This window comes from Hypanus sabinus, unplaced genomic scaffold (assembly GCF_030144855.1).
Source record: "Hypanus sabinus isolate sHypSab1 unplaced genomic scaffold, sHypSab1.hap1 scaffold_1523, whole genome shotgun sequence".
NCBI lineage: Eukaryota > Metazoa > Chordata > Chondrichthyes > Myliobatiformes > Dasyatidae > Hypanus > Hypanus sabinus.
The window spans coordinates 2,270-74,358 of NW_026779599.1; the positions used below are offsets into that span (position 1 = coordinate 2,270).

Sequence of the window (72,089 nt, forward strand, 5' to 3'; positions counted from 1 at the left end):
GAGCCAGGTACGTTACTCCCCATCCTCTACGAGCGAGGTACATTATTCCCCATCCTCTACGAGCCTGGTACGTTACTCCCCATCCTCTACGAGCCACGCACGTTACTCCCCATCCTCTACGAGCCACGTACGTTACTCCCCATCCGCTACAAGCCACGTACGTTACTCCCCATCCGCTACAAGCCACGTACGTTACTCCCCATCCTCGACAAGGCACGTACGTTACTCCCCATCCTCGACAAGGAACGTACGTTACTCCCCATCTGCTACAAGGCACGTACGTTACTCCCCATCCTCTACAAGGCACGTACGTTACTCCCCATCCTCTACGAGCCACGTACGTTACTCCCCATCCTCTACGAGCCACGTACGTTACTCCCCATCCTGTACGAGCCACGTACGTTACTCCCCATCCTGTACGAGCCACGTACGTTACTCCCCATCCTGTACGTGCCACGTACGTTACTCCCCATCCGCTACAAGCCACGTACGTTACTCCCCATCCTCGACAAGCCACGTACGTTACTCCCCATCCTCTACAAGCCATGTACGTTAATCCCCACCCTCGACAAGGCACGTACGTTACTCCCCATCCTCGACAAGCCACGTACGTTACTCCCCATCTGCTACAAGCCACGTAAGTTACTCCCCATCCTCTACGAGCCACGTACGTTACTCCCCATCCTCGACAAGCCATGTACGTTACTCCCCGTCTGCTACAAGCCATGTACGTTACTCCCAATCCTCGACAAGCCACGTACGTTACTCCCCATCCTCGACAAGCCACGTACGTTACTCCCCATCTGCTACAAGCCACGTACGTTACTCCCCATCCGCTACAAGCCACGTACGTTACTCCCCATCTGCTACAAGCCACGTACGTTACTCCCCATCTGCTACAAGCCACGTACGTTACTCCCCATCCTCTACAAGCCACGTACGTTACTCCCCATCCTCGACAAGGCACGAACGTTACTCCCGATCCACTACGACCCACGTACGTTACTCCCCATTCTCGACAAGCCACGTACGTTACTCCCCATCCTCGACAAGCCACGTACGTTACTACCCATCCTCGACAAGGCACGTACGTTACTCCCCATCTGCTACAAGCCACATACGTTACACCCCATCCTCGACAAGCCACGTACGTTACTACCCATCCTCGACAAGGCACGTACGTTACTCCCCATCTGCTACAAGCCACGTATGTTACTCCCCATCCTCTACGAGCCACGTACGTTACTCCCCATCCTCTACGAGCCACGTACGTTACTCCCCAACCTCTACAAGCCACGTACATTAATCCCCATCCTCGACAAGGCACGTACGTTACTCCCCATCCTCGACAAGGCACGTACGTTACTCCCCATCCACTACAAGCCACGTACGTTACTCCCCATCCTCTACAAGCCACGTACGTTACTCCCCATCTGCTACAAGCCACGTACGTTACTCCCCATCTGCTACAAGCCACGTACGTTACTCCCCATCCTCGACAAGCCACTTACGTTACTCCCTATCCTCGACAAGCCACGTACGTTACTCCCCATCCTCGACAAGCCACGTACGTTACTCCCCATCCTCGACAAGCCACGTACGTTACTCCCCATCCTCGACAAGCCACGTACGTTACTCCCCATCCTCTACAAGCCACGTACGTTACTCCCCATCTGCTACAAGCCACGTACGTTACTCCCCATCTGCTACAAGCCACGTACGTTACTCCCCATCCTCGACAAGCCACGTACGTTACTCCCCATCTGCTACAAGCCACGTACGTTACTCCCCATCCTCGACAAGCCACGTACGTTACTCCCCATCCTCGACAAGCCACGTACGTTACTCCCCATCCTCGACAAGCCACGTACGTTACTCCCTATCCTCGACAAGCCACGTACATTAATCCCCATCCTCGACAAGGCACGTACGTTACTCCCCATCCTCGACAAGGCACGTACGTTACTCCCCATCCACTACAAGCCACGTACGTTACTCCCCATCCTCGACAAGCCACGTACGTTACTCCCCATCTGCTACAAGCCACGTACGTTACTCCCCATCTGCTACAAGCCACGTACGTTACTCCCCATCCTCGACAAGCCACGTACGTTACTCCCCATCCTCGACAAGCCACGTACGTTACTCCCCATCCTCGACAAGCCACGTACGTTACACCCCATCCTCGACAAGCCACGTACGTTACTCCCCATCCTCGACAAGCCACGTACGTTACTCCCCATCCTCTACAAGCCACGTACGTTACTCCCCATCTGCTACAAGCCACGTACGTTACTCCCCATCTGCTACAAGCCACGTACGTTACTCCCCATCTGCTACAAGCCACGTACGTTACTCACCATCCTCTACAAGCCACGTACGTTACTCCCCATCTGCTACAAGCCACGTACGTTACTCCCCATCTGCTACAAACCACGTACGTTACTCCCCATCTGCTACAAGCCACGTACGTTACTCCCCATCCGCTACAAGCCACGTACGTTACTCCCTATCCTCGACAAGCCACGAACGTTACTCCCCATCCGCTACGAGCCACGTACGTTACTCCCCATCCGCTACGAGCCACGTACGTTACTCCCCATCCTCTACGAGCCACGTACGTTACTCCCCATCCTCTACAAGCCACGTACGTTACTCTCCACCTGCTACAAGCCACGTATGTTACTCCCCATCTGCTACAAGCCACGTACGTTACTCCCCATCCTCGACAAGCCACGTACGTTACTCCCCATCCTCGACAAGCCACGTACGTTACTCCCCATCCTCGACAAGCCACGAACGTTACTCCCCATCCACTACGAGCCACGTACGTTACTCCCCATCATCTACGAACCACGTACGTTACTCCCCATCCTCTACGAACCACGTACGTTACTCCCCATCCTCGACAAGCCACGTACATTACTCCCCATCCTTGACAAGCCACGTACGTTACTCCCCATCCGCTACAAGCCACGTACGTTTCTCCTCATCCTCTACGAGCCACGCACGTTACTCCCCATCCTCTACGAGCCACGGACGTTACTCCCCATCCGCTACAAGCCACGTACGTTACTCCCCATCCGCTACAAGCCACGTACGTTACTCCCCATCCGCTACAAGCCACGTACGTTACTCCGCATCCTCGACAAGGCACGTACGTTACTCCCCATCCTCGACAAGGCACGTACGTTACTCCCCATCTGCTACAAGGCACGTACGTTACTCCCCATCCTCTACAAGGCACGTACGTTACTCCCCATCCTCTACGAGCCACGTACGTTACTCCCCATCCTGTACGAGCCACGTACGTTACTCCCCATCCTGTACGAGCCACGTACGTTACTCCCCATCCTCTACAAGCCACGTACGTTACTCCCCATCCTCGACAAGCCACGTACGTTACTCCCCATCCTCGACAAGCCACGTACGTTACTCCCCATCCGCTACAAGCTACGTACGTTACTCCCCATCCGCTACAAGCCACGTACGTTACTCCCCATCCTCGACAAGCCATGTATGTTACTCCCCATCTGCTACAAGCCACGTACGTTACTCCCCATCTGCTGCAAGTTACGTACGTTACTCCCATCCTCGACAAGCCACGTACGTTACTCCACATCCTCGACAAGCCACGTACGTTACTCCCCATCTGCTACAAGCCACGTAAGTTACTCCGCATCCTCTACGAGCCACGTACGTTACTCCCCATCCTCGACGAGCCACGTACGTTACTCCCCGTCTGCTACATGCCATGTACGTTACTCCCAATTCTCGACAAGCCACGTACGTTACTCCCCATCCTCGACAAGCCACGTACGTTACTCCCCATCTGCTACAAGCCATGTACGTTACTCCCCATCCGCTACAAGCCATGTACGTTACTCCCCATCCTCTACAAGCCACGTACGTTACTCCCCATCCTCTACGAGCCACGTACGTTACTCCCCATCCTCTACGAGCCACGTACGGTACTCCCCATCCTCTACGAGCCACGTACGTTACTCCCCATCCTCTACGAGCCACGTACGTTACTCCCCATCCTCTACGAGCCACGTACGGTACTCCCCATCCACTACGAGCCACGTACGGTACTTCCCATCTGCTACAAGCCACGTACGTTACTCCCCATGCTCTACGAGCCACGTACGTTACTCCCCATCCTCTACGAGCCAGGTACGTTACTCCCCATCCTCTACGAGCCAGGTACATTATTCCCCATCCTCTACGAGCCTGGTACGTTACTCCCCATCCTCTACGAGCCACGCACGTTACTCCCCATCCTCTACGAGCCACGTACGTTACTCCCCATCCGCTACAAGCCACGTACGTTACTCCCCATCCGCTACAAGCCACGTACTTTACTCCCCATCCTCGACAAGGCACGTACGTTACTCCCCATCCTCGACAAGGAACGTACGTTACTCCCCATCTGCTACAAGCCACGTACGTTACTCCCCATCCTCGACAAGCCACGTACGTTACTCCCCATCCTCGACAAGCCACGTACGTTACTCCCCATCCTCGACAAGCCACGAACGTTACTCCCCATCCACTACGAGCCACGTACGTTACTCCCCATCATCTACGAACCACGTACGTTACTCCCCATCCTCTACGAACCACGTACGTTACTCCCCATCCTCGACAAGCCACGTACATTACTCCCCATCCTTGACAAGCCACGTACGTTACTCCCCATCCGCTACAAGCCACGTACGTTTCTCCTCATCCTCTACGAGCCACGCACGTTACTTCCCATCCTCTACGAGCCACGTACGTTACTCCCCATCCGCTACAAGCCACGTACGTTACTCCCCATCCGCTACAAGCCACGTACGTTACTCCCCATCCGCTACAAGCCACGTACGTTACTCCCCATCCTCGACAAGGCACGTACGTTACTCCCCATCCTCGACAAGGCACGTACGTTACTCCCCATCTGCTACAAGGCACGTACGTTACTCCCCATCCTCTACAAGGCACGTACGTTACTCCCCATCCTCTACGAGCCACGTACGTTACTCCCCATCCTGTACGAGCCACGTACGTTACTCCCCATCCTGTACGAGCCACGTACGTTACTCCCCATCCTCTACAAGCCACGTACGTTACTCCCCATCCTCGACAAGCCACGTACGTTACTCCCCATCCTCGACAAGCCACGTACGTTACTCCCCATCCGCTACAAGCTACGTACGTTACTCCCCATCCGCTACAAGCCACGTACGTTACTCCCCATCCTCGACAAGCCATGTATGTTACTCCCCATCTGCTACAAGCCACGTACGTTACTCCCCATCTGCTGCAAGTTACGTACGTTACTCCCATCCTCGACAAGCCACGTACGTTACTCCACATCCTCGACAAGCCACGTACGTTACTCCCCATCTGCTACAAGCCACGTAAGTTACTCCGCATCCTCTACGAGCCACGTACGTTACTCCCCATCCTCGACAAGCCACGTACGTTACTCCCCGTCTGCTACATGCCATGTACGTTACTCCCAATTCTCGACAAGCCACGTACGTTACTCCCCATCCTCGACAAGCCACGTACGTTACTCCCCATCTGCTACAAGCCATGTACGTTACTCCCCATCCGCTACAAGCCATGTACGTTACTCCCCATCCTCTACAAGCCACGTACGTTACTCCCCATCCTCTACGAGCCACGTACGTTACTCCCCATCCTCTACGAGCCACGTACGGTACTCCCCATCCTCTACGAGCCACGTACGTTACTCCCCATCCTCTACGAGCCACGTACGTTACTCCCCATCCTCTACGAGCCACGTACGGTACTCCCCATCCACTACGAGCCACGTACGGTACTTCCCATCTGCTACAAGCCACGTACGTTACTCCCCATGCTCTACGAGCCACGTACGTTACTCCCCATCCTCTACGAGCCAGGTACGTTACTCCCCATCCTCTACGAGCCAGGTACATTATTCCCCATCCTCTACGAGCCTGGTACGTTACTCCCCATCCTCTACGAGCCACGCACGTTACTCCCCATCCTCTACGAGCCACGTACGTTACTCCCCATCCGCTACAAGCCACGTACGTTACTCCCCATCCGCTACAAGCCACGTACGTTACTCCCCATCCTCGACAAGGCACGTACGTTACTCCCCATCCTCGACAAGGAACGTACGTTACTCCCCATCTGCTACAAGGCACGTACGTTACTCCCCATCCTCTACAAGGCACGTACGTTACTCCCCATCCTCTACGAGCCACGTACGTTACTCCCCATCCTCTACGAGCCACGTACGTTACTCCCCATCCTGTACGAGCCACGTACGTTACTCCCCATCCTGTACGAGCCACGTACGTTACTCCCCATCCTGTACGAGCCACGTACGTTACTCCCCATCCGCTACAAGCCACGTACGTTACTCCCCATCCTCGACAAGCCATGTACGTTACTCCCCATCTGCTACAAGCCACGTACGTTACTCCCCATCTGCTGCAAGTTACGTACGTTACTCCCATCCTCGACAAGCCACGTACGTTACTCCCCATCCTCGACAAGCCACGTACGTTACTCCCCATCTGCTACAAGCCACGTACGTTACTCCCCATCCTCGACAAGCCACGTACGTTACTCCCCATCCTCGACAAGCCACGTACGTTACTCCCCATCCTCTACAAGCCAGGTACGTTAATCCCCACCCTCGACAAGGCACGTACGTTACTCCCCATCCTCGACAAGCCACGTACGTTACTCCCCATCTGCTACAAGCCACGTAAGTTACTCCCCATCCTCTACGAGCCACGTACGTTACTCCCCATCCTCGACAAGCCACGTACGTTACTCCCCGTCTGCTACAAGCCATGTACGTTACTCCCAATCCTCGACAAGCCACGTACGTTACTCCCCATCCTCGACAAGCCACGTACGTTACTCCCCATCCTCTACGAGCCACGTACGGTACTCCGCATCCACTACGAGCCACGTACGTTACTTCCCATCTGCTACAAGCCACGTACGTTACTCCCCATGCTCTACGAGCTACGTACGTTACTCCCCATCCTCTACGAGCCACGTACGTTACTCCCCATCCTCTACGAGCCAGGTACGTTACTCCCCATCCTTTACGAGCCAGGTACATTTTTCCCCATCCTCTACGAGCCTGGTACGTTACTCCCCATCCTCTACGAGCCACGCACGTTACTCCCCATCCTCTACGAGCCACGTACGTTACTCCCCATCCGCTACAAGGCACGTACGTTACTCCCCATCCTCGACAAGGCACGTACGTTACTCCCCATCCTCGACAAAGCACGTACGTTACTCCCCATCTGCTACAAGGCACGTACGTTACTCCCCATCCTCTACAAGGCACGTACGTTACTCCCCATCCTCTACGAGCCACGTACGTTACTCCCCATCGTCTACGAGCCACGTACGTTACTCCCCATCCTGTACGAGCCACGTACGTTACTCCCCATCCTGTACGAGCCACGTACGTTACTCCCCATCCTCTACGAGCCACGTACGTTACTCCCCATCCTCAACAAGCCACGTACGTTACTCCCCATCCTCGACAAGCCACGTACGTTACTCCCCATCCGCTACAAGGCACGTACGTTACTCCCCATCCTCTACAAGGCACGTACGTTACTCCCCATCCTCGACAAGGCACGTACGTTACTCCCCATCCACTACAAGCCACGTACGTTACTCCCCATCCTCGACAATCCACGTACGTTACTCCCCATCCGCTACAAGCCACGTACGTTACTCCCCATCCGCTACAAGCCACGTACGGCACTCCCCATCCTCGATAAGCCACGTACGTTACTCCCCATCCTCGACAAGCCACGTACGTTACTCCCCATCCTCGACAAGCCACGTACGTTACTCCCCATCTGCTACAAGCCACTTAAGTTACTCCCCATCCTCTACGAGCCACGTACGTTACTCCCCATCCTCAACGAGCCACGTACGTTACTCCCCATCTGCTACAAGCCATGTACGTTACTCCCCATCTGCTACAAGCCACGTACGTTACTCCCCATCCTCGACAAGCCACGTACGTTACTCCCCATCTGCTGCAAGCCATGTACGTTACTCCCCATCCGCTACAAGCCACGTACGTTACTCCCCATCCTCGACAAGCCACGTACGTTACTCCCCATCCTCGACAAGCCACGTACGTTACTCCCCATCCTCGACAAGCCACGTACGTTACTCCCCATCCTCGACAAGCCACGTACGTTACTCCCCATCTGCTACAAGCCACTTAAGTTACTCCCCATCCTCTACGAGCCACGTACGTTACTCCCCATCCTCAACGAGCCACGTACGTTACTCCCCATCTGCTACAAGCCATGTACGTTACTCCCCATCTGCTACAAGCCACGTACGTTACTCCCCATCCTCGACAAGCCACGTACGTTACTCCCCATCTGCTACAAGCCATGTACGTTACTCCCCATCCGCTACAAGCCACGTACGTTACTCCCCATCCTCGACAAGCCACGTACGTTACTCCCCATCCTCTACGAGCCACGTACGGTACTCCCCATCCTCTACGAGCCACGTACGGTACTCCCCATCCTCTACGAGCCACTTACGTTACTCCCCATCCTCTACGAGCCACGTACGTTACTCCCCATCCTCTACGAGCCACGTACGTTACTCCCCATCCTCTACGAGCCACGTACGTTACTCCCCATCTGCTACAAGCCACGTACGTTACTCCCCATGCTCTACGAGCTACGTACGTTACTCCCCATCCTCTACGAGCCACGTACGTTACTCCCCATCCTCTACGAGCCAGGTACGTTACTCCCCATCCTTTACGAGCCAGGTACGTTATTCCCCATCCTCTACGAGCCTGGTACGTTACTCCCCATCCTCTACGAGCCACGTACGTTACTCCCCATCCTCTACAAGCCACGTACGGTACTCCCCATCCTCGACAAGCCACGTACGTTACTCCCCATCCGCTACAAGCCACGTACGTTACTCCCCATCCGCTACAAGCCACGTACGTTACTCCCCATCCTCGACAAGCCTCGTACGTTACTCCCCATCCTCTACAAGCCATGTACGTTAATCCCCACCCTCGACAAGGCACGTACGTTACTCCCCATCCTCGACAAGCCACGTACGTTACTCCCCATCTGCTACAAGCCACGTACGTTACTCCCCATCCGCTACAAGCCACGTACGTTACTCCCCATCCTCGACAAGCCACGTACGTTACTCCCCATCCTCTACGAGCCACGTACGGTACTCCCCATCCTCTACGAGCCACGTACGTTACTCCCCATCCTCTACGAGCCACGTACGTTACTCCCCATCCTCTACGAGCCACGTACGTTACTCCCCATCCTCTACGAGCCACGTACGGTACTCCCCATCCACTACGAGCCACGTACGTTACTTCCCATCTGCTACAAGCCACGTACGTTACTGCCCATGCTCTACGAGCTACGTACGTTACTCCCCATCCTCGACAAGCCATGTACGTTACTCCCCATCTGCTACAAGCCACGTACGTTACTCCCCATCTGCTGCAAGTTACGTACGTTACTCCCATCCTCGACAAGCCACGTACGTTACTCCCCATCCTCGACAAGCCACGTACGTTACTCCCCATCCTCTACGAGCCACGTACGTTACTCCCCATCCTCGACAAGCCATGTACGTTACTCCCCATCTGCTACAAGCCACGTACGTTACTCCCCATCTGCTGCAAGTTACGTACGTTACTCCCATCCTCGACAAGCCATGTACGTTACTCCCCATCCTCGACAAGCCACGTACGTTACTCCCCATCTGCTACAAGCCACGTACGTTACTCCCCATCCTCGACAAGCCACGTACGTTACTCCCCATCCTCGACAAGCCACGTACGTTACTCCCCATCCTCTACAAGCCACGTACGTTACTCCCCATCCGCTACAAGCTACGTACGTTACTCCCCATCCGCTACAAGCCACGTACGTTACTCCCCATCCTCGACAAGCCATGTATGTTACTCCCCATCTGCTACAAGCCACGTACGTTACTCCCCATCTGCTGCAAGTTACGTACGTTACTCCCATCCTCGACAAGCCACGTACGTTACTCCACATCCTCGACAAGCCACGTACGTTACTCCCCGTCTGCTACAAGCCATGTACGTTACTCCCAATCCTCGACAAGCCACGTACGTTACTCCCCATCCTCGACAAGCCACGTACGTTACTCCCCATCTGCTACAAGCCACGTACGTTACTCCCCATCCACTACAAGCCACGTACGTTACTCCCCATCCTCGACAAGCCACGTACGTTACTCCCCATCTGCTACAAGCCACGTAAGTTACTCCCCATCCTCTACGAGCCACGTACGTTACTCCCCATCCTCGACAAGCCACGTACGTTACTCCCCGTCTGCTACAAGCCATGTACGTTACTCCCAATCCTCGACAAGCCACGTACGTTACTCCCCATCCTCGACAAGCCACGTACGTTACTCCCCATCTGCTACAAGCCACGTACGTTACTCCCCATCCACTACAAGCCACGTACGTTACTCCCCATCCTCGACAAGCCACGTACGTTACTCCCCATCCTCTACGAGCCACGTACGGTACTCCCCATCCTCTACGAGCCACGTACGTTACTCCCCATCCTCTACGAGCCACGTACGTTACTCCCCATCCTCTACGAGCCACGTACGTTACTCCCCATCCTCTACGAGCCACGTACGGTACTCCCCATCCACTACGAGCCACGTACGTTACTTCCGATCTGCTACAAGCCACGTACGTTACTCCCCATGCTCTACGAGCTACGTACGTTACTCCCCATCCTCTACGAGCCACGTACGTTACTCCCCATCCTCTACGAGCCAGGTACGTTACTCCCCATCCTTTACGAGCCAGGTACATTTTTCCCCATCCTCTACGAGCCTGGTACGTTACTCCCCATCCTCTACGAGCCACGCACGTTACTCCCCATCCTCTACGAGCCACGTACGTTACTCCCCATCCGCTACAAGGCACGTACGTTACTCCCCATCCTCGACAAGGCACGTACGTTACTCCCCATCCTCGACAAGGCACGTACGTTACTCCCCATCTGCTACAAGGCACGTACGTTACTCCCCATCCTCTACAAGGCACGTACGTTACTCCCCATCCTCTACGAGCCACGTACGTTACTCCCCATCGTCTACGAGCCACGTACGTTACTCCCCATCCTGTACGAGCCACGTACGTTACTCCCCATCCTGTACGAGCCACGTACGTTACTCCCCATCCTCTACAAGCCACGTACGTTACTCCCCATCCTCAACAAGCCACGTACGTTACTCCCCATCCTCGACAAGCCACGTACGTTACTCCCCATCCGCTACAAGGCACGTACGTTACTCCCCATCCTCTACAAGGCACGTACGTTACTCCCCATCCTCGACAAGGCACGTACGTTACTCCCCATCCACTACAAGCCACGTACGTTACTCCCCATCCTCGACAATCCACGTACGTTACTCCCCATCCGCTACAAGCCACGTACGTTACTCCCCATCCGCTACAAGCCACGTACGGTACTCCCCATCCTCGATAAGCCACGTACGTTACTCCCCATCCTCGACAAGCCACGTACGTTACTCCCCATCCTCGACAAGCCACGTACGTTACTCCCCATCTGCTACAAGCCACTTAAGTTACTCCCCATCCTCTACGAGCCACGTACGTTACTCCCCATCCTCAACGAGCCACGTACGTTACTCCCCATCTGCTACAAGCCATGTACGTTACTCCCCATCTGCTACAAGCCACGTACGTTACTCCCCATCCTCGACAAGCCACGTACGTTACTCCCCATCTGCTACAAGCCATGTACGTTACTCCCCATCCGCTACAAGCCACGTACGTTACTCCCCATCCTCGACAAGCCACGTACGTTACTCCCCATCCTCGACAAGCCACGTACGTTACTCCCCATCCTCGACAAGCCACGTACGTTACTCCCCATCCTCGACAAGCCACGTACGTTACTCCCCATCTGCTACAAGCCACTTAAGTTACTCCCCATCCTCTACGAGCCACGTACGTTACTCCCCATCCTCAACGAGCCACGTACGTTACTCCCCATCTGCTACAAGCCATGTACGTTACTCCCCATCTGCTACAAGCCACGTACGTTACTCCCCATCCTCGACAAGCCACGTACGTTACTTCCCATCTGCTACAAGCCATGTACGTTACTCCCCATCCGCTACAAGCCACGTACGTTACTCCCCATCCTCGACAAGCCACGTACGTTACTCCCCATCCTCTACGAGCCACGTACGGTACTCCCCATCCTCTACGAGCCACGTACGGTACTCCCCATCCTCTACGAGCCACTTACGTTACTCCCCATCCTCTACGAGCCACGTACGTTACTCCCCATCCTCTACGAGCCACGTACGTTACTCCCCATCCTCTACGAGCCACGTACGTTACTCCCCATCTGCTACAAGCCACGTACGTTACTCCCCATGCACTACGAGCTACGTACGTTACTCCCCATCCTCTACGAGCCACGTACGTTACTCCCCATCCTCTACGAGCCAGGTACGTTACTCCCCATCCTTTACGAGCCAGGTACGTTATTCCCCATCCTCTACGAGCCTGGTACGTTACTCCCCATCCTCTACGAGCCACGTACGTTACTCCCCATCCTCTACAAGCCACGTACGGTACTCCCCATCCTCGACAAGCCACGTACGTTACTCCCCATCCGCTACAAGCCACGTACGTTACTCCCCATCCGCTACAAGCCACGTACGTTACTCCCCATCCTCGACAAGCCTCGTACGTTACTCCCCATCCTCTACAAGCCATGTACGTTAATCCCCACCCTCGACAAGGCACGTACGTTACTCCCCATCCTCGACAAGCCACGTACGTTACTCCCCATCTGCTACAAGCCACGTAAGTTACTCCCCATCCTCTACGAGCCACGTACGTTACTCCCCATCCTCGACAAGCCACGTACGTTACTCCCCATCTGCTACAAGCCACGTACGTTACTCCCCATCCGCTACAAGCCACGTACGTTACTCCCCATCCTCGACAAGCCACGTACGTTACTCCCCATCCTCTACGAGCCACGTACGGTACTCCCCATCCTCTACGAGCCACGTACGTTACTCCCCATCCTCTACGAGCCACGTACGTTACTCCCCATCCTCTACGAGCCACGTACGTTACTCCCCATCCTCTACGAGCCACGTACGTTACTCCCCATCCTCTACGAGCCACGTACGGTACTCCCCATCCACTACGAGCCACGTACGTTACTTCCCATCTGCTACAAGCCACGTACGTTACTCCCCATGCTCTACGAGCTACGTACGTTACTCCCCATCCTCGACAAGCCATGTACGTTACTCCCCATCTGCTACAAGCCACGTACGTTACTCCCCATCTGCTGCAAGTTACGTACGTTACTCCCATCCTCGACAAGCCACGTACGTTACTCCCCATCCTCGACAAGCCACGTACGTTACTCCCCATCCTCTACGAGCCACGTACGTTACTCCCCATCCTCGACAAGCCATGTACGTTACTCCCCATCTGCTACAAGCCACGTACGTTACTCCCCATCTGCTGCAAGTTACGTACGTTACTCCCATCCTCGACAAGCCACGTACGTTACTCCCCATCCTCGACAAGCCACGTACGTTACTCCCCATCTGCTACAAGCCACGTACGTTACTCCCCATCCTCGACAAGCCACGTACGTTACTCCCCATCCTCGACAAGCCACGTACGTTACTCCCCATCCTCTACAAGCCACGTACGTTACTCCCCATCTGCTACAAGCCACGTAAGTTACTCCCCATCCTCTACGAGCCACGTACGTTACTCCCCATCCTCGACAAGCCACGTACGTTACTCCCCGTCTGCTACAAGCCATGTACGTTACTCCCAATCCTCGACAAGCCACGTACGTTACTCCCCATCCTCGACAAGCCACGTACGTTACTCCCAATCTGCTACAAGCCACGTACGTTACTCCCCATCCACTACAAGCCACGTACGTTACTCCCCATCCTCGACAAGCCACGTACGTTACTCCCCATCCTCTACGAGCCACGTACGGTACTCCCCATCCTCTACGAGCCACGTACGTTACTCCCCATCCTCTACGAGCCACGTACGTTACTCCCCATCCTCTACGAGCCACGTACGTTACTCCCCATCCTCTACGAGCCACGTACGGTACTCCCCATCCACTACGAGCCACGTACGTTACTCCCCATCTGCTACAAGCCACGTACGTTACTCCCCATGCTCTACGAGCTACGTACGTTACTCCCCATCCTCTACGAGCCACGTACGTTACTCCCCATCCTCTACGAGCCAGGTACGTTACTCCCCATCCTTTACGAGCCAGGTACATTTTTCCCCATCCTCTACGAGCCTGGTACGTTACTCCCCATCCTCTACGAGCCACGCACGTTACTCCCCATCCTCTACGAGCCACGTACGTTACTCCCCATCCGCTACAAGGCACGTACGTTACTCCCCATCCTCGACAAGGCACGTACGTTACTCCCCATCCTCGACAAGGCACGTACGTTACTCCCCATCTGCTACAAGGCACGTACGTTACTCCCCATCCTCTACAAGGCACGTACGTTACTCCCCATCCTCTACGAGCCACGTACGTTACTCCCCATCGTCTACGAGCCACGTACGTTACTCCCCATCCTGTACGAGCCACGTACGTTACTCCCCATCCTCTACAAGCCACGTACGTTACTCCCCATCCTCAACAAGCCACGTACGTTACTCCCCATCCTCGACAAGCCACGTACGTTACTCCCCATCCGCTACAAGGCACGTACGTTACTCCCCATCCTCTACAAGGCACGTACGTTACTCCCCATCCTCGACAAGGCACGTACGTTACTCCCCATCCACTACAAGCCACGTACGTTACTCCCCATCCTCGACAATCCACGTACGTTACTCCCCATCCGCTACAAGCCACGTACGTTACTCCCCATCCGCTACAAGCCACGTACGGTACTCCCCATCCTCGATAAGCCACGTACGTTACTCCCCATCCTCGACAAGCCACGTACGTTACTCCCCATCCTCGACAAGCCACGTACGTTACTCCCCATCTGCTACAAGCCACTTAAGTTACTCCCCATCCTCTACGAGCCACGTACGTTACTCCCCATCCTCAACGAGCCACGTACGTTACTCCCCATCTGCTACAAGCCATGTACGTTACTCCCCATCTGCTACAAGCCACGTACGTTACTCCCCATCCTCGACAAGCCACGTACGTTACTCCCCATCTGCTACAAGCCATGTACGTTACTCCCCATCCGCTACAAGCCACGTACGTTACTCCCCATCCTCGACAAGCCACGTACGTTACTCCCCATCCTCTACGAGCCACGTACGGTACTCCCCATCCTCTACGAGCCACGTACGGTACTCCCCATCCTCTACGAGCCACTTACGTTACTCCCCATCCTCTACGAGCCACGTACGTTACTCCCCATCCTCTACGAGCCACGTACGTTACTCCCCATCCTCTACGAGCCACGTACGTTACTCCCCATCTGCTACAAGCCACGTACGTTACTCCCCATGCTCTACGAGCTACGTACGTTACTCCCCATCCTCTACGAGCCACGTACGTTACTCCCCATCCTCTACGAGCCAGGTACGTTACTCCCCATCCTTTACGAGCCAGGTACGTTATTCCCCATCCTCTACGAGCCTGGTCCGTTACTCCCCATCCTCTACGAGCCACGTACGTTACTCCCCATCCTCTACAAGCCACGTACGGTACTCCCCATCCTCGACAAGCCACGTACGTTACTCCCCATCCGCTACAAGCCACGTACGTTACTCCCCATCCGCTACAAGCCACGTACGTTACTCCCCATCCTCGACAAGCCTCGTACGTTACTCCCCATCCTCTACAAGCCATGTACGTTAATCCCCACCCTCGACAAGGCACGTACGTTACTCCCCATCCTCGACAAGCCACGTACGTTACTCCCCATCTGCTACAAGCCACGTAAGTTACTCCCCATCCTCTACGAGCCACGTACGTTACTCCCCATCCTCGACAAGCCACGTACGTTACTCCCCATCTGCTACAAGCCACGTACGTTACTCCCCATCCGCTACAAGCCACGTACGTTACTCCCCATCCTCGACAAGCCACGTACGTTACTCCCCATCCTCTACGAGCCACGTACGGTACTCCCCATCCTCTACGAGCCACGTACGTTACTCCCCATCCTCTACGAGCCACGTACGTTACTCCCCATCCACTACGAGCCACGTACGTTACTCCCCATCCTCTACGAGCCACGTACGGTACTCCCCATCCACTACGAGCCACGTACGTTACTTCCCATCTGCTACAAGCCACGTACGTTACTCCCCATGCTCTACGAGCTACGTACGTTACTCCCCATCCGCTACAAGGCACGTACGTTACTCCCCATCCTCGACAAGGCACGTACGTTACTCCCCATCTGCTACAAGGCACGTACGTTACTCCCCATCCTCTACAAGGCACGTACGTTACTCCCCATCCTCTACGAGCCACGTACGTTACTCCCCATCGTCTACGAGCCACGTACGTTACTCCCCATCCTGTACGAGCCACGTACGTTACTCCCCATCCTCTACAAGCCACGTACGTTACTCCCCATCCTCGACAAGCCACGTACGTTACTCCCCATCCTCGACAAGCCACGTACGTTACTCCCCATACGCTACAAGCCACGTACGTTACTCCCCATCCGCTACAAGCCACGTACGTTACTCCCCATCCTCTACGAGCCACGTATGTTACTCCCCATCCTCTACGAGCCATGTACGGTACTCCCCATCCACTACGAGCCACGTACGTTACTTCCCATCTGCTACAAGCCACGTACGTTACTCCCCATGCTCTACGAGCTACGTACGTTACTCCCCATCCTCTACGAGCCAGGTACGTTACTCCCCATCCTTTACGAGCCAGGTACATCATTCCCCATCCTCTACGAGCCTGGTACGTTACTCCCCATCCTCTACGAGCCACGCACGTTACTCCCCATCCTCTACGTGCCACGTACGTTACTCCCCATCCGCTACAAGGCACGTACGTTACTCCCCATCCTCGACAAGGCACGTACGTTACTCCCCATCCTCGACAAGGCACGTACGTTACTCCCCATCTGCTACAAGGCACGTACGTTACTCCCCATCCTCTACAAGGCACGTACGTTACTCCCCATCCTCTACGAGCCACGTACGTTACTCCCCATCTGCTACAAGCCACGTACGTTACTCCCCATGCTCTACGAGCTACGTACGTTACTCCCCATCCTCTACGAGCCACGTACGTTACTCCCCATCCTCTACGAGCCAGGTACGTTACTCCCCATCCTTTACGAGCCAGGTACGTTATTCCCCATCCTCTACGAGCCTGGTCCGTTACTCCCCATCCTCTACGAGCCACGTACGTTACTCCCCATCCTCCACAAGCCACGTACGGTACTCCCCATCCTCGACAAGCCACGTACGTTACTCCCCATCCGCTACAAGCCACGTACGTTACTCCCCATCCGCTACAAGCCACGTACGTTACTCCCCATCCTCGACAAGCCTCGTACGTTACTCCCCATCCTCTACAAGCCATGTACGTTAATCCCCACCCTCGACAAGGCACGTACGTTACTCCCCATCCTCGACAAGCCACGTACGTTACTCCCCATCTGCTACAAGCCACGTAAGTTACTCCCCATCCTCTACGAGCCACGTACGTTACTCCCCATCCTCGACAAGCCACGTACGTTACTCCCCATCTGCTACAAGCCACGTACGTTACTCCCCATCCGCTACAAGCCACGTACGTTACTCCCCATCCTCGACAAGCCACGTACGTTACTCCCCATCCTCTACGAGCCACGTACGGTACTCCCCATCCTCTACGAGCCACGTACGTTACTCCCCATCCTCTACGAGCCACGTACGTTACTCCCCATCCTCTACGAGCCACGTACGGTACTCCCCATCCACTACGAGCCACGTACGTTACTTCCCATCTGCTACAAGCCACGTACGTTACTCCCCATGCTCTACGAGCTACGTACGTTACTCCCCATCCTCTACGAGCCACGCACGTTACTCCCCATCCTCTACGAGCCACGTACGTTACTCCCCATCCGCTACAAGGCACGTACGTTACTCCCCATCCTCGACAAGGCACGTACGTTACTCCCCATCCTCGACAAGGCACGTACGTTACTCCCCATCTGCTACAAGGCACGTACGTTACTCCCCATCCTCTACAAGGCACGTACGTTACTCCCCATCCTCTACGAGCCACGTACGTTACTCCCCATCGTCTACGAGCCACGTACGTTACTCCCCATCCTGTACGAGCCACGTACGTTACTCCCCATCCTCTACAAGCCACGTACGTTACTCCCCATCCTCGACAAGCCACGTACGTTACTCCCCATCCTCGACAAGCCACGTACGTTACTCCCCATACGCTACAAGCCACGTACGTTACTCCCCATCCGCTACAAGCCACGTACGTTACTCCCCATCCTCTACGAGCCACGTATGTTACTCCCCATCCTCTACGAGCCATGTACGGTACTCCCCATCCACTACCAGCCACGTACGTTACTTCCCATCTGCTACAAGCCACGTACGTTACTCCCCATGCTCTACGAGCTACGTACGTTACTCCCCATCCTCTACGAGCCAGGTACGTTACTCCCCATCCTTTACGAGCCAGGTACATCATTCCCCATCCTCTACGAGCCTGGTACGTTACTCCCCATCCTCTACGAGCCACGCACGTTACTCCCCATCCTCTACGTGCCACGTACGTTACTCCCCATCCGCTACAAGGCACGTACGTTACTCCCCATCCTCGACAAGGCACGTACGTTACTCCCCATCCTCGACAAGGCACGTACGTTACTCCCCATCTGCTACAAGGCACGTACGTTACTCCCCATCCTCTACAAGGCACGTACGTTACTCCCCATCCTCTACGAGCCACGTACGTTACTCCCCATCGTCTACGAGCCACGTACGTTACTCCCCATCCTGTACGAGCCACGTACGTTACTCCCCATCCTCTACAAGCCACGTACGTTACTCCCCATCCTCGACAAGCCACGTACGTTACTCCCCATCCTCGACAAGCCACGTACGTTACTCCCCATCCGCTACAAGCCACGTACGTTACTCCCCATCCGCTACAAGCCACGTACGTTACTCCCCATCTGCTACAAGCCACGTACGTTACTCCCCATCTGCTGCAAGTTACGTACGTTACTCCCATCCTCGACAAGCCACGTACGTTACTCCCCATCCTCGACAATCCACGTACGTTACTCCCCATCCGCTACAAGCCACGTACGTTACTCCCCATCCGCTACAAGCCACGTACGGTACTCCCCATCCTCGACAAGCCACGTACGTTACTCCCCATCCTCAACAAGCCACGTACGTTACTCCCCATCCTCTACAAGCCATGTACGTTAATCCCCACCCTCGACAAGGCACGTACGTTACTCCCCATCCTCGACAAGCCACGTATGTTACTCCCCATCTGCTACAAGCCACGTAAGTTACTCCCCATCCTCTACGAGCCACGTACGTTACTACCCATCCTCAACGAGCCACGTACGTTACTCCCCATCTGCTACAAGCCATGTACGTTACTCCCAATCCTCGACCAGCCACGTACGTTACTCCCCATCCTCGACAAGCCACGTACGTTACTCCCCATCTGCTACAAGCCAGGTACGTTACTCCCCATCCGCTACAAGCCACGTACGTTACTCCCCATCCTCGACAAGCCACGTACGTTACTCCCCATCCGCTACAAGCCACGTACGGTACTCCCCATCCTCTACAAGCCACGTACGTTACTCCCCATCCGCTACAAGCCACGTACGGTACTCCCAACCCTCGACAAGCCACGTACGTTACTCCCCATCCTCGACAAGCCACGTACGTTATTCCCCATCCTCTACAAGCCATGTATGTTAATCCCCACCCTCGACAAGGCACGTACGTTACTCCCCATCCTCGACAAGCCACGTACGTTACTCCCCATCTGCTACAAGCCACGTAAGTTACTCCCCATCCTCTACGAGCCACGTACGTTACTCCCCATCCTCGACAAGCCACGTACGTTACTCCCCATCTGCTACAAGCCATGTACGTTACTCCCAATCCTCGACAAGCCACGTACGTTACTCCCCATCCTCGACAAGCCACGTACGTTACTCCCCATCTGCTACAAGCCATGTACGTTACTCCCCATCCGCTACAAGCCACGTACGTTACTCCCCATCCTCGACAAGCCACGTACTTACTCCCCATCCTCTACGAGCCACATACGGTACTCCCCATCCTCTACGAGCCACGTACGGTACTCCCCATCCTCTACGAGCCACGTACGTTACTCCCCATCCTCTACGAGCCACGTACGTTACTCCCCATCCTCTACGAGCCACGTACGTTACTCCCCATCCTCTACAAGCCACGTAGGTTACTCCCCATCCACTACAAGCCACGTACGTTACTCCCCATCCACTACAAGCCATGTACGTTACTCCCCATCCACTACAAGCCACGTAGGTTACTCCCCATCCAGTACAAGCCATATACGTTACTCCCCATCCACTACAAGCCACGTACGTTACTCCCCATCCACTACAAGCCGTGTACGTTACTCCCCATCCACTACAAGCCACGTACGTTACTCCCCATCCACTACAAGCCACGTACGGTACTCCACATCCTCGACAAGCCACGTACGTTACTCCCCATCCGCTACAAGCCACGTACGTTACTCCCCATCCGCTACAAGCCACGTACGTTACTCCCCATCTTCGACAAGCCACGTACGTTACTCCCCATCCACTACAAGCCACGTACGGTACTCCCCATCCTCGACAAGCCACGTACGTTACTCCCCATCCGCTACAAGCCACGTACGGTACTCCCCATCCTCGACAAGCCACGTACGTTACTCCCCATCCGCTACAAGCCACGTACGTTACTCCCCATCCTCTACAAGCCACGTACGTTACTCCCCATCCTCTACAAGCCACGTACGTTACTCCCCATCCTCTACAAGTTTCAACATGTTGCTCCTCTGTACATCACTGTACTAGAGTTGTAGAAAAGTTCTGCTTAGAAACAGGCTATTCAGTCCATCTTGTCCATACCAAAACCATTTAAACTACCTACTGCCATCAACCAACACCGGGACCATAGCCCTCCAATAGCCTACCAATCATGTAACTATCCAAACTAAACTTAAATGTTGAAATCGAGTTCACGTGCACTACTTGTGCTGGCAGCTAGTTCCACACTCTTAAGACCCTCTGAGTGAAGAAGTTTCCTCTCGTGTTTCCCTTAAACTTTTCACCTTGCATCCTTAACCTATTGCCTCTGGTTGTAGTCCCACCCAACCTTAGTGAAAAAAGCCTGTCTGCATTGCACCTGCATACCCTCATAATTTTGTATCCCTCCATCAAATCTCCTCTCAATCTACTCTACGTTCTTAGGAATAAAGTCCTAATATATTCAACTTTCCTTATAACTTGGGCCCTCCAGACCCGCCTACATCCTTGTAAGTTTTCCCTGCACTGTTTTAAGCTGATTTACATGTGTAGCATTTGTGCCCTCAATTTACCCCTGTTTGTCTAGGGTGAACTGCTGTCACCCCGCCAATAGTGCAATACTTTGGTGTAATTACAGTGTAATGCCCCCAGTACACACTCGCAACACAAATATCAGACAATACCCCAAAGGCAAGTAAATAATTGCAACTTTATAGTTATATCTTAGTGATGGGTTAGTAGAAACAGATAACCTAAAGGCGCCAAATCAGTACGTTTATCAGTTTGTGCACACAATATTTTGATATGTTGGAGCTCACGCCTCCAGTTCCATCCACAACGACCTTCCGAGCCTTCAGCCCCCGTCCGAACCGCCGACATTCAGTATCCGTCGCTCTGGAACCGCTGTCCACTCCTCACACGTCCGTCCTCCTCACTCACCTCCCGAAAAAGACCGCGAACTCCCGCTCAGATCACACATACAAGATAGCATAACAATTCTCCATTGGTTAGTTCCCCCCTTATCTGCAGTCATAACCCAAACATTCCCGACACAGAAACCCATTACAGCATTAAGTAACGTTACAGAGAAGCCATTTCATTATAACAATACAGAGCAGCCATTTTGTTAGCCTGAATAGTTAACACCACAGTTACTGGTACTGAGAATCCTACACATCTTTCCTGTCGATAGGTGACCAAGCTGCACACAATACTGCAAATTAGGCCTCACCAATGTCTTAAACAACTTCAACGTATATCCCATCTCCTGTATTCCATACTTTGACCAATGTGCCAAAAGTTTCCTTTACAACCCGCGACGCCACTTTCAATGAATGATGGACCTGTATTCCCAGCTCCCTCTGTTCTACCGCGCTCCTCGGTGCCGGTGTGAGACCTACCCATCTGGCACCAGCAATCATTCTTAAGTCACTTAGATCACATTTTTTCCCATTTCTGACATCTGGTGTGAACTTCCTGACCAGGCTTGCATGCTTTCATGATTGGCTGATCAACAAGGAGGTGTACCGTAGAGCCCTGAGCTGTAACAGCATCGTGCTAGCTGCCGCGGTAGAGTCATTGTTAGCGCGACACCATCACAGCTCGGGACGTTCAATTCCGCCTCCATCTGTAAGGAGTTTGCATGTCCCCCATGACCACCTGGGTTTCCTCTGGCTGCTCCAGTTTCCCCATGGTACAAAATCATACTGGTTAGTAAGGGTTAACTTATCATTGTAAATTCTCTTGTGGTTAGGTTAGTGTTAAATAGGTCGGTTGCTGTGCGGCACAACTTGTTGAGGAAAGGGCCTGTTCTGCACTATAATCTGTAAATAAAAATAATAATAAATAATGGTGTCCACTGAGTGTCTATAACAAATGAAGGTTTGGAGTTTGTTCCAGGTTCAGTGATGCCACGTAGTTATGATGGTCTGCATGAATTTCATTGAAGGTGGAATAGGTTTCCAATCTGATTTGGAATTCTGTAATTGGTGCCAGAGTTGTGTGCCCAAGATAATGACAGAATGGTTTTGTATCTGTCTCATTATTTCTTCTTAAACTAGTCATGCCTACTGTGGCATAGGCATAGCAGCTCTGTCCTGACAGCCCGTAACTTGCCCTTTCACCTCATGACTTCATATGCCTTCCTCTCTCTGTTGGCGTTTCCACAGTTCTGTGTTTTTACGAGCCGTGTCCTCCTTTCACAGCCAGGCTTGGACCATCTGTGATAGACTTAGTCTGACTACTTGCCCCGCTGTAACCATGTCCGTCTTTCTCACTCAGTCTGCCCTAGACGGATACAACGTGTGCATCTTTGCCTATGGTCAAACGGGCAGTGGCAAGACCTATACGATGGAGGGACCCGATAACTTCACACAGGACACGAGGGGGATGATCCCACGCGCTGTCCATCAGCTCTTCACCACTGCACACAAACTGGAGAGCATGGGGTGGATGGTGAGTTGGCATGCGTCTCCCTATGTTCACCATTTTTCAGCTAAATAGGTCTTTTTAGCTACTTTACAGTAGCAGACAACAAACACGAATGATATGCTCATTTATTACTTGAAAAGGAAGTCATTGGTAGGTAGCTTACAGCTCAAAACAGATAATTCTTATGTTTACAACATAAGAGATAGGAGTAGGCCAATCAGCCCCTCAAGCCTGCTCCGCCATTCAACAAGATCATGGCTGATCCAATCTTAACTCTAGTTTTCACCGAATCCCACAAGGCAACTGTGCCAACCAACAGGGCACCATTCCACCTATTTTATTTTATTATTCATCCCGCCCAAACCCATGTGATCACCCAGGGGGGGAAAAAAAAACAATTTGCCAATGGAGGAGAAAAAATCTGGAAAACTCCTCTCCAACCCATCCAGGCTATCGAAAACTGGTCCAGGAGATCACATGGCTGATCTAAACCTAGCCTCATGTCCACTTACCTGCTCGCTCACCGTATCCCCTAATGCCATTTTTATCCAGGAAAATATCTATCTCCGTTTTGAATTTATTGAGTGTAGTAGCTTCCACAGCTCTCTGGGGCAGTAAATTCCACAGCCCCACTACCCTCTGAGTGAAGAAATTTCTCCTCATCTCAGTCCTGGAACGGCATCCCCTTATTTTAAGATTATGCCCCCTAATCCTAGTTTCACCCATCATTGGGAACATTCTCCCTGCATCCACCCGATCAAGCCCCTTCACAATCTTATATGTTTCAATAAGATCGCCTCTCATTCTTCGGAACTCCAATGAGTAGAGTCCCAATCTACTCAACCTCTCATCATACATCAACCCACCCATCCCCGGAATTAACCTAGTGAACCTTCTCTGCACTGCCTCGAGAGCCAGTATGTCCTTTCTTAAATATGGACACCAGAACTGCACACAGTACTCCAGGTGTGGTCTCACCAATACCCGGTACAACTGCAGTAAGACCTCCCTGTTCTTATACTCCATCCCCCTAGCAATAAAAGCCAGCATTCCATTGGCCTTCTTGACCACCTGCTGCACTCGCATACTAACTTTTTGTGTTTCCTGCACCAGGACCCCCAGATCCCTTTGCACAGAATACAGTAATGAGAGTACAGTAATTCCATCAATTACACGCCTTTGAGGTTGTTCCATCCCTAATTGTATTCCTAAATAATCTCGTATCCATCTTGAATGAGCTGCAAAGCAGTTTCCACTTTGCCACATTCCATTTTACAAACGTTATCAATTCATAAAGACTTTAGGGTTTCAGACATATTTCTGGGTTATGCTTAGATGAGTGGACAGCCAGAGGCTTTTCCCCAGGGTGGCAATGGCTAATTAGAGGGGGTGTTTCAGAGCTGGGACGTCAGAGATAAGTTGTTATACAAAGTGGTGAGTGTGTAGAATGCTATGCCAGAGGTGCTGGTAGAGGTAAATACATTAGTGGCTTTTGAGATGGGGTATCTGAATGATAGAAAAAGGGAGGGTTACGTGGGGAGGAAAGGTTAGCTTGATCTTGGAGTGGTTTAAAGGTCAGCACAACATTGTGGGTGAACACTGTGCTGATCCATGTTTACAACTACAGTGAAAAATTGAAAAGAGATTTAATATCTCAGTGGATTAAATCCCCGGGAGTCAGAAGCTGAAGGAAATTTCAGGGTCAGAGAACACTACAGCACAGAAACAAGGCCCATCTAATCCATGCTTGTCCCATCAGCCTTTACCCAGGCCATTGCCCTTCATACCCATCCTGTCCGTGTGCTTGTATTCAACTGAGGTGCTGGTGACTGGAGGGCAACTAATCTGGTTCTGGGGTGAGCCAGGTGATTCTAGGCCTGTGAGATGAAAACTAAGGAAGGTATTGAGGGAGGATCAATCCACACTTGGCATTGGAACTACGAATCAAAGATGGTTAGCAGAGCTTTTTGGTTATAGACCCTGTGCTTGGAGAGGCAACAAATTCCTGAGGGCAATGTTTGATGTAGAAGAATGAGGATTTTAACATGGTCCACACAAGAGGGGTCGGACATTGCCTGGTGGTATAAAGCGTGGGATAGTGACAGATTAGCAGAGAGTGGTTATTGGGTCCATTGACCACACGGAGGTGTGATAAACCAAGTAGAGTTACTGAGACGACTTCTAATTGACGTCAACAGCGGAGGGATTCGAACTCTGATAAATGTAAGGCAACCTCCCCTCCCCAGACTGTGTGACCTCCAAACCCTTCCCCATACTGTGTGACCTCCAAACTCTTCCCCAGACTGTGTGACCTCCAAACCCCTCCCCAGACTGTGTGACCTCCAAACCCCTCCCCAGACTGTGTGACCTCCAAACCCCTCCCCAGACTGTGTGACCTCCAAACCCCTCCCCAGACTGTGTGACCTCCAAACCCCTCCCCAGACTGTGTGACCTCCAAACCCCTCCCCAGACTGTGTGACCTCCAAACCCCTCCCCAGACTGTGTGACCTCCAAACCCTTCCCCAGACTGTGTGACCTCCAAACCCCTCCCCAGACTGTGTGACCTCCAAACCCCTCCCCAGACTGTGTGACCTCCAAACCCCTCCCCAGACTGTGTGACCTCCAAACCCTTCCCCAGACTGTGTGACCTCCAAACCCCTCCCCAGACTGTGTGACCTCCAAACCCCTCCCCAGACTGTGTGACCTCCAAACCCCTCCCCAGACTGTGTGACCTCCAAACCCCTCCCCAGACTGTGTGACCTCCAAACCCCTCCCCAGACTGTGTGACCTCCAAACCCTTCCCCAGACTGTGTGACCTCCAAACCCCTTCCCCAGACTGTGTGACCTCCAAACCCTTCCCCAGACTGTGTGACCTCCAAACCCTTCCCCAGACTGTGTGACCTCCAAACCCTTCCCCAGACTGTGTGACCTCCAAACCCTTCCCCGGACTGTGTGACCTCCAAACTCCTCCCCGGACTGTGTGGCCTCCAAACCCCTCCCCGGACTGTGTGTCCTCCAAACCCCTCCCCGGACTGTGTGTCCTCCAAACCCCTCCCCGGTCTGTGTGGCCTCCAAACCCCTCCCCGGTCTGTGTGGCCTCCAAACCCCTCCCCGGACTGTGTGGCCTCCAAACCCCTCCCCGGACTGTGTGACCTCCAACCCCCCCCCCCCCTCCCCCACACACACACACACACACACACACACAGATGGTGTCTGAAACAGGAGGGTAGAGATGGTGACCTCACCCTCACTGTCCAAGGAGTGAGAAAGATCAGGTTCAAGGTTCCTCAGCACAGAAAGGTGCCAGGTTTCAGATAAACTCTTAAGTTAACAAGACGCAGCAGAGGCTTTCCTTCACTTGGGACTACATCCTGAGATCATGGGTTCGGGCTGTTTAGACGCAGCGTGTTTGTCACTCAGAGTGTGGAGCAAGATGGCAATGCGTGTGCGAGAAGTTTAGATCGGTATGTGGATGAGGGATATGAAGAGCCCTGCCTGGTCGATGGGACGAGACAGATTACTACTTGGGCCTGTTTCTGTCCTGCAGTGTCCTGTGAATGATTAGATTATTAATGGACTTGTGAGTACTGTCTGTTGGTTTCAGTACAAGTTCACTGTCAGCTTTCTGGAGATCTACAATGAAACGATCCGTGACCTGTTGGTCAGAAAACCGGAGAAGAATGTTGAGTATGAGATCAAGCAACTGAGCAGCACCAATCAGCAGCTCCACGTGACAAACCTCAAGTACGTGGGTGTTGAGACACAGGAAGAGGTACGTATCCCTACCTTCCGTCCAGAGACACGTTGTGTGTTCTATCCTTTCTCCATCAGAGAACAGATAGGGTGTTGTCTAGAACTGGTCGCAAGCGTTTAACATTGTCGGGCTGTCCATGTCTGCAGCTGCTCTGGTCACTGCCCCCAAATATTAAACTGCAGCAATGAACGCGACACTATTGCAGCCCATTTCCAGCCCCATTCTGCACGCCCTCCCGTGGAATTGAGTGGGGCTTCTCCAGTTGCCTGCCACAGTTCAAACACGTTCTAGGTGGGTTAATTGGTCATTGTAACTTGTCCCATGATTAGGTTGGGTCTAACTGGGGTTGTTGGGGGTGGGGGGGGGCTGGTAAAGCAGCGTGGCTCAAAAGGCCAGAAGGGCCTAACCACACTGTATCTCTACCCCCTTGTACGTTGCTTCTGGTTCACCCATGATCAATAAATTGACTGGAATAGGGTCACAGGTGAACACAGCAGAATGGGGTGAAGGACCCCATTGAAATTGTATTATTCTAAATTTGGACATCTTAATCAGTTCTACAGAGTCATTCTTGGGAATTGGCATGAAGAATATAAAGTCATCATTTGGTTGACTTAATGCTTCATTTGCTGTTCCATGGTACCAACATTAATGACTATTGGGGCTGTCTGCTCCTCTTAGGAGGTCAATAGCCTCTTCGTACTCTCTGCACGTTCAACACCTCCATGGTGAGACTGATGTAGTGGGGTGGGTGGATGGATTCTGGTGTGAGGGTGCTCTTTGCTCTCCCCGCAGGTCTACAAACTGATTGCCATTGCAAAAGCTAACCGATCAGTGGCAAAAACCGCAATGAATGATCACTCTTCGCGAAGCCACAGCGTCTTCCAGCTGCACGTAGAAGGGACGGATTCTGCCCACGGTCTGCAATGCACATGTGAGTACCTACCCCAATGTGCGTGGCTTCAGCCAAACCATCTGTCACTGAGTTCTGATGGATGGTTCAGTCAAACCATCTGTCACTGAGTTCCGACGGATGGTTCAGCCAAACCATCTGTCGTTGAATTCCGATGGATGGTTCAGTCAAACCATCTGTCGTTGAATTCCGATGGATGGTTCAGTCAAACCATCTGTCACTGAGTTCCGATGGATGGTTCAGTCAAACCATCTGTCACCTCGTTCCGATGGATGGTTCAGCCAAACCATCTGTCACCTCGTTCCGATGGATGGTTCAGCCAAACCATCTGTCACCTCGTTCCGATGGATGGTTCAGCCAAACCATCTGTCACCTCGTTCCGATGGATGGTTCAGCCAAACCATCTGTCACCTCGTTCCGATGGATGGTTCAGTCAAACCATCTGTCACCTCGTTCCGATGGATGGTTCAGCCAAACCATCTGTCACCTCGTTCCGATGGATGGTTCAGCCAAACCATCTGTCACCTCGTTCCGATGGATGGTTCAGTCAAACCATCTGTCACCTCGTTCCGATGGATGGTTCAGTCAAACCATCTGTCACCTCGTTCCGATGGATGGTTCAGTCAAACCATCTGTCACCTCGTTCCGATGGATGGTTCAGTCAAACCATCTGTCACCTCGTTCCGATGGATGGTTCAGTCAAACCATCTGTCACCTCGTTCCGATGGATGGTTCAGTCAAACCATCTGTCACTGAGTTCCGATGGATGGTTCAGTCAAACCATCTGTCTTTGAATTCTGATGGATGGTGGCTGCTGTCATTTTTGTTTTCCAGGCCGTAGTGGTCAGATTCCACTGTCTTTCATTGTGAGATTCTTGTTTCTCCCAGTCCTTTCCATTACTTGCTCAGTTACTTATCCCACTCTGAATGTAGCTGATCACACTACAGAGTAACGCACGATCTATTTCCCGCGCTGGAAGCAGCTGCTGCATTATTCAGCCCACAATGTTGAGCCAGCTTTTTATTTTATTTTTTTATTGAAGTTCATCATCAAACAAACATTTCCATAGGATGTATTTCAGACATTGTACATCATATAATCATATATATCACAAGTCTCCACAAAGTATTTATCTGAAGTATACACTTATAGAAAAGAGTGGAGAGAAAAAACAAGCAAAAGGAGAAAACTATGTACAAGTAGGGAGTGATCTTTTTACAACAGATTCATTGATTTGTGGGAATAAAATCAGGCCTATGAGGCATTATGTAGTTAAACCATTTTTCCCAGAATGAATTAAATTGTTCCAGCTTATGATTAACAGATGCTGTTATCTTCTCCATTTTGTAAATGTCCATTGTAATTTCCATCCATGCATTTAAAGTTGGGCTCTCCTGTGATAACCATTTCCTAGTAAGAGTTTTTTTTCCCAGCCACCAGCAGTATATTCATTAAATATTTATCTCTTTTCAACCATTCTTGAGGTATATACCCAAAATATATGGTCTTACTCTCTAAGGGTATTTCACATTTAAAGATGTCTTGTAGGGCATTGTGTATCCCCCTCCAATAGTTTTTGATAACAGGGCAGTCCCAAAAAATATGATAATAATTTCCATTTTAACCAACTCTAAAACTAATCTGCACCTCCCCTCTCACATCGCCCTCCCTTTTTCTTTCATCCGTGTGCTTATCTACTTAAATGCCCCTAACGTATCTGTCTCTACCATCACCCCGGCAGTGTGTTCCATGCACCAACCACTCTGTATTTAAACAATTTACCGCTGACATTCTCCCTCCCCCAATACTTTTCCCCCAAGCATCTTGCAATTATGTGGCATCGTATCAGTCAAAGTCTCTGGCTGTTCACTCGATCTATACCTCTTATCATCTGATACACCTCTCTCAAGTCCCCTCTCAACATGCTTCACTCCAAAGAGTAAATCCCAAGCTTGTTAAACCTATCTTACTGTCACAGAGAAGTACAGCACAGAAACAGGCCCTTCGGCCCATCTAGTCCATGCCAAAACCATTCACACTGCCTACTCCCATCGACCTGCTTCAGGTGTATCACCCTCCCATATCTCTACCACACATGTACCTATACAAACTTCTTTTATCATTGAAATTGAGCTCACATGTACCACTTGTGCTGGCAGTTCATTCCACACTCTCATGACCCTCTGAGTGAAGATGTTTCAACTTTAACTTCTCACCTTACACTTTACACTTGTCCTACTCAGGTGATTGGTATCCACATGGACCACGATCTCCGGCTGTTCCGGAGGTCCTATCCTTTAACTTAGCACCTAACTCCCTCTGCAGAATCTCGTCACTCGGCCTACCTGTGTCACTTTAACCACGATCTCCGGCTGTTCCGGAGGTCCTGCCCTTTAACTTAGCACCTAACTCCCTCTGCAGAATCTCGTCACTCGGCCTACCTGTGTCACTTTAACCACGATCTCCGGCTGTTCCGGAGGTCCTATCCTTTAACTTAGCACCAAACTCCCTCTGCAGAATCTCGTCACTCGGCCTACCTGTGTCACTTTAACCACAATCTCCGGCTGTTCCGGAGGTCCTGCCCTTTAACTTAGCACCTAACTCCCTCTGCAGAATCTCGTCACTCGGCCTACCTGTGTCACTTTAACCACGATCTCCGGCTGTTCTGCCTCCTATTTCAGAATGCTGAAGACTCAGTCCAAGATATCTTAGATCTTGGCACCTGGGAGGCAATATACCACCTGGGAATCTCTTTATTGCCCACAGATCTTCCTGTCCGTTCTCGTAACTAATGAATCCCCTATTACCACAGCTCTCCTCTTCTCCTCCTTCCCTCCTGAGTCACAGCGGCAGCCTCAGTGCCAGAGACCCGACCACAGTGACAGTTCTCTGTTTGGTCATCTCGCCCTGGCAGTATCCAAAGTGATTTATCTGTTGAGGAGAATGACTTTAGCCCCTTTCCCTCGCTGACTGTCACCCAGTTTGCTGTGTCCTGCAGCTTGGGTGTAATTGCCTTCTCTGCATGTCCTATTCATCCAGCTCCCGCTGCTTGACATGGATTGATAGAAGCTGCAGCTGGATACAGTTGTCAGGGACCCTTGAGCTTTTCTGTTTTTTAGCTTTCTCTGACTGAAGCTTCTCTTCATGGACTACCACTCTATCTCTGTCCACTCAGGTGGTAGCCGCTGCACTTGCCTCAGCTTCCCTTTAATTTGCTCCTGCTAACCAATCCCAAACGCTAATTGGTCGCTGTCCGACACTGCCTCTTTCCACTCGGTCAAATCTCCTCTCAAATTTCTGATGCCTGAATTGGTCGCAAGTCAAAGCTCAGTTACCTCAGAAAAGATGCTCTCTAATCCTGGTAAATCTCCTCTGCATCTTCTCTAAAGCTTCCACGTCCTTCCTAGTAACAAGACAACCAGAACTGAGCACTCCTTAAATCTGTCTTCTCCGGCAATGAGACGGAACCAGTGCGAGTGCAAAAACGAGCAAATTACTGTGTCCAGTGTTGCTGCTCTATAATGCTGGGTATGTGGAATTACCCACAACACTGATCCTGATGAATTAGTTGCTCCTCCTCAGTCCACAGCCTGTGACGTACTTAATCCTACTTGGCCAGCTCTGTATCCTGTTCTTCTCATGTTGCAATTACGGCCTCGTCCACCCTGGCTGGAAACCATCGAGGAAGGAGGGCTTGGTAGATGAAGCGGGGCCATTTCTCATCCTGACTGACTGGGTACCTCCCGGCATTTCCCCGCTCACGCTATTCAAGTGATCTGTCTCCACGTGGAGCTGCCCCGGGCGACGTGTAGCGATGGATCTTCTGCTCACTCTGCTGTGTTTTACATTTTCTTAGCAACCCTGTGTCTCGTGGACTTGGCAGGCAGTGAGCGCCTGGCTAAATCTCAGTCAAAAGGCGAACGTCTGCGCGAGGCTCTGGCAATCAACACAAGCCTGTCCTGCCTTGGACGTGTTTTCATGTCGCTGTCCAACAAGGTAAGGCTCAGCACGACAGTGGGTTCTCCCGTCCAGTCTGGAGCATTTCCTTCTCCCTTTCCCCTTTCCTAGTGTTCCAGAGGGTGCAGGCGAGCTTTACCAGGGTGCTGGCTGGATTTCAGGGCATTTCCAGCAACGCTGGAGTGACGGAGGTGAAGGGGGGAGGGGGATCCAATAGGATTAAGAGAGGCGTAGATGGAGTGGACAGACAGTATGGTTTTCCCAGGGTTGAAATGCCTAATCCAGAGGGCATGCATTGTAGGTTAGGGACGGAATTTGAAAGGAGATGTGAGCGGCATTTTTTACACAGACTGGAGAGTGCTGTCTGGGTGGTGGGAGAGGCCGAAACATTTTATGTTTAACTAAGTGCTGCTCTGCGTTTCTAGCCCCTGTGCAATCTCCTGTGTTTAGACTTTTAAGAGACATTTAGATATGCACATGAATGTGAGGGATATGGAGATTGTGTAGGCAGAGGGGATTAGTTTAGATGGCCCTTTGATTACTAATTTAATGGGTTTGGCACAACATTGTGGGTGAAGGGCCTGATCCTCCAGTGTACCGATGTTCCAAGGTCACAGCAACTCCTTAGCTTGTGTGACAATAGACAGTAGGTGCAGGAGTAGGCCATTCGGCCCTTCTAGCCAGCACCGCCATTCACTGTGATCATGGCTGATCATACACATTCAGTACCCCGTTCCTGCCCTCTCCCCATATCCCTTGACCCCGCTATCTATTAGAGCTCTATCTAACTCTCTGTGTGGGAGTTTAGCGATCTGTTCCAATTATACTCGCTGTTCGATAGTGTGTTGCCGCCTGTTTAAACTCTGTTTCCAGATACTGTGCTGTTGCTGCCCGAGGCTGGGACAATGGATGATTCTGCTGGGCCTGGGTCATGGAGCATTTGTGCAAGCTAAGTAGACTGTAGCAGGAGTGTGGTGTGTTAGGGTCAGCACATTCGCTCCCTGTGGACTCTGACAGGACAGTTCGGGGTGTGGAGGGTCAGTCTGTGGCAGCAGGGATTGTCTACTTGCAGGAGTGTGGTGTGTTCTCCCAGCTGGACTGTGCTGCCATTAATTTGGTGTGTATTGTGGATGAATTTACTGACACCCCTTCCCACTACTTGTGTTTTGCAGGAGTCGCACATTCCCTACCGGAGCAGCAAGCTGACCTATCTCCTGCAGAACAGTTTGGGAGGCAACTCCAAGGTGTAAGTTGCTACCCTCTTTGCACCTGTGACGGCCGAGTCCCACTGTTGCTCCACATGCTACAAACCCTGCCACTGACCCGGCAAATTCAAATGTCCAGAGGAAATCGCCATCTGCCATGTCTCAGCCCAGCTTTTCATTCTGTCAATATCCTGTTGTAACCTACAACACCCTCAACCAACTTTCTACAAATCTCATCTACAAATTTGCTAGCCCACTTCCTGATGCAAAGTCAATAAAAAGGAGTCCCAGAGAAATGACTGGTCACTGAAATCCAGGCAGCAAGCATTACACCTAGTTTCCCTGGGTCCCATGCCTCAGGACTTCTGAGAACTGAATCCGATTACACCATATCCATAGCTCTAACTTCATCCCTGAGCGTTTCAAACTGAGCTACAACCTGAAATCCTTCTACAAGTCCTGGTAAACCTACTCTCCAAGATGAGTCTGTCCACTGCTGTCACAGGATTCATTGGTCTATAATTTCCAGGAGTATCTTTATTAAATTTCTGCAACAAAATTTCTAAAACAAGGACTTGCCACCCTGCAATCAGCTAGTACAGTCGTATACTACTGTGACCAGTGGAGACGCTAAGTCATTGGCAAAGGTACAGCAATCTCTCCTCTCGTTTCCTATTGGGTATGTCCTGCCCAAAAACATTTCCCCCCTCGTTTCCCCTGGGGTATATCCTGTCCAGAGTCATTTCCCCCCTCGTTTCCCCTGGTGTATATCCTGTCCAGAGACATTTCCCCCTCGTTCCCCTGGGGTATATCCTGTCCAGAGTCAATTCCCCCCTCGTTTCCCCTGGTGTATATCCTGTCCAGAGACATCTCCCCTCTCGTTTCCCCTCGGGTATATCCTGTCCAGAGTCATTTCCCCCCCTCGTTTCCCCTGGTGTATATCCTGTCCAGAGACATCTCCCCTCTCGTTTCCCCTCGGGTATATCCTGTCCAGAGTCATTTCCCCCCTCGTTTCCCCTGGGGTATATCCTGTCCAGAGACATCTCCCCTCTCGTTTCCCCTGGGGTATATCCTGTCGAGAGACAATTCCCCCCTCGTTTCCCCTGGGGTATTTCCTGTCCAGAGACATCTCCCTTCTCGTTTCCCCTGGGGTATATCCTGTCGAGAGACAATTCCCCCCTCGTTTCCCCTGGGGTATTTCCTGTCCAGAGACAATTCCCCCCTCGTTTCCCCTGGGGTATATCCTGTCCAGAGACATCTCCCCTCTCGTTTCCCCTGGGGTATATCCTGTCGAGAAACAATTCCCCCCTCGTTTCCCCTCGGGTATATCCTGTCCAGAGACATCTCCCCTCTCGTTTCCCCTGGGGTATATCCTGTCCAGAGACATCTCCCCTCTTGTTTCCCCTGGGGTATATCCTGTCCAGAGACATTTCCCCCCTCATTTCCCCTGGGGTATATCCTGTCCAGAGACATCTCCCCTCTCATTTCCCCTGGGGTATATCCTGTTCAGAGACGTTTCTCTCCCCCCCCCCCCCTCGTTTCCCCTGGGGTATATCCTGTCCAGACACAATTCCCCACCCCCCTCATTTCCCCTGGGGTAATTCCTGTCCAGAGACAATTCTCCCCTCGTTTCCCCTGGGGTATATCCTGTCCAGAGGCAATTCCCCCCTCGTTTCCCCTGGGGTATATCCTGTCGAGAGACATTTCCCCCCTCGTTTCCCCTGGGGTATATCCTGTCCAGAGATATCTCCTCCCTCAATTCCTATGGGGTATATCCTGCCCATAGACAATTCCCCCCTCGTTTCCCCTGGGGTATATACTGTCGAGAGACATTTCTCCCCCCCCCCCCCCCCCATTTCCCCTGTGGTATATCCTGTCCAGAGACAATTCCCCCCTCGATTCCCCTGGGGTATATCCTGTCCAGAGACATCTCTTCCCCCCCCCCCCCCCCCCAATTCCTATGGGGTATATCCTGTTCCATCTCGGGGATATCTCTCCCTCTGTCCAGGGCCAGGGACATCTATCCAAATGTTTTTTAAAAGTTCCAGCTCGAGCTATTCTACTCTGTAACTGGTGAAAGTATTCATTAAGGTCCTCTCCTTCCTCCTCAAACTGCAGGATCTCGTCTATACCTGACCGGGTTCACCTCACTTTATTCACCTTGCTCTTCATGTACGTGTAGAACGCCTTGGCATTTTCTTTAATCCGTCTTGTCATGTTTCCTTCTATCTAACTCCATTCTCAAACTCCTTCCTGGCTACACTGCAACTCTCTAAGACCCTTTTCCTAAACTTCTGAGGCCCTCTTCTTGCTTCCTAAACTGTGAGTAAGCTCCTTCTTCCTCTTGACAAGATGGTTCACATCTCTTGTCAACTATGACTCTTCACCCTACCATCCTTTCCCTGCCTCAATAGGACAAACCTATTCAGAACACCCTGGAGCTCCCTCAACAGCCTCCACATACATTGTAAGAGTTGTCACAGATTGGGGGAGAGTTTTGTTGAGCATCAAGCAGGATTTCCCGAATGGAAACCATTTTAATTCCAATCCCATTCTCATTCTGACAAGTCAGACCATACCCTCTTTGGGATGGAGCAGAAACTCCTTGCTCTATCTTTTGTTTCTCTCATTTCTAATCATTTCTCCCCTCACTATTCTTTCTTACCTCTTCTCCTCACCTGTCTCTCACCTCGCTCTGGTGCTCCCTTCCTTCCTTTCCTCCCGTGGTCCACTATCCTGTCCTGTCAGATTCCTTCTCCTTTAGCCACCTGTCACCTCCCAACTTCATCCCCCTTCTCCACCCACTGTCTTTCCCTTCCCCCCCCATCTTATTCTGGCTTTTGCCCCTTCCTTTCCAGTCCTGATAAAATAAGGTATTCCGAAACATCAATTATTGATTCATTTCCATAGATGCTGCCTGACCTGCTGAGTTCCTCCAGCATTTTGTGTGTGTTGCTGTGAGCCTCCACGTTTCCCTGGGTGCATCTTTTTCCAATTTATGCTCACAGGTTGCTGTCTAATCCCCGATGCCGATTAAATACTTCCCCATGCCATCGGCTCCTATCCCTCTCCAGTGCCCAGTGACTTGCACCCACTGAGAGTTTGGATGTCCCGTGTACTTCATTGCCTGGTACCAGGTCCAGAATGGCCTCTCCTCTCATCGGCCTGTCTACGTATTGTGTCAGGAGTCCTAGCAAACTCTGCCCCATCTGAACCTTTTCCACCATTTGTATTAGGGAAATTGAAGTTGCACATGACCACCGTGTCATCTGTTTCTCAGTGTCCCTGTTGCTGTTGGGTGGTCTAGAGAATACTCCGTTTCTGCGGCTGTGGTACTACCTCCCTCCCTTTACATATGAAGCATCCAAAGCCTGGAACATCCAGCAGCCATTCCTGCGCTTTTCTTTCTTTCTTTTTAAATCTTTTTATTAGTTTTAAACAAACATAAATGAAACATGAATACAAAATGTTTGAGAGTACATAATTAATAGTTTAAATAGACATTCAGATGTATAATAATAAAAATATATAACCTCTCAAACTCAGAACATTAATGAACAAAGAAGTAAAAAGAGAAAAAAAAACCCCAAAAAAAGAGAGAAAACAAACCACTAACCAACATGGGCCATTGAATAATATTAAGTACATATACAGTAGTGCCAGTAACTCCGAACCTCCATCCAATTGATTAAGGATAATATAAATAAGGTTTAGGAAAAGACAATTCAACTCATGTGAAAATGTTGAATAAAAGGTCTCCAAGTTTCTTGAAATTTAACTGAAGGATCAAAAACCACACTTCTAATTTTTTCTAAACTCAAACAAGAGATAGTTTGAGAAAACCACTGAAATACAGTTGGATTAATTTCTTTCCAATTCAATAAAATAGATCTTCTAGCCATTAATGTAACAAATGCAATCATTCGTTGAGATGAAGCGGATAAACGATTATTATCCGTCATTGGTAAACTGAAAATTGCAGTAAGAGGATGTGATTGGAAATTAATATTTAAAACTCTTGAAATAATACTGAAAATATCTTTCCAATAATTTTGTAAACAAGGACAAGACCAGAACATATGAGTCAATGAAGCAACATCAGAATGACATCTATCACAGGTTGAGTTAAGATGAGAATAAAATTGAGCCAGTTTATCCTTAGACATATGAGCTCTATGTACAACCTTAAATTGTATTAGGGCATGTTTAGCACAAATGGAGGACGAATTTACCAATAATAAAAATTTTTCCCATTGCTCAGTAGATATAGGACAATGCAACTCTTCTTGCCATTCCTTCTTAATTTTTTCTGATACATCTAACTGTAAGTTCATGATCATCTTATAAATGATGGCTACTAAACCCTTTTGATAAGGATTAAGGGTCTGCGCTTTTCTCTGTGACGGCCACACCCACCCAGACATCACCCTTCTCACTTCAGATCTCCCACTGAATCTCTGTGACGGCCACACCCACCCAGACATCACCCTTCTCACTTCAGATCACCCACTGATTCTCTGTGACGGCCACACCCACCCAGACATCACCCTTCTCACTTCAGATCACCCACTGATTCTCTGTGATGGCCATACCCACCCAGACATCACCCTTCTCACTTCAGATCACCCACTGATTCTCTGTGACGGCCACACCCACCCAGACATCACCCTTCTCACTTCAGATCACCCACTGATTCTCTGTGATGGCCACACCCACCCAGACATCACCCTTCTCACTTCAGATCACCCACTGATTCTCTGTGACAGCCACACCCACCCAGACATCACCCTTCTCACTTCAGATCACCCACTGATTCTCTGTGACGGCCACACCCACCCAGACATCACCCTTCTCACTTCAGATCACCCACTGATTCTCTGTGACGGCCACAATCTTGTAGTTCCATGTACTGACCCACCCAGACATCACCCTTCTCACTTCAGATCACCCACTGATTCTCTGTGACGGCCACACCCACCCAGACATCACCCTTCTCACTTCAGATCACCCACTGATTCTCTGTGACGGCCACAATCTTGTAATTCCATGTACTGACCCACCCAGACATCACCCTTCTCACTTCAGATCACCCACTGATTTTCTGTGACGGCCACACCCACCCAGATATCACCCTTCTCACTTCAGTGCAATCACCTGCCTTAGTCTCACTGCACACTGTATCCACGTCAACACCAGTTTTCCCAGCCTCTGACCTATTATTCCAGTTCCCATCTTCCTGTCAAGTTAGTTTACACCTTCCCCAGCAAACCGGCCCACAAGGATATTGGTCTTCAGCTGTAACCTGTCCTTCGGGCTGTATCTTCCCCAGAAGAAATCTTGATGATATATAAATCCAAACCCCCGCCACTGGTTCTTCTGCCACGCATTCACCAGCCAAATCATCCTCGCTGACACGTGGGGCAGGGAGCAATCCGGAGATTACTACCCTGAAAATCCTACTTTTCAGCTTACTGCCTAACTCTCTATACCCTCTATTAAGGGCCTCCTTTTTTTTTAATCAATATTGTTGGTAGCAATATATACCATAACTTTCAGCTGTTGAACCAATGCGAGATAGAAACACAACGCAGCTCTACATCATGGCTGCTCCATTTTCCTCTTAACACCGTTCCCTGGCCTTCTCCCCGTAATCACCGACATCCTGACTAATCAAGGATCTTTCAGTCTCCGCCTTGAGTACACCCAATGACCCAGCCTCCGCAGCTGCCCGTGGCAATGAATTCCACAAATTTACCACCCTCTAGCTAAAGAATCTCTGCTCTAAATGGATGTCCCTCTGTCCTCTGGTCTTCGAGTCCCCCATAACAGGTCCTTTTTCACATCCACTCTATCCAGGCCTTTCGATATTTGATAGGGTTCCCCCTCCCTCATTCTCTGAATTCCAGTGAATACAGGCCCAGACACTCCTCTGAATCCTCTCCAACATCAGTAGCACATCTTTTCTGCAATCAGGGGCCTGAAACTGATCATGATACTCCAAGTGAGGCCTCACCGTCATTGCATTTGCCTTCCTCACCACAGACTCGGCCTGCAAATTAACCTCCAGGGAATCCTGCATGGGGACACTCAAGCTCTTTGCACCTCGGATTTTTGAATTTTCTCACCCTATGCCTTTATTCCTCACACCAAAGTGCCCTTCCTTCCCGTCACTGTATTAAATCTGCTGTTTCTTTGCCCATTCTCCAAAGTTGTCTAAGTCCTTCTGTTTCCTCAACACTACACATCTTCCTCCCATCTTCCGCAAACTTGCTCACAAAGCTAGCAGCTCCATCATCCAAATCATTGACGTACAATGTAAAAAAAAAAGCAGTCAATCTGAAAAAGCTCCCTGTATTCCTGTGCTTTGTATCCGGATTTCTTGAATTTAGTGATTCCAGCCACCCTGTGGAGCAGTCAGGGCTCGGGGTGGGGGTGGGGTGTCCAGACAGGTATATGTAGTTCACCAGGTGACGCACCTACCTCCTGATCTTCAGCTTCCGAAGCTCCTTCTCCCTAGTCATGGCAACTGCACTTACTTCTGCCCCCGACACCTCAGACACAGTCAAGACTGATACAAAATACTTATCCAGTTAATCTACCATTTCCCGGGCCCCATCTTCAGCATCATTTCCAGTGGCCTGATATCCACTCTTGCCTCTCTTTTACACTATATATTTGAAAAACCTTTGGAATCCTCTTTGATACTCTACTTGATGTGCCCTGTCTTTGGCTTTTATGTTAACATCGACTCCCCATGTCAGCCACGGTTGTGTCATCTTTCTTTAGAATCCTTCTTCATCTTTGGGATGTATATATCCTGTGCCTTCCGAATTGCTCCCAGAAATTCCAGCCGTTGCTGCTCTGCCGTCATTCCTGCCAGTGTCCCCTTCCAAACAAGCTCCTCTCTCCAGCTGCTGTAATATCCTACACTCCACTGCAATATTGAAGCATTTCACTTTAGACAGATAGATCGGTAAGTTATTGATCGCAAAGGAAATTAGAGTGTCATGGTAGATTACAAATGTTAGAACAGAAGTAAGAAAGAATAAAAATAATAATAATAATAAAAAAGTGCTTCTCTCTCACATGGCAGGGTGAATTCTGTGATCGCTGCTTCCAAAGGGTTGCTTCAGTTTCCTGGTCAAATCCAGGTAATTGGACAACACCTAATCCAGCTGGCTGAACCCCTGGTGGACTCAAAAAGCCATTCGTAGGCACTTTCTTTGCATCCAGCACCAACCTGATTTTCCCAATCTATCTGCATATTGAAATCCCCCAGGATTATTGCAACATTCCCCTCTTTGCTTGCCTTGTATAACTCCTGTAGTAACGCTCGTCAGGATCTTTATACCCTTGATGCCTTACAGATCTGCCATAAAGAGCACATCACAGAGCTCGGATCCATTCTGATTAGACAAAGAACGAGAAATCTGACAGGAATCTCAACCTGGCCTCCGCCTCTTCTTGCTGTCTCAAGCTGCTCCACTCGAACGCTGGACACCTCACTTATTTTTAAATTGGCTCTTGCCAAGTGCCCATTATCCAAACTTCTCCAGAACACCCTGAAAATCTAGCATTATGTAACTGTCTCAGATCTGAATTGGATTGTAATTGGAACATGTATCTTGCAGGCTGATGTTCGTGAATGTGTCTCCTCTGGAGGAAAATTTCAGTGAATCACTGAATGCCTTGCGCTTTGCCTGTCAGGTAGGCTAACTATTCTCAGCTTGGTGAGGTCTGTGGACGATACCACAATTGGTAAGGTGCGGACAGTGATGAAGGTTACCAGGGCTACAACATGATCTGGGTGAACAGGAGTATGGGCTAAAGATCAATACTTCATTGTTCCCAAAGGAACTGGCAGTGTCACAGTGCACAGATATACACGTATTAAATGAGAAGTAAGAAATAATTAAAAGATAAGTTACCCACTACCCTGGCTATAGGTTGACTCATTACAGAGGGTAAGGATAGAGTGCTCCCTGGAGCAGCACATTTAACTCTGACAAACTGATGACATTGGGAGTTGCAGGGGTACAGGAATGTGTTTCTGATCAGTCAGGGCACTGAGCACAGGAGCTGGCAGTTCAATATGTTGATATCCCAGCTTTCGTACTTGATATTGTGCTCCACAGCAGAACTACTGTGCACAATGTGCTCAGTTCTGGTCACCTCGCTACAGGAATGACGTGGAAACTTGAGAAAGGCTGCAGAGGAGATTTACAAGGATGTTGCCTGGATTGGGGAGCATGCCTTATGAGAATCGGTTGAGTGAAGTCTGCCTTTTCTCCTTGGAGTGAAGGAGGATGAGAGGTGACCTGATAGAGATGATGAGAGGCTTTTTCCCAGGGCTGAAATGGCTAACACGAGATTTAAGGTGCTTTGAAATAGGTACAGAGGAGATGTCAAGGGTAAGTTTTTTACATAGAGTGTCAAGGCTGCCGGCAACAGTGGTGGAGGCAGATACGATAGGGTGTTTTAAGAGGCTGCTGGATAGGTACATGGAGCTTAGAAAAATGGGTAACACTAGGTAATTTCTAAGTAAGTACATGTTCAGCACAGAATTGTTGGCCGACAGGCCTGTATTGTGCTATAGAAAACATATGTTTCTTTGTGACCAAACCCAAAAGTGTGAAAAAGATGGTGGTGAATCTGATTCCAAAAGACTGTGCACGGCGTTTAATCCAGAGAGAGTGTAGAAAAGATGGTGGTGAATCTGATTCTGAACGACTGTGCACGGCGTTTAATCCAGAGAGAGTGTAGAAAAGATGGTGGTGAATCTGATTCCAAAAGACTGTGCACGGCGTTTAATCCAGAGAGAGTGTAGAAAAGATGGTGGTGAATCTGATTTCAAAAGACTGTGCACGGCGTTTAATCCAGAGAGAGTGTAGAAAAGATGGTGGTGAATCTGATTCTGAACGACTGTGCACGGCGTTTAATCCAGAGAGAGTGTAGAAAAGATGGTGGTGAATCTGATTCTGAACGACTGTGCACGGCGTTTAATCCAGAGAGAGTGTAGAAAAGATGGTGGTGAATCTGATTCTGAACGACTGTGCACGGCGTTTAATCCAGAGAGAGTGTAGAAAAGATGGTGGTGAATCTGATTCCAAAAGACTGTGCACGGCGTTTAATCCAGAGAGAGTGTAGAAAAGATGGTGGTGAATCTGATTCCAAAAGACTGTGCACGGCGTTTAATCCAGAGAGAGTGTAGAAAAGATGGTGGTGAATCTGATTCTGAACGACTGTGCACGGCGTTTAATCCAGAGAGAGTGTAGAAAAGATGGTGGTGAATCTGATTCTGAACGACTGTGCACGGCGTTTAATCCAGAGAGAGTGTAGAAAAGATGGTGGTGAATCTGATTCTGAACGACTGTGCACGGCGTTTAATCCAGAGAGAGTGTAGAAAAGATGGTGGTGAATCTGATTCCAAAAGACTGTGCACGGCGTTTAATCCAGAGAGAGTGTAGAAAAGATGGTGGTGAATCTGATTCCAAAAGACTGTGCACGGCGTTTAATCCAGAGAGAGTGTAGAAAAGATGGTGGTGAATCTGATTCTGAACGACTGTGCACGGCGTTTAATCCAGAGAGAGTGTAGAAAAGATGGTGGTGAATCTGATTCCAAAAGACTGTGCATGATGTGATTAATCTGAGAGAGAGTGTAGAAAAGATCATGAATCTGGTTCTGAACAACTGTGAACGATATTAATCCGAGAGAGTGTAGAAAGGATTGTGAATCTGATTCTGAACGATTGTGCACGGTGTGATTAATCCAGAGAGAGTGTGGAAAAGATCATGGTAAATATGAATCTGATGGCTGTGAACAATGTGATTACTCAAGAGAGTGTGAAAATGATCGTGGTGAATCTGATTCGGGCAACTGTACACGGTGTGATTAATCCAGGTAGTGTGGAAAAGATTATGGTGAATCTGATTCTGAACGATTGTGCACGGTGTGATTAGTCAAGTCAAGTCACTTTTATTGTCATTTCGACCATAACTGCTGGTACAGTGCATAGTAAAAATGGGTCAACATTTTTCAGGACCCTGGTGTTACATGACACAGTACAAAAAACTAGACTGAACTACGTAATAAGAAAAAACAACACATAGAAAGCTACACTGAACTAAAGACCTACTACATAAAGTGCACAAAAACAGTGCAGGCATTACAATAAATAATACAGGACAATAGGGCAAGGTGTCAGTCCAGGTTTCGGGTATTGAGGAGTCTGATAGCTTGGGCGAAGAAACTATTACATAGTCTGGTCGTGAGAGCCCGAATGCTTCGGAGCCTTTTCCCAGACAGCAGGAGGGAGCAGAGATTGTATGAGGGGTGCATGGGGTCCTTCATAATGATCTCAGCTGACTTCGCTATCCACTGCAGGGTCTTGCGATCTGAGATGGTGTAATTTCTGAACCAGGCAGCGATGCAGCTGCTCAGGATGCTCTCAATACAACCCCTGTAGAACGTGATGAGGATGGGGGGTGGGAGATGGACTTTCCTCAGCCTTCGCAGAAAGAAGAGATGCTGCTGGGCTTTCTTTGCTATGGAGCTGGTGTTGAGGGACCAGGTGAGATTCGCCATCAGGTGAACACCAAGAAATTTGGTGCTGTTAACGATCTCTACCGAGGAGCCGTCAATGTTTAGCGGGGAGTGGTCGCTCCGTGCCCTCCTGAAGTCAACAACCATCTCTTTTGTTTTGTTCACATTCAGAGACAGGTTGTTGGCTCTGCACCAGTCCGTTAGCTGCTGCACCTCCTCTCTGTAAGCTGACTCATTGTTCTTGCTGATGAGACCCACCACGGTCGTGTCATCGGCGAACTTGATGATGTGGTTCGAGCTGTGTGTTGCAGCACAGTCATGGGTCAGCAGAGTGAACAGCAGTGGACTGAGCACACAGTCGTGGGTCAGCAGAGTGAACAGCAGTGGACTGAGCACACAGTCGTGGGTCAGCAGAGTGAACAGCAGTGGACTGAGCACACAGTCGTGGGTCAGCAGAGTGAACAGCAGTGGACTGAGCACACAGTCGTGGGTCAGCAGAGTGAACAGCAGTGGACTGAGCACACAGTCGTGGGTCAGCAGAGTGAACAGCAGTGGACTGAGCACACAGTCGTGGGTCAGCAGAGTGAACAGCAGTGGACTGAGCACACAGTCGTGGGTCAGCAGAGTGAACAGCAGTGGACTGAGCACACAGTCGTGGGTCAGCAGAGTGAACAGCAGTGGACTGAGCACACAGTCGTGGGTCAGCAGAGTGAACAGCAGTGGACTGAGCACACAGTCGTGGGTCAGCAGAGTGAACAGCAGTGGACTGAGCACACAGTCGTGGGTCAGCAGAGAGAACAGCAGTGGACTGAGCACACAGTCGTGGGTCAGCAGAGTGAACAGCAGTGGACTGAGCACACAGTCATGGGTCAGCAGAGTGAACAGCAGTGGACTGAGCACACAGTCGTGGGTCAGCAGAGAGAACAGCAGTGGACTGAGCACACAGTCGTGGGTCAGCAGAGTGAACAGCAGTGGACTGAGCACACAGTCCTGGGGAGCCCCCGTGCTCAGTGTGATGGTGTTGGAGATGCTGCTCCCGATCCGGACTGACTGAGGTCTCCCAGTCAGGAAGTCTAGGATCCAGTTGCAGAGGGAGGTGTTCAGGCCCAGTAGGTTCAGCTTTCCAATCAGTTTCTGAGGGATGATTGTGTTGAATGCTGAACTGTAATCTATGAACAGCATTCAAACGTATGTGTCTTTTTTATCCAGTGGGTTAGGGCCAGGTGGGGGGTGGTGGCAATGGTGTTGTCTGTTGAGCGGTTGGGACGGTATGCAAACTGCAGGGGGTCCAGTGAGGGGGGCAGCAGGGTCTTGATATGCCTCATGAAGAGCCTCTCGAAACACTTCATGATGATAAATGTGAGTGCAACAGGACGGTAGTCATTTAGGCAGGACACTGAAGATTTCTTTGGCACGGGGACGATGGTGGCGGCCTTGAAGCACGTTGGAACGGTGGTGCTGATCAGGGAGATGTTGAAGATGTCGGTGAGAACATCTGCTAGCTGGTCTGCACATCCTCTGAGCACTCTACCAGGGATGTTGTCTGGTCCAGCAGCCTTTCCGTGGGTTGACCCTGCACAGGGTTCTTCTCACATCGGCCACGGAGAGACACAGCACCTGGTCATTCGCAGGAGGGGTGGACTTCCTCGCAGCCACGTCATTTTCCACCTCAAACTGAGCGTAGAAGTTATTCAGTGCATCTGGGAGGGAGGCATCACCTGCACAGAGGTGATGTTGTCTTGTAATTGGTGATGTCCTGGATGCCCTTTCACATGCGCCGCATGTCACCGCTGTCCTGGAAGTGACTGTGGATTTGCTGGGCGTGTGCATGCTTTGCCTCTCTGATGGCTCGGGACAGTTTGGCCCTTGCTGTTGTTAGAGCTGCCTTGTCGCCTGCTCTGAAGGCGGAGTTGCGGGACCTCAGCAGCTCACGCTCCTCCGCGGTCATCCATGGCTTCTGGTTGGCACGTATAGTGATGGTCTTGGACAGAGGAACATCATCGATGCACTTGCTGATGTCGCTGGTCACTGATGCTGTGTACTCCTCTAAGTTGGTAGAGTCGCCATTGGTGGCAGCCTCCCTGAACCAGTCAGTGTGCCCAAAGCAGTCTTGAAGAGCAGAGATGGCTCCTGCTGGCCAGGTCTTCACCTGCTTCTGAACTGGCCTGGACCAGCGGTCTGTATGCTGGGATTAACCTAACAGAGATGTGGTCTGAGTATCCGAGGTGGGGGCGGGGCTCTGCCCGGTACGCGTCGAGGATGTTCGTGTAAACCAGGTCCAACGCGTTCTCCCCCCTCGTTGCAAAGTCCACATATTGTTGGAATTTGGGGAGCTCTGACTTAAGGTTAATCCAGAGAGTGTGGAAAGGATCGTGGTGAATCTGATTCTGAACGACTGTGCATGGTGTGATTAATCCAGAGTGTGTGAAAAGATCATGGTGAATATGAATCTGATTCAGGCAACTGTGCAGTGTTACAATGGGGTTGGGGGAAAGGTGTCCAAGGTGACGCTAGTGTCGTGGGGTTACCATAACACAGTGGGGTAGAGGGAGGTATTCGAGGTGCCACTAGTGTTGTGGTTACCGTAACACTTATAGTGGGGTGGGTGGGTGGGAAGTATTCGCGGTGACACTGGTGTCATGGTTACCGTAACTATTACAGTGGGGTAGAGGGAGATATTCGAGGTGACACTTGTGTCGTGGTTACCGTAACACTATTACAGTGAGGTGGGGGAAGGTATTCGAGGTGACACTTGTGTCGTGGTTACCGCAACACTTATAGTGGGGTGGGCGGGTGGGAAGTATTCGCGGTGACACTGGTGTCGTGGTTACCGTAACACTATTACAGTGAGGTGGAGGGAGAGGTATTCGAGGTGACAGTCGTGTCATGGTTACCGTAACACTATTACAGTGAGGTGGGGGAAGGTATTTGATGTGACACTAGTGTCGTGGTTACCGTAACACTATTACAGTGACGTGGGGGAAGGTATTCGAGGTGACACTAGTGTCATGGTTACTGTAACACTATTACAGTGAGGTGGGGGAAGGTATTCGAGGTGACACTAGTGTCGTGGTTACCATAACACTATTACAGTGAGGTGGAGGGAGAGGTATTCGAGGTGACAGTCGTGTCATGGTTACCGTAACACTATTACAGTGAGGTGGGGGAAGGTATTTGATGTGACACTAGTGTCGTGGTTACCGTAACACTATTACAGTGAGGTGGGGGAAGGTATTCGAGGTGACAGTCGTGTTATGGTTACCGTGACACTATTACAGTGGGGTGGGGGAAGGTATTCGAGGTGACAGTCGTGTTATGGTTACCGTGACACTATTACAGTGAGGTGGGGGGAGAGGTATTCGAGGTGACAGTCGTGTCATGGTTACCGTAACACTATTACAGTGAGGTGGGGGAAGGTATTCGAGGTGACAGTCGTGTCGTGGTTACCGTAACACTATTACAGTGAGGTGGGGGAAGGTATTCGAGGTGACAGTCATGTCATGGTTACCATAACACTATTACAGTGAGGTGGGGGAAGGTATTCGAGGTGACACTAGTGTCATGGTTACCGTAACACTATTACAGTGAGGTGGGGGAAGGTATTCGAGGTGACAGTCGTGTCATGGTTACCGTAACACTATTACAGTGAGGTGGGGGAAGGTATTCGAGGTGACACTAGTGTCGTGGTTACCGTAACACTATTACAGTGAGGTGGGGGAAGGTATTCGAGGTGACAGTCATGTCATGGTTACCATAACACTATTACAGTGAGGTGGGGGAAGGTATTCGAGGTGACACTAGTGTCATGGTTACCGTAACACTATTACAGTGAGGTGGGGGAAGGTATTCGAGGTGACAGTCGTGTTATGGTTACCGTGACACTATTACAGTGGGGTGGGGGAAGGTATTCGAGGTGACAGTCTGTTATGGTTACCGTGACACTATTACAGTGAGGTGGGGGGAGAGGTATTCGAGGTGACAGTCGTGTCATGGTTACCGTAACACTATTACAGTGAGGTGGGGGAAGGTATTCGAGGTGACAGTCGTGTCGTGGTTACCGTAACACTATTACAGTGAGGTGGGGGAAGGTATTCGAGGTGACAGTCATGTCATGGTTACCATAACACTATTACAGTGAGGTGGGGGAAGGTATTCGAGGTGACACTAGTGTCATGGTTACCGTAACACTATTACAGTGAGGTGGGGGAAGGTATTCGAGGTGACAGTTGTGTTATGGTTACTGTAACACTATTACAGTGAGGTGGGGGAAGGTATTCGAGGTGACGCTTGTGTCGTGGTTACCGTAACACTATTACAGTGAGGTGGGGGAAGGTATTCGAGGTGACGCTTGTGTCATGGTTACCCTAACACTATTACAGTGAGGTGGGGGAGGGTATTCGAGGTGACACTGGTGTCATGGTTACCGTAACACTGTTACAGTGAGGTGGGGGAAGGTATTCGAGGTGACACTAGTGTCATGGTTACCGTAACACTATTACAGTGAGGTGGGGGAAGGTATTCGATGTGACACTAGTGTCGTGGTTACCGTAACACTATTACAGTGAGGTGGGGGAAGGTATTCGAGGTGACACTAGTGTCATGGTTACCGTAACTCTATTGGAGCACTAGCAACACCAGTTCATTTCTCACAGCTCTCTGTAAGGAGCTTTTACGTTTGTTTTCCCTGTGTGGGTTTCCTCTGGGTGCTCTGATTTCCTCCCACAGTCCAAAGGCAAATGGATTACCGGGTTATTTGGGCACGAGTGACGTGGGTTTGTTAAGTCAGAAAGGCCTGTTCCCATGCTGTTATCTCAAAATAAATGTCTGTCTGAGGAAGGTGTGGTGACTTTTCATCCAGCACAGAACGTATCCTTTCAGCCCATAAAGTGTGCTGCCTAGCAACACACCAATTTAACCCTGGCCTAAACATAGGACAGCATAAAATTACTGATTAACTGGATCACCTTTGGACTGAGAGGAACCCAGAGCCCACACGGTCACAGGAAGCAGACAGGAATGTGCTTACAGAGGACACCAGGATCGAATTCTGACCTCCAACACTCTGGTCTGCAATCATTACTACCCTACCGTGGGCTGTAATGTTTCAGTACACTGGGACTGGTACACAGATCTGGGAGCTTCCGTCGGCATTTGGGTTGGACGACAGGATGGCTCAGCAGATTACTGAAGTTTCACATCAGCAAGTGCACCACATCACTGTCGCCTCTGCGGATATCTGAGGGGCTGATCTCCAGGTGGCTCACTGCATCGTTCAGTTTGAAACGTGATGAGCTGGTCTGACCAGGGTTAAAGGTGCAGAGTTTCTAACCTCTCCTGTTTGGGGAAACCCTGTCGTGTTTTTAACCTCCCCATATCTCCATCTTCCCGTTAAACTTGAATGTCAATGTCCACTTAGTGGGGGAGCAGGAATATTTCACCGTCTCTTCTGGTATGCATCCTTGTCTAGGTGAACGAGTGTATGATTGGAACTGCACAGGTGAACCGGAAACACATCATGTGAGTGAACAGCTATCCGAAGCCCAGAAATGTAAGGCGTCTTCAGTAACAGTGCATCTCCTCCATTGCTCTCTTTGGTTTCCAGCTCATGGGCGCTTTTTTAATTAATATCTGCATCAATTTTATTAGTGTCTTAATCAATAAAGATGAGTTTGCTATGTTGGCTTGTTTGTGTCTCACTGACCCTAACCCTGACCTCAGCATTCGGACATGCTGAGCAGTCTTGGCAGCCAGCTTCCTCTCACGAATTTCTGCGCTGTTCCTGCACTGCTGTATGTGCAGATGGAAAAGACACACAAAAATCATCCTGCCCTTGAAGCACTGCACTCTGTTCTGAAGCACTATCTGTCCTGAGGGAAAGTTTCTGCAGGTCCCAGCTCTTCATGTCTCTACACGCCAGTCAGCGCCCCCCCACCCCCCGACCCCGTGTCCCCTGCTCCCTGTACACCAGGCAATGCCCTGCTGAGAATACACGCCAGTCAGTGCCCCCTCTGTGTCCCCCGCTCCCTCTACACCAGGCAATGCCCTGCTGAGAATACATGCCAGTCAGTGCCCCCCCCCCCGACCCCTGCTCCTTGTACACCAGGCAATGCCCTGCTGAGAATACACACCAGTCAGTGCCCCCTGCTCCCTGTACACCAGGCAATGCCCTGCTGAGAATACATGCCAGTCAGTGCCCCCTCTGTGTCCCCCGCTCCTTGTACACCAGGCAATGCCCTGCTGAGAATACACGCCAGTCAGTGCCCCCTCTGTGTCCCCCGCTCCCTGTACACCAGGCAATGCCCTGCTGAGAATACATGCCAGTCAGTGCCCCCTCTGTGTCCCCCGCTCCTTGTACACCAGGCAATGCCCTGCTGAGAATACACGCCAGTCAGTGCCCCCTCAGTGCCCCCTGCTCCTTGTACACCAGGCAATGCCCTGCTGAGAATACATGCCAGTCAGTGCCCCCTCTGTGTCCCCCGCTCCTTGTACACCAGGCAATGCCCTGCTGAGAATACACGCCAGTCAGTGCCCCCTCTGTGTCCCCCGCTCCCTCTACACCAGGCAATGCCCTGCTGAGAATACATGCCAGTCAGTGCCCCCCCCCCCGACCCCTGCTCCCTCTACACCAGGCAATGCCCTGCTGAGAATACATGCCAGTCAGTGCCCCCTCTGTGTCCCCCGCTCCCTGTACACCAGGCAATGCCCTGCTGAGAATACACACCAGTCAGTGCCCCCTCTGTGTCCCCCGCTCCTTGTACACCAGGCAATGCCCTGCTGAGAATACATGCCAGTCAGTGCCCCCTCTGTGTCCCCCGCTCCTTGTACACCAGGCAATGCCCTGCTGAGAATACACGCCAGTCAGTGCCCCCTCTGTGTCCCCCGCTCCCTCTACACCAGGCAATGCCCTGCTGAGAATACATGCCAGTCAGTGCCCCCCCCCCCGACCCCTGCTCCCTCTACACCAGGCAATGCCCTGCTGAGAATACATGCCAGTCAGTGCCCCCTCTGTGTCCCCCGCTCCCTGTACACCAGGCAATGCCCTGCTGAGAATACACACCAGTCAGTGCCCCCTCTGTGTCCCCCGCTCCTTGTACACCAGGCAATGCCCTGCTGAGAATACATGCCAGTCAGTGCCCCCTCTGTGTCCCCCGCTCCTTGTACACCAGGCAATGCCCTGCTGAGAATACATGCCAGTCAGTGCCCCCTCTGTGTCCCCCGCTCCTTGTACACCAGGCAATGCCCTGCTGAGAATACACGCCAGTCAGTGCCCCCTCTGTGTCCCCCGCTCCTTGTACACCAGGCAATGCCCTGCTGAGAATACATGCCAGTCAGTGCCCCCTCTGTGTCCCCCGCTCCCTGTACACCAGGCAATGCCCTGCTGAGAATACATGCCAGTCAGTGCCCCCTCTGTGTCCCCTGCTCCCTGTACACCAGGCAATGCCCTGCTGAGAATACACGCCAGTCAGTGCCCCCTCTGTGTCCCCCGCTCCTTGTACACCAGGCAATGCCCTGCTGAGAATACATGCCAGTCAGTGCCCCCTCTGTGTCCCCTGCTCCTTGTACACCAGGCAATGCCCTGCTGAGAATACATGCCAGTCAGTGCCCCCTCTGTGTCCCCCGCTCCCTGTACACCAGGCAATGCCCTGCTGAGAATACACACCAGTCAGTGCCCCCTCTGTGTCCCCCGCTCCTTGTACACCAGGCAATGCCCTGCTGAGAATACACGCCAGTCAGTGCCCCCTCTGTGTCCCCCGCTCCTTGTACACCAGGCAATGCCCTGCTGAGAATACATGCCAGTCAGTGCCCCCTCTGTGTCCCCCGCTCCTTGTACACCAGGCAATGCCCTGCTGAGAATACATGCCAGTCAGTGCCCCCTCTGTGTCCCCCGCTCCTTGTACACCAGGCAATGCCCTGCTGAGAATACACGCCAGTCAGTGCCCCCTCTGTGTCCCCCGCTCCTTGTACACCAGGCAATGCCCTGCTGAGAATACATGCCAGTCAGTGCCCCCTCTGTGTCCCCCGCTCCCTGTACACCAGGCAATGCCCTGCTGAGAATACATGCCAGTCAGTGCCCCCTCTGTGTCCCCTGCTCCCTGTACACCAGGCAATGCCCTGCTGAGAATACACGCCAGTCAGTGCCCCCTCTGTGTCCCCCGCTCCTTGTACACCAGGCAATGCCCTGCTGAGAATACACGCCAGTCAGTGCCCCCTCCCCCGACCCCGCTCCTTGTACACCAGGCAATGCCCTGCTGAGAATACATGCCAGTCAGTGCCCCCTCTGTGTCCCTGCTCCTTGTACACCAGGCAATGCCCTGCTGAGAATACACGCCAGTCAGTGCCCCCTCTGTGTCCCCCGCTCCCTGTACACCAGGCAATGCCCTGCTGAGAATACACGCCAGTCAGTGCCCCCTCAGTGTCCCCTGCTCCTTGTACACCAGGCAATGCCCTGCTGAGAATACATGCCAGTCAGTGCCCCCTCTGTGTCCCCCGCTCCCTGTACACCAGGCAATGCCCTGCTGAGAATACACGCCAGTCAGTGCCCCCTCTGTGTCCCCCGCTCCCTGTACACCAGGCAATGCCCTGCTGAGAATACATGCCAGTCAGTGCCCCCTCTGTGTCCCCCGCTCCCTGTACACCAGGCAATGCCCTGCTGAGAATACATGCCAGTCAGTGCCCCCTCAGTGTCCCCTGCTCCCTGTACACCAGGCAATGCCCTGCTGAGAATACATGCCAGTCAGTGCCCCCTCTGTGTCCCCCGCTCCTTGTACACCAGGCAATGCCCTGCTGAGAATACACGCCAGTCAGTGCCCCCTCTGTGTCCCCCGCTCCTTGTACACCAGGCAATGCCCTGCTGAGAATACACGCCAGTCAGTGCCCCCCCCGACCCCGTGTCCCCTGCTCCTTGTACACCAGGCAATGCCCTGCTGAGAATACACGCCAGTCAGTGCCCCCTCTGTGTCCCCCGCTCCTTGTACACCAGGCAATGCCCTGCTGAGAATACACGCCAGTCAGTGCCCCCTCTGTGTCCCCCGCTCCCTGTACACCAGGCAATGCCCTGCTGAGAATACACGCCAGTCAGTGCCCCCTCTGTGTCCCCTGCTCCCTGTACACCAGGCAATGCCCTGCTGAGAATACACGCCAGTCAGTGCCCCCTCTGTGTCCCCTGCTCCCTGTACACCAGGCAATGCCCTGCTGAGAATACACGCCAGTCAGTGCCCCCTCTGTGTCCCCTGCTCCCTGTACACCAGGCAATGCCCTGCTGAGAATACACGCCAGTCAGTGCCCCCTCTGTGTCCCCTGCTCCCTGTACACCAGGCAATGCCCTGCTGAGAATACACGCCAGTCAGTGCCCCCTCTGTGTCCCCTGCTCCTTGTACACCAGGCAATGCCCTGCTGAGAATACACGCCAGTCAGTGCCCCCTCTGTGTCCCCTGCTCCTTGTACACCAGGCAATGCCCTGCTGAGAATACATGCCAGTCAGTGCCCCCCCCGACCCCGTGTCCCCTGCTCCCTGTACACCAGGCAATGCCCTGCTGAGAATACACGCCAGTCAGTGCCCCCCCCGACCCCGTGTCCCCTGCTCCCTGTACACCAGGCAATGCCCTGCTGAGAATACACGCCAGTCAGTGCCCCCTCTGTGTCCCCCGCTCCCTGTACACCAGGCAATGCCCTGCTGAGAATACACGCCAGTCAGCGCCCCCCCACCCCCCGACCCTCTGTGTCCCCCGCTCCCTGTACACCAGGCAATGCCCTGCTGAGAATACACGCCAGTCAGTGCCCCCTCTGTGTCCCCCGCTCCCTGTACACCAGGCAATGCCCTGCTGAGAATACACGCCAGTCAGTGCCCCCTCTGTGTCCCCTGCTCCCTGTACACCAGGCAATGCCCTGCTGAGAATACATGCCAGTCAGTGCCCCCTCTGTGTCCCCTGCTCCTTGTACACCAGGCAATGCCCTGCTGAGAATACATGCCAGTCAGTGCCCCCTCTGTGTCCCCCGCTCCCTGTACACCAGGCAATGCCCTGCTGAGAATACATGCCAGTCAGTGCCCCCTCTGTGTCCCCCGCTCCCTGTACACCAGGCAATGCCCTGCTGAGAATACATGCCAGTCAGTGCCCCCTCTGTGTCCCCCGCTCCTTGTACACCAGGCAATGCCCTGCTGAGAATACATGCCAGTCAGTGCCCCCTCTGTGTCCCCCGCTCCTTGTACACCAGGCAATGCCCTGCTGAGAATACACGCCAGTCAGTGCCCCCTCTGTGTCCCCCGCTCCCTCTACACCAGGCAATGCCCTGCTGAGAATACACGCCAGTCAGTGCCCCCTCTGTGTCCCCCGCTCCCTCTACACCAGGCAATGCCCTGCTGAGAATACACGCCAGTCAGTGCCCCCTCTGTGTCCCCCGCTCCCTCTACACCAGGCAATGCCCTGCTGAGAATACACGCCAGTCAGTGCCCCCTCTGTGTCCCCCGCTCCCTGTACACCAGGCAATGCCCTGCTGAGAATACACGCCAGTCAGTGCCCCCTCTGTGTCCCCCGCTCCCTGTACACCAGGCAATGCCCTGCTGAGAATACACGCCAGTCAGTGCCCCCTCTGTGTCCCCCGCTCCCTGTACACCAGGCAATGCCCTGCTGAGAATACATACCAGTCAGTGCCCCCTCCGACCCTGTGTCCCCTGCTCCTTGTACACCAGGCAATGCCCTGCTGAAAATAAGTTACTAAATTTGACCAAGATGATTAATTTGTGAAGAAGGTATAAGGAGATGAGAGTGCATGACTGTGCAAAAGGTAGTATTGTTCTGTGAATTGAGAGATTGCGAAGGAATGTGGGAATCCTGGAGCACTACGGGGAAAGGTTGAAATGAAGGTTATTTGGGAAAACAAATACTTGCGAATGGTTGGGTTATTCAACATTAATCTTATTAACATCCTTGCTGAAATAACACATCATTAGCGGATTATTCGGCCCTGGGGTCAGCAGAGTGTCCAGGTGGGGGAGGGTGGAGATGTCTAGGATTGGATCCCAGCCTGTACTGATGAGTGTGGCTGAGAATCTGGGCTCTCTAGTTATTGGGATGAATGTTGAGGCCAATTCATTGCCAAACAAAAGGGAATCTGCAGGTACTGGAAATCCAGAGCAGCTGAGGCGGTGTCTGCCGACAGTTCGGACTGAGACAAGTCATCAAGTATATTTAAAGCAGTTCTTCATCACTGAGGGTGTCAAAGGAGAAGGCAGGAAATGGGATTGAGAGGGATAGAAACAGACCACAAAGGTCCTTACCTTAGAAATTACCTAGGGCTACCCATAGCCCTCTATTTTTCTAAGCTCCATGTACCTGTCCAGGAGTTTCTTAAAAGACCCTATCATGTCCACCTCCACCAGCAGCCCATTCCACACACTCACCGCTCTGCGTAAAAAACCTTACCCCTGATATCTCCTCAATACCTGCTTCCAAACACCCTAAACCCGTACCCTCTGTTGGCAATTTCAGCCCTGGGGAAAAAAAATCATCTTACACACCTCTATTAGGCCACCTCTCATCCTGCCACTCCAAGGAGAAAAGGCCGAGTTCACTCAACCTATTCTCATAAGGCATGCTCCCCAATCCAGGCAACATCCTTGTAAATCTCTTCTGTAACCTTCCTATGGTTTCCACATCCTTCCTGTAGTGAGGTGACCAGGACTAAGCACAGTACTCCAAGTGGGGTCTGACCAGGGTCCTATAAAGCTGCAACATTACCTCTCGGTAATCAATTCCACGATTGAAGAAGGCCAATACACTGTCCACCTCCTTAACCACAGAGTCAACCTGCGCAGCTGCTTTGAGCGTCCTATGGACTCAGACCCCAAGATCCCTCTGATCCTCCACACTGCCAACAGTCTTAGCATTAATGCCATGTTCTGCCATCATATTTGACCTACCAAAATGAACTACTTCACACTTATCTGGGTTGAACTCCATCTGCTACAAATCAGTCATGATGGTATGGTACAGCAGATTTGATGGGCTGAATGGCCTATTGGTCTTGTGTGCCTGAGCCCTGTGTCTCAAGTTACAGCCCTGGCCATGCATGTACTGGATGTTAGTCGAGTTAGCAGGCAGACGGGATGGGATGGTCAGTACCAGTGGAGGGAGCAGGGACAGGATATTGCATGTGTGAGGAGAGAGCTATCTGTCTAACTGAGGTCTGTGCATCCCTTCCATTTCCTCATCCAAGTCATCACAAAGAGCAGGGGTACCAGAACAGATCCACCAGAGGTGGAAATCAAATCATTAGGAAGAGGTCAGGTAGGGCAGAGGTTAGGAACTGTGAGGGTACAAAGGCCCTGATGGGAGTTGTGTACAGGCTCGCAAAGAGTAGTAAGGATGTGGCCTTCAGATTAAAATAGGAGATGGAAAGTGCATGCCTAAAGGTTACTGGGGGACTTTAATGTGCAGGTAGATTGGGAACATCAGGTTGGTGATGGGCTACAGGATTTTCTGGAGAGCCTATGAGATGCCTTTTCAGAGCAGCTCATGGCTGAGCCCATTGGAAGATCAGCTATTCTGGTTGGGGTGTTGTGCAGTGGATTAGAGAGAGAGAGCTTAAGGTAAAGGGACTCTTAGGAGAAAGTCATCATAATATGATTGAATTCACTCTGAAATTTGAGAAGAAGCTAAATTCAGATTTTACAGTGGAGCAAAGGGAATTACTGAGGCACGAGAGAGGAGCTGGCCAGAAATGATTGGAAAAGAACACTGGCAAAGCAGCAATGGCTGGAATCTCAGGAAGCAACTGGGAAGGCACAGGATATATACAAAGAGGAAGAAGTATTCTAAATTCAAGATGACACAGTCATGGCTAGCAAAAGAAGTCAAAGCCAACATAGTCAATGAGAGGGCATATAATAGATCAAAAATTAGTGAGAATCAACAAATGGCAACTAAAATAGTTGTTAAGACGTTAAAGATGGATATGAAAGTAAGCTAGTGAATAACTAAGACACATGAGATGTAAAAGAGTGGATATCGGACGACTGGAAAGTGATGCTGAATAGGGGATAAGGAAATGGCAGACACACTGAATACGTATTTTGCATCAGTCTTCACTATGGAAGACACTAGTAGTATGGTGGGAATTCCAGGTGTCGGGTTCAAGTGTGTGAAGTTACCAAAACTAGAGAGAAGGTTCTTGGGAAACTGAAAGGTCTGAAGTCACCCGGACCAGCTGGTGTTCACCCCAGGGTTCCGAAAGAGGTGGCTGAAGAGATTGTGGAGGCATTAGTGATCTTTCAAAAATCTAAATTCTGGAATGGTTCCGGAAGACTGGAAAATTGCAAATGTCACTCCACTCTTCAAAAAGGGAGGAAGGCAGAAGAAAGGAGACTACAGGCCAGTTAGTCTGACCTCAGTGGTTGGGAAGATGTTGGAGTGATTATTATGGATGAGGTATCAGGGTACTGGGAGGCACAGGATAAAATAGGCCATAGTCAGCATAATTTCCTCAAGGGAAAATCTTCCCTGACAAATCTGATGGAATTGTTTGAAGAAATAACAATCAGGATCAACAAAAGAGAATAGGTTGATGTTGTGTACTTGGATTTTCAGAAGGCCTTTGACAAGTTGCTACACGTGAGGTTGCTTAACAAGCTACGATCCCATTGTATTACAGAAAAGATTCTAGCAGAGGCTGATTGGCAGGAGGCAAAGAGTGGGAATAAAGGGGCCTTTTCTGGTTGGCAGCCTGTGACTAGTGGTGTTCCATAGGGGTCTGTGTTAAGACAGATTATTTATGTGTTATATTAATGATTTGATGATGGAGGTGATGGCTTTGTTGCAAAGTTTGTAGACGATATGATAGGTGGAGGGGCAGGTTTTGAGGAAGTAGAGAGGCTGCAGAAAGACATTCAGATTAGGGAGAATGGGCAAGGAAATAACAGATGGAATAATACAGTTTTGGGAAATGTATGGTCATGCACTTTGGTAGATGAAATTAACGGGTTGACTGTTTTCCAAATGGAGAGAAAATATAAAAACCTGAAGCACAAAGGGACTTGGGAGTCCTCGTGCAGGATTTCCTGAAGGTTAACTTGCAGGTTGAGTCCGTGGTGAAGAAGGCAAATGCACCTGGTCCCTCAACACCAGCTCCATAGCAAAGAAAGCCCAGCAGCGTCTCTACTTTTTGCGAAGGCTGGGGAAAGTCCATCTCCCACCCCCCATCCTCATCCCATTCTACAGGGGTTGTACTGAGAGCATCCTGAGCAGCTGCATCACTGCCTGGTTCGGAAATTGCACCATCTCGGATCGCAAGACCCTGCAGTGGATAGTGAGGTCAGCTGAGAAGATCATTGGGGTCTCTCTTCCCGCCGTCATGGACATTTACACTACACGCTGCATCCACAAAGGAAACAGCATCATGAAGCCCTCACCATGTGGGCACCGAAGCATTCGGGCTCCCACGGCCAGACCCCTCAATACCCAAAGCCTGGCCTGACACCTTACCCTATTGTCCTGTTTATTATTTATTGTATTGCGTCGGTGCGGGCAGCGAGTAAGGAGTGCTCGTGATCGACAGACGACTGGAGATCGGAGGATCGGCCGTTGTAGGTAGGCCGAGACCCTCGGACCTACCTGAGGAGGAAGGTAAAGCTGCACAAGCGCGGGTGACGTCAGCGGCGAGCGCCGGCTTTAAAAAGTGGCCCACTTTCAGGAGCGGGCAGCGGAGTGCTGGGCCTTGGCTTGAGAGGAAATCAGTGAGCCTTTTCATTTATTCTGACTAAACTGGGAGACAGTTAGAGCAGTGGTGTGCTCTGTATGCAGTACGTGGGAGGTCAGGGTCAACACAGTTGTCCCTGATGACCACACCTGCAAAAGGTGGGTCCAGCTGCAGCTCCTATCAGACCGAGTTAGGGAGTTGGAGCTGGAGCTGGATGAACTACGGATCATTCAGGAGGCAGAGGCAGAGATAGATAAGAGTTATCAGGAGGTAGTCACACTGAAAAGACAGGAGGTAGGCAAATGGGTGACAGTCAAGAGAGGCAGGGGGAGCAGACAGAGAGAGCAGAGCACCCCTGTGGCCGTTCCCATCAACAATAAGTATACCGTACTGGATACTGTTGGTGGGGATGACCTACCAGGAACAGGTTGCAGCGATCCTGTCTCTGGCACTGAGGTTGGACCCTCGACTAGGAAGGGGAGGAGGGAAGAGAAGAGAGCGGTAGTGATAGGGGATTCTATAGTCGGGGGCAGATAAGAGATTTTGTGGGGAAGATCGGGAGTCTCGGATGGTATGTTGCCTTCCTGGTGCCGGGGTCAGAGACATCTCAGATCGGGTGCAGGTTATTCTCGAGAGGGAAGGCAAGAACCCAGATGTTGTGGTCCATGTAGGGACCAACAACATGGGTAGGATGAGTGAGGGGGTCCTGCGTAGTGAGTTCAGGGAGTTAGGTGCGAAGCTGAAAGGCAGGGCCTCCAGGGTAACAATCTCAGGATTGCTACCAGTGCCACGTGCGAGTGAGGCAAGGAACAGAAGGATTATAGAGATTAATACGTGGCTGAGAGGATGGTACAGGAGGGAGGGCTTCAGGTTTGTAGATAATTGGGCTTTGTTCCAGGGACGGTGGGATCTGTTCCGAAGGGACGGTTTATACCTGAACTGGAGCGGTACTAACATTCTTGCAGGGAAGTTTGCTAGTGCTTCTTGGGGGGGGGGGGTTAAACTAAATTTGCAGGGGGCGGGGATCCAGAATGTGAGAGGATAGCGAGATGAAGAATAAAGGACAGGTGGGGACTACATGGTTCTGGAATATTAAGTGTGTAGTAGAGAAAGGTGAGGTGGAACAAATGATAAAGAGGACACATGTACAGAGGGATGGTCTGACGGAACATGGAGTTAAATGTGTTGAAAGAATAAGTAAATCTAGGAAGGACAACAAAATTCTAGGGGCGTATAGCCAGATGGGAGTTCGGGGAGCTGGGTTAAGCACAATAGGCAGCGATTCAAACAGAGAGAGGAGAAATGGGCTAAAAATTCTGTATCTGAATGCACAAAGTGTCAGAAATAAGGCGGATGAGCTTGAAACTCAGGTGCGAATGTGTAACTATGATGTTGTTGGGATAACGGAGACATGGCTGCAGGGAGATCAGACCTGGGAAATGAACGTACAAGGGTATACGTGCTATCGTAGGGACAGAAATGTGGGCAGAGGGGGTGGGGTGGCCCTGTTGGTGAGGAATGAGATTCAGTCCTTTGCAAGGGGGGACATAGGATCAGGAGAAGTAGAGTCTGTGTGGATAGAACTGAGGAACAGTAAGGGCAAAAGGACCCAAATGGGTGTTGTCTACAGGCCACCAAACAGTAGCATGGATATTGGGTGCAAGTTGAATAGGGAGTTAACATTGGCATGTGGCAAAGGTAATGTTGCAGCAGTTATGGGGGATTTCAACATGCAGATTAACTGGGAGAATCAGGTTGGTGCTGGATCCCAGGATTGGGAGTTTGCAGAGTGCCTACGGAATGCATTCTTGGAACAGCTTGTACGAGAGCCGACCAGGGACAAGGCTATTCTGGATTTAGTCTTGTGTAATGAACAGGATTTGATAAGCGATCTTGCAGTAAAGGAGCCATTAGGAGGTAGTGACCATAATATGATAAGTTTTTATCTGCAATTTGAGAAGGATAAGGGCAGCTCGGAGGTGTCAGTGTTACAGTTGAACAGAGGAAACTATGGAGCCATGAGGAAGGAGCTGGCCAAAGTTGACTGGACGGATATCCTAGCAGAAAAGACAGTGGAACAGCAATGGCAGGTATTATTGGGAATAATGCACAAGGTGTAAAATCAGTTCATCCCCCAGAGAAGGAAGGATTCAAAGGGGGGAATGGGGCCACAGTGGTTGACAAAGGAAGTCAGAGATTGCATAGCATTAAAAAAAAGGAAGTATGACAGAGCTAAGGTGAGTGGGAGGACAGATGATTGGGAAATTTTTAAGGAACAACAGAACTTAAATAAAAAGACAATACGGGGAGAAAAAAATGAGGTACGAACGCAAGCTAGCCAGGAATATAAAGGAAGATAGCAAAAGCTTTTTTAGGTATGTGAAGAGAAAGAAGATAGTTAAGAACAATGTTGGGCCCTTGAAGAATGAATTGGGTGAAATTGTTATGGGAAACAGAGAAATGGCAGAAGAATTTAATGAGTACTTTAGATCTGTCTTCACAAGTGAAGACACAAGCAATCTCCCAGATGTATGGATGGGTCAAGGATAAAGGGTAACAGAGGAAATGAAACAGATTGACATTAGGAAGGAAACGGTGATGAAAAGACTGATGGGACTGAAGGCTGACAAATCCCCAGGTCCGGATGGTCTGCGTACTAAAGGAGGTGGCCCTGGAAATTGCGGATGCATTGGTAATCATTTTCCAATGTTCCTTAGATTCAGGATCATTTCCTGAGGATTGAAGAATGGCTAATGTTATCCCACTTTTTAAGAAAGGAGGGAGGGAGAAAACAGAGAACTATCGACCTGCCAGCCTGACATCGGTGGTGGGGAAGATGCTAGAGTTCATTATTAAGGATGAAATAGTGGCATATCTAGATCGCAGTGATAGGATTGGGCCGAGCCAGCATGAATTTACCAAGGGTAAATTATGCTTGACTAATCTGTTGGGAGTTTTTCGAGGATGTAACCAGGAAGTTAGACGGGGGAGATCCAGTGGATGTAGTGTACCTCGATTTTCAGAAGGCATTTGATAAGGTCCCACATACAAGATTGGTGGGTAAAATCAAAGCTCAGGGCATCGGGGGGAAGACATTGACATGGATAGAAAACTGGTTGGCAGATAGAAAGCAAAGGGTAGTGGTGAATGGGTGTTTCTCGGAATGACAGGTGGTGACTAGTGGGGTGCCACAGGGCTCGGTATTGGGACATCAGCTGTTTACAATTTACATCAATGATTTAGATGAAGGCATTGAGAATAACATCAGCAAGTTTGCTGATGATACTAAGCTGGGTGGCAGTGTGACGTGATGAGGATGTTAGGAGAATTCAGGGTGACTTGGATAGGCTGGGTGAGTGGGCAGATACTTGGCAGATGACGTTTAATGTGAATAAGTGTGAGGTTATCCACTTTGGGAGTAAGAACAGGAAGGCAGATTATTATCTGAACGGTGTAGAGTTAGGTAATGGAGAAATACAAAGAGATCTAGGAGTCCTTGTTCATCAGTCACTGAAGGTGAATGAGCAGGTGCAGCAGGCAGTGAAGAAGGCTAATGGAATGTCGGCCTTTATTACAAAGGGAATTGAGTACAAGAGCAAGGTAATCCTCTTGCATTTGTACAGAGCCCTGGTGAGACCACACCTGGAGTATTGTGTACAGTTTTGGTCTCCAGGGTTAAGGAAGGACATCCTGGCTGTAGAGGAAGTGCAGCGTAGATTCACAAGGTTAATTCCTGGGATGTCCGGACTGTCTTACGCAGAGAAGTTAGAGAGACTGGGCTTGTATACGCTGGAATTAAGGAGATTGAGAGGGGATCTGATTGAAACATATAAGATTATTAAGGGATTGGACAAGATAGAGGCAGGAAATATGTTCCAGATGCTGGGAGAGTCCAGTACCAGAGGGCATGGTTTGAGAATAAGGGGTAGGTCATTTAGGACAGAGTTAAGGAAAAACCTCTTCTCCCAGAGAGTTGTGGGGGTGTGGAATGCACTGCCTCAGAAGGTAGTGGAGGCCAATTCTCTGGATGCTTTCAAGAAGGAGCTTGATAGGTATCTTATGGATAGGGGAATCAAGGGATATGGGGACAAGGCAGGAACCGGGTATTGATAGTAGTTGACCAGCCATGATCTCAAAATGGCGCTGCAGGCTCGAAGGGCCGAATGGTCTACTTCTGCACCTATTGTCTATTGTAATGCCTGCACTGTTTTGTGTACTTTATGCAGTCCTGGGTAGGTCTGTAGTCTAGTGTAGTTGTTGTGTGTTTTTTTTTCTCTGTGTTGTTTTTTTACGTAGTTCAGTCTAGTTTTTGTACTGTGTCATGTAACACCATGGTCCTGAAAAACGTTGTCTCATTTTACTATGCACTGTACCAGCAGTTATGGTTGAAATGACAATAAAAGTGACTTGACTTGACTTGACTGTTAACATTAATTTCAAGAGGTCTAGAACATAAAAGCAAGGATGTAATATTGAGAGTGGTGAGGCCTCGCTTGGAGTATTGTGAGCAGGTTTGGGCCCCTGATCTTAGAAGAGACTGGAGAGGCTTGAAAGGAGCTTCACAAAAGTGATTCTAGGGTTGAGTTGCTTGTTAGGTGAAGAGGCTAAAATTCACTAAAATTCACTAAAATTCAGAAGAATGAGGACTGACCTAATTGAAACATACTAACAGTGAAAGACCTCAATAGAGCAGGTGTGGAGTGGTTGTTTCCCATGATGGTAGGGTCTATGACCAGAGGACACAGCCTCAGAATAGAGGGGCAGCTTTTAGAATGGATCTGAGGGGGAATTCCTTTAGCCGGAGAGTGGTGAGTCTGTGGAATTCATTGCACATGGCCAAGTCTTTATGTGTACTTAAGGCAGAGGTTGATAGAGTCTTGATTGGTCAGGGCATGAAGGGATATGGGGAAATTAAGGAGATTGGGTCTGAGAGGGAAAATGGATCAGCCCTGATCAGCCAGGTGTATAAGATGATGAAGGGCATTGATCGTGTGGATAGCCAGAGGCTTTTTCCCAGGGCTGAAATGGCTAACATGAGGGGCCATGGTTTAAGATGCTGGGGAGTAGGTAGAAGGGAGACGTCAGAGGTAGGTTTTGCACATGGAGAGGTGGGTGCATGGAATGTACTGCCAGCGAAGGTGGTGGAGAAGATACAATAGGGTATTTTGAGACTTTTAGATAGGTACATGGAGCTTAGAAAATTAGAGGGCTACGCAGTACGAAAATTCTAGGCAGCTTCTGGTTCAGGTATGTGGTCAGCACATGGTGGGCTGAAGGGTTTGTAACATGCTGTAGATTTTCTATGTTTTATGTTCTTTCTATGTTAATGATGGAATAGCGGAACAGACTTGATGAGTCAAATGGCCTAATTCGGCAGTTGAACGGGGCACGACTGTGCAAGCGCGTGCAAGTCGGCCCGTGAGGCAGGGGGAGATTTAAAAGGCGAGCAGATTAACAGAGTGGGCAACAGAACAGGAAGGCTTTGGCTCGAGAGGCTTCAGCGAGCAGAGGCTGAGGATGAGTTTCACTCCAAGTGGGGTAAAGCCGGGTAAGTTCCTTACATCAATCTAATTAGCTTAGGAGTAGGTAATGGAGGCAGCAGTTAGGGCAGTCGAGTGCTCCGTTTGCAGTATGTGGGAAATCAGGGTGAACACAATCGTCCCTGATGACTACACCTGCAAAAGGTGCATCCAGCTGCAGCTCCTGACAAACCGTGTTAGGGAACTGGAGCAGGAGCTGGATGAACTTTGGATCATTTGGGAGGCAGAGGCAGAGATAGACAGGAGTTACAGGGAGATAGTCACCCCTAAAAGTCAGGAGTGGGTGACTGTCAGGAGAGGGAAGGGGAATAGACAGAATGAGCAGAACACCCCTGTGGCCATTCCCACCAATAATAAGTATCTCGGATCGAGTTCTCGGTATTCACAAGAGGGACGGTGAGCAGCCGGATGTCATGGTCCATGTAGGGACCAATGACATGGGTAGGAAGAGTGAGGAGGTCCTGAAAGGTGAGTTTAGGGAGCTAGGCGCCAAGTTAAAGGACAGGACCTCCAGGCTAGCAATCTCAGGATTGCTACCAGTGCCACGTGCAGGTGGGTTTAGGAATAGTAAGATAGTGCAGATCAATACGTGGCTGAAGACATGGTGCAGGAGGGAGGGCTTCAGATTTATAGATAATTGGGCAGTTTTCCAGGGAAGGTGGGACCTGTTCCGACGGGACAGTTTACATTTGAACTGGAGGGGGACAAATATTCTTGCAGGTAGGTTTGCTAGAGAGGCTCCAGTGGATTGAAACTAGATACGAGGGGGGAGGGGAACCCAGAGTGTAGGAACAGATTATGGGAGAAGGAAGAAAAAGAAGACAGTAAAGTTCTTTGTACTGTTAGAGATAAACAGAGAGGAAGAAGTGGAGAATTTCTTAAATGCATCTATTTTAATGCTAGGAGCATTGTAAGAAAGGTGGGTGAGCTTAGAGCATGGATTGATACCTGGAAATATGATGTTGTAGCTATTAGTGAAACATGGTTGCAGGAGGGGTGTGATTGGTAACTAAATATTCCTGGATTTTGTTGCTTCAGGTGTGTTAGTGGCTTGATTTAACACAGGCTGCCTAATGAAAACCATCTGGTGATATTCCACATCTCTAGATAAATCCCGTGGGACAAGGGGGGAGGTGTTACATTGCTCGTCCAAGAAAATATTACAGCGGTGCTCTGGCAGGATAGATTAGAGGGCTCACCTAGGGAGACTATTTGGGTGGAATTAAGGAATGGGAAAGGTGTAGTAACACTTATAGGGGTGTATTATAGACCACCTAATGGGGAGCGAGAATTGGAGGAGTAAGTTTGCAAGGAGATAGCAGATATTTGTAGTAAGCACAGGGTTGTGATTGTGGGAGATTTTAATTTTCCACACATAGACTGGGAAGCCCATACTGTAAAAGGGATGGATGGTTTGGAGTTTGTAAAATGTGTGCAGGATAGCTTCTTGCAGCAATCCATAGAGGTACCAACTAGAGAAGGAGCAGTATTCAATCTTCTGTTAGGGAATGAAATAGGTCAGGTGATGGAGTGAGGAGCACTTCGGGTCCAGTGATCACAACGCCATTAGTTTCAATATAATTATGGAGAAGGATAGGACTGGACCCAGGGTTGAGATTTTTGATTGGAGAAAGGCTAACTTTGAGGAGATGCAAATGGATTTAGAAGGAGTGGATTGGGACAATTTGTTTTATGGGAAGGATGTAATAGAGAAATGGAGGTCATTTAAAGGTGAAATTTTAAGGGTATAGAATCTTTATGTTGCTGTTAGGTTGAAAGGTAAGGTTAAAAGTTTGAGAGAGCCATGGTTTTCAAGGGATATTGGAAACTTGGTTCAGAAAAAGAGAGATATCTACAATAAATATAGGCAGCATAGAGTAAATGAGGTGCTCGAGGAATATAAAGAATGTAAAAAGAATCTTGAGAAAGAAATTAGAAAAGCTAAAAGAAGATACAAGGTTGCTTTGGCAAGTAAGGTGAAAATAAATCCGAAGGGTTTCTACAGTTATATTAATAGCAAAAGGGATAATATTGGTCCCTTAGAGAATCAGAGTGGACAGCTATGTGTGGAGACAAAAGAGATGTGGAGGAGATTTTGAACAATTTCTTTTCTTCGGTATTCACTAAGGAGAAGGATATTGAATTATGTAAGGTAAGGGAAACAAGTAGGGAAGTTATGGAAACTATGACAATTAAAGAGGAGGAAGTACTGGCGCTTTTAAGGAATATAAAAGTGGATATTAATAGCTCTCATTTATAAACAGTTAATGACTGCTCGCACATTGTCTAATGATAGGGTTCAATGCTCCCGGGAAGTAGAACTCCAACATTCACTTTCAGATAACCAATGGAGTAAAATTTATTATTTAGTTAATAATTCATCTATCTGCGCACGCCATATTTTAATTCAGTTTAAGATAGTACGCAGGGCCCATATGTCCAAAGATAAATTGGCGCATATTTTTTCTAATTTGTGACAGATGTAATGCAGAAGTGGCTACTCTAACCCATATGTTTTGGTCATGTGTAAGTTTAAATAATTTTTGAGGGATGTGTTTGGAATATTATCTAAAGCTATAAATATGGATGTTCAACCTAATCCACTTACAGCAATTTTTGGGATTTTCCCAGAGGAAGCAAGCAAAGTGTCTGCCTCCACCCAACATGTGATAACTTTTTCAACTTTACTGGCCAGGAGAGCTATTTTGCTACATAGGAAAGAATCTAACCCACCTACTGTTTTCTATTGGTCTCCTCCATCATGTCGTGTTTAAGCTTGGAGAAAATTAGAAGCCGGACATTTGATACATCTTTTGATTTTGAACAAGTCTGGCGACCCTTTATTCAATATTTTCACATGATTTAATTTATCTTTATTTATTTATTTCTCTTTATTCTCTTTGGAGAATATCCTTGTCCATGAAGGTTTGGAGATGACTGGAAGGATGTGTTTTTTTCCTCTCTCTTTCTTTTTTAAGTTTATCCTCATTTGGACTGCCCAATCTTTTTTTCTTTCTCTCTTTTTTGTTTTAGTTTAGTTAGTGGGGTTTTTCTTTCTCTATCAATAACATTTCTTATCTTTTTTTTTACGATTGCTATGAGGAGTTGTAATTTCTCTCTGACCATTGTACATATAACAGCATAATATATTACCGATATGAGTTTGATATTATATGCTTTTTGTCTTTAATATTGCTGTTTATATGTCTTTTATATTATTTTTTGAAGAGGTTACTAGGAAAGTTGACGAGGGTAAAGCAGTGGATGTTGTCTATATGGAATTCAGTAAGGCCTTTCACAAGGTTCCACACGGAATGTTAGTTAGGAAGGTTCAATCGTTAGGTATTAATATTGAAGTAGTAAAATGGATTCAACAGTGGCTGGATGGGAGATGCCAGAGAGTAGTGTTGGATAACTGTTTGTCAGGTTGGAGACCGGTGACTAGTGGTGTGCCTCAGGGATCTGTATTGGGTCCAATGTTGTTTGTCATTTACATTAATGATCTGGATGATGGGGTGGTAAATAGGATTAGCAAGTATGCACATGATACTAAGGTAGGTAGTGTTGTGGATAATGAAGTAGGTTTTCAAAGTGCAGAGAGATTTAGGTCAGTTAGAAGAGTGGGCTGAAAGATGGCAGATGGAGTTTAATGCTGATAAGTGTGAGGTGTTACATTTTGGTAGGACTGATCAAAACAGGACATACATTGTAAATGGTAGGGCATTGAGGAATGCAGTAGAACAGAGTGATCTAGGAAAAATGGTGCATAGTTCCCTGAAGGTGGAATCTCATGTGGATAGGGTGGTGAAGAAAGCTTTTGGTATGCTGACCTTTATAAATCAGAGCATTGAGTATAGGAGTTGGGATGTAATGTTAAAATTGTACAAGGCATTGGTGAGGCCAAATATGGAGTATTGTGTACAGCTCTGGTCACCGAATTATAGGAAAGATGTCAACAAAATAGAGAGAGTACGGAGTAGATTTACTAGAATGTTAGGTTTCAGTACCTAAGCTACAGGGAAAGGTTGAACAAGTTAGGTCTTTATTCTTTGGAGCGTAGAAGGTTGAGGGGGGACTTGATAGAGATACTTAAAATTATGGTGGGGATAGATAGAGTTGACATGGATAGGCTTTTTCCATTGAGAGTAGGGGGGATTCAAACTAGAGGACATGAGTTGAGAGTTAGGGGGCAAAAGTTTAAGGGTAACACGAGGGGGTATTTCTTTACTCAGAGAGTGGTAGCTCTGTGGAACGAGCTTCCAGTAGAAGTGGTAGATGCAGGTTTGATATTGTCATTTAAAGTAAAATTGGATAGGTATATGGACAGGAAAGGAATGGAGGGTTATGGGCTGAGAGCGGGCCAGTCGGACTAGGTGAGAGTAAGCGTTTGGCACGGACTAGAAGGGCCAAGATGGCCTGTTTCTGTGCTGTAATTGTTATATGGTTATATTTTATGGTCTTATGGTCATCAAACTCCGGACAGAATACCCTCCATCTACAACCACCCTCTGCCTCTATGGACAAGACAATTCTAAGTTGTCCTGGGTTTCGTGCCTCCTGAATTATGGAATGACCGTACCACTGGGAAGCTTATCAAATGTTTTAGTGCTCTGTGCCTTCAAGGGCCTGGCATCTGGGAAGACAAGGAGAACCTGACTAAGATCGACCAAAGGTGAGTATGGGTGTGAGGGGTGAAATAGGTGGGGTTAGGGCCGAGATCCCTTCCCCCAAGAACACCATCTTTACTTTCAAGGCTGGTGGGAGTAGAGGGTGGAATCCCTTCTCCAAGGCCTGTCCCTGCTCACAGAGGTTAACTGATAGTCCTGGCTGTCTGGGCAAAGAGACACTGATCAGAAGAGTGAGTTTGAGGGCAGCAGTCCAGGTTCTGTTCCGCCGCTGTGTGTAAGGCGTTTGTATGTTCCCCCCATGACCGCAGTCCAAAGACATATTGTTAGGGTTCGTGAGTTGTGAGATGCCAGACTGTGCTGGCCTTTGGTGATGCATTTCACAGTGGGTTTCCATTACATATTGCAAATCAAGTTTATCTTTAATCAATTAATAACAGAGCCGGGTTTTCTGAAGAAAAGTAACGGCCACTGAAACTCAGTGCTGTTTGGGAATGCTGGCCGTGTTATCAGTGCTCTGGCCGGGATCGCAGGTGGGAGACTCCCTCACTCTCTCCTCCCGTACCTTGGGCCGGTTCGGGTTGTTGGCCAACAGCCAGTCAGCCAGCCAGATCTGTGTGGAGAAGAATGTCTGTTCAGACAGCCCACTTCCTGGTCCCCCACCGCCCCCCGGGTATAGTTAAGCTGGGCAGGTGGCAGCCGCAGAGGAAGAAATGATAAGCTTCTCTGGGTATCTGAAATAACACCCAGATTCTCCCCCTGCACACACTGACCGATATGCATCTCTCTGGGGGTTATTTCAGATTCCCAGAGGGGCTGTGGGGATTGTTCAGATTCGCTGAGATTCCTGGCACCTGGGTGCAGAATTATGGATCATTCGGGTGCAATGTCAATCCACAATAACTGGCTCAGGGTGCCCAACACCCTGGGGACACGATGCCCTGGGAACCAATTATCTGGGGCCTGAACCCCTGGGGACCCAACACACTGGGGACACGATGCCCTGGGAACCAATTATCTGGGGCCTGAACCCCTGGGGACCCAACACACTGGGGACACGATGCCCTGGGAACCAATTATCTGGGGCCTGAACCCCTGGGGACCCAACACACTGGGGACATGATGCCCTGGGAACCAATTATCTGGGGCCTGAACCCCTGGGGACCCAACACACTGGGGACACGATGCCCTGGGACCAAACACCACGGGGAGCCAACTACCCTTGGGACCCAATTATCTGGGGCCTGAACCCCTGGGGACCCAACACACTGGGGACACGGGGAGCCAACTACCCTCGGGAACCAATTATCTGGGGCCTGAACCCCTGGGGACCCAACACACTGGGGACACGATGCCCTGGGACCAAACACCACGGGGAGCCAACTACCCTGGGGACCCAATTATCTGGGGCCTGAACCCCTGGGGACCCAACACACTGGGGACACGATGCCCTGGGAACCAATTATCTGGGGCCTGAACCCCTGGGAACCCAACACACTGGGGACACGATGCCCTGGGAACCAATTATCTGGGGCCTGAACCCCTGGGAACCCAACACACTGGGGACACGATGCCCTGGGACCAAACACCACGGGGAGCCAACTACCCTGGGGACCCAATTATCTGGGGCCTGAACCCCTGGGGACCCTACACACTGGGGACACGATGCCCTGGGACCAAACACCACGGGGAGCCAACTACCCTCGGGACCCAATTATCTGGGGCCTGTACCCCTGGGGACCCAACACACTGGGGACACGATGCCCTGGGAACCAATTATCTGGGGCCTGAACCCCTGGGGACCCAACACACTGGGGACACGATGCCCTGGGAACCAATTATCTGGGGCCTGAACCCCTGGGAACCCAACACACTGGGGACACGATGCCCTGGGAACCAATTATCTGGGGCCTGAACCCCTGGGAACCCAACACACTGGGGACACGATGCCCTGGGACCAAACACCACGGGGAGCCAACTACCCTGGGGACCCAATTATCTGGGGCCTGAACCCCTGGGGACCCTACACACTGGGGACACGATGCCCTGGGACCAAACACCATGGGGAGCCAACTACCCTCGGGACCCAATTATCTGGGGCCTGAACCCCTGGGGACCCAACACACTGGGGACACGATGCCCTGGGAACCAATTATCTGGGGCCTGAACCCCTGGGGACCCAACACACTGGGGACACGATGCCCTGGGAACCAATTATCTGGGGCCTGAACCCCTGGGGACCCAACACACTGGGACCACGGGGAGCCAACTACCCTCGGGAACCGATTATCTGGGGCCTGAACCCCTGGGGACCCAACACACTGGGGACACGATGCCCTGGGACTCTGCATTTTTTGAACATTCGGGCCCCACCCCTCATCTCTGTGACTCACCACGGGGTTGCGAGGCTTCAGTTTACACAGCAGGGTCAGGCCGAGGATCAGGGTCGGGGTGACATATTTGCTGAGAAAATCCTCAGCCGCTTGACGACTTGGAAATGGCTCCATTGTGGCTATGGGTGGTGAGAGTGTAGGGTCACTGCCTTAAACCTCCTGTCCCAAAACACTTCCTCCTGTCCACTATCTCCTCAGCCTCACCCATCCTATCCCTTCCCACCCTCATCCTCTCCCTCAGCCCAGACACTCCTCACCTCTCCCATCCCATCACACCTCATCCTCTCCCTCCAGTCCCTCCTCACCTATCCCATCCCATCCCACCCTCATCCCAGGCACTCCTCACCCCTCTCATCCCATTCCACCCTCAACCTCTCCCTCCAGTCCCTCCTCACCTATCCCATTCCATCCCACCCTCATCCTCCCTCCAGACCCTCCTCATACCTCCCATCCAATCCCACACTCGTCCTCTCCCTCCAGTCCCTCCTCACCCCACACGACCCATCCCACCCTCATCCTCTCCCTCACCCCAGACACTCCTCACCCCTCCCATCCCATCCCACACTCATTTTCTCCCTCCAGTCACTCCTCACCCCTCACATCCCATCCCACACTCATTCTCTCCCTCCAGTCCCTCCTCACCCCTCACATCCCATCCCACCCTCGTCCACTCCCTCCAGTCCCATCCCACCCTTGAGCTCTCCAGTCCCTCCTCACCCCTCACATCTCATCCCACCCTCGTCCTCTCCCTCCAGTCCCATCCCACACTCGTCCTCTCCCTCCAGTCCCTCCTCACCCCTCCCATCACATCCCACACTCGTCCTCTCCCTCCAGTCCCTCCTCACCATTCCTGCCCCAGGATACTGACTGTTGGGGAAGAAGAAGGTGATTTCCCTCTCAGCGGC

The 72,089-nt window shown here is 50.6% G+C and overlaps 2 protein-coding genes across 2 annotated transcripts in view; one reads left to right on the plus strand and one right to left on the minus strand.

The window, feature by feature from the left end:
- Positions 1-23,391: 23,391 nt before the first annotated feature.
- On the plus strand, positions 23,392-49,612 carry LOC132387102 (carboxy-terminal kinesin 2-like). The gene is made up of 7 exons (XM_059959453.1): positions 23,392-23,586; positions 27,167-27,334; positions 28,112-28,250; positions 32,087-32,226; positions 33,360-33,433; positions 41,024-41,099; positions 49,403-49,612. The coding sequence occupies exons 1-7, from the start codon at positions 23,392-23,394 to the stop codon at positions 49,454-49,456; spliced, it is 846 nt and encodes a 281-aa protein (XP_059815436.1). The 3' UTR covers positions 49,457-49,612.
- Positions 49,613-69,269: 19,657 nt separating this feature from the next.
- Positions 69,270-72,089, minus strand: part of LOC132387103 (nucleoside diphosphate kinase homolog 5-like) — a gene marked incomplete at its 5' end in the record, with an annotated part of 2,884 nt that continues 64 nt past the window's right edge. Inside the window, 3 exons of the mRNA XM_059959454.1 lie at positions 69,270-69,404; positions 71,185-71,303; positions 72,053-72,089. The exon at positions 72,053-72,089 is cut by the window's right edge and continues 64 nt beyond it. Coding sequence (XP_059815437.1) covers positions 69,270-69,404; positions 71,185-71,303; positions 72,053-72,089 — 291 coding nt within the window. The remainder of the gene's footprint in view (positions 69,405-71,184; positions 71,304-72,052) is intronic.

Coding starts and splice junctions, on each gene's coding strand:
- LOC132387102 (XM_059959453.1), top strand. CDS start 23,392: ATGTCCGTCTTTCTCACTCAGTCTGCCCTAGACGGATACAACGTGTGC. Junction 27,335..28,111: donor GTGTTGAGACACAGGAAGAG/GTACGTATCCCT, acceptor CTCTCCCCGCAG/GTCTACAAACTGATTGCCAT. Junction 33,434..41,023: donor TTGGGAGGCAACTCCAAGGT/GTAAGTTGCTAC, acceptor TGTATCTTGCAG/GCTGATGTTCGTGAATGTGT.